This window comes from Gopherus evgoodei, chromosome 3 (assembly GCF_007399415.2).
Source record: "Gopherus evgoodei ecotype Sinaloan lineage chromosome 3, rGopEvg1_v1.p, whole genome shotgun sequence".
Taxonomy (NCBI): Eukaryota; Metazoa; Chordata; order Testudines; family Testudinidae; genus Gopherus; species Gopherus evgoodei.
In genome coordinates, this window is record NC_044324.1 from 4,560,467 (window position 1) to 4,627,267 (window position 66,801).

Consider the following 66,801-nt stretch of genomic DNA (forward strand, 5'->3'; position numbering starts at 1 on the left):
GGGGAGAAGATGCTCAGGGGGGCAGGTGATGCAGGGGCTGGGGGCACGCTGCAGGGAGGGGTACTGGGAGGGGGGTTATTCTCACTGTTAGGCCTGGCCCTGCCTGACTCCAGCTCTCTCTGCCCCAGGAGAGGACCCCCGTCTCCTCCCCCGAGCGAGCTGCTCCCCAGCACCCCTCGGCGTTCCTGGCAGCAGCTGCGGGACCCTCCTCTGCGGACTTTGCCCCGGCCGCCTATGAGGCTGTGGGTGGCCCCGCCAGGATGTTTCAACTCTGGAGCAACGAGGTTCCGGCCGGCTCCGGCCTGAGTGCCCACGCCAGGGCCTTCGGGCTGCCCAAGGCGCAGTACCCCGGGCATGTAGCCCCGGGTGCCCACGAGCTGCCCCTGACCCCACCGGCCGAGCACACCTACTCCTTCGAGCTGTCCCCAGTCAAGGTCCTGGCTCCCCAGGGGCCACCCGGCTCCTCCTACCACTTCCCTGAGGCTCAGGACTTCCCCAGCTTCTCGCAGAGCTCTGGCGGCATGGCCCCCCGGCCCCTGGGTCCCGGCCCCCCCAGTGCCCCAGCCGCCCCAGGGGGCCACGCGGAAGATGCCCCCTGGTGGAGCCTGCAGCAGCCCACCCCGGGCAACCTGCCTGCCTTGCACCTGAGCCGGCCCTTGATGCTGGGGCCACAGCCCCCGCTCCCAGCCCTGCTACACGGCTCCCCCAAGGGGCTGCTGGGCCCGGCCCGGCGCTGCCGGCGCTGCAAGTGCCCCAACTGCCAGGCGGGCATCGAGGAGCCGGGGAAGAAGAAGCAGCACGTGTGCCACCTGCCGGGCTGCGGGAAGGTCTATGGCAAGACGTCCCACCTGAAGGCCCACCTGCGCTGGCACGCGGGCGAGCGCCCCTTCGTCTGCACCTGGCTGTACTGCGGGAAGAGCTTCACCCGCTCGGACGAGCTGCAGCGCCACCTGCGGACTCACACGGGCGAGAAGCGCTTCAGGTGCCAGGGCTGCGGGAAGCACTTCATGCGCAGCGACCACCTGGCCAAGCACATCAAGACCCATCAGGGGAAACAGCCCAAGGGGAGTGGGGCCCAGCTGGGAACCATCAAGCAGGAGTGAGGCGGCTGCGGGGGGCACGGGGAGGGACGGCACAGCTGCTATTGGGGACAGACCTGTGGGGGCAGGGAAACTGAGGCACACATTCCTGGCCGCACATACAGACACTCCACGTTGTGCGCACACACCTGGAGACACAAGGCAGAGGGACGAGACAGAGCAGGTCCAGCCTGGGATCTGCGGGAAAGGTCCCAAATCCGGCCACTCAGGCCAACGGGGACTGTTCCGATATACCCCAGGTAGCCCTGATCACGCAGCCCAAAGTGCTTGGTTCCTCCAGGGTGGACCCTAGCGTCTCACGGTGCCGGGCGGGTTTTCCCCGGGCAGCCCGCGGCACAGCCAGGGCAATGCAGCTGGGGCCATCCCTCTCCATGGGAAACTTGGAGACAGAAGCCGAGAGACGTTTGGAGTTTGACATTTCCCGACAGAAAACCCCGCCTCGGGAAAACTTTGGGGCAAAGAGACATCCCCCCCAAGCACCCCAGACATCTGCAGAGCTTCCCCCCCGAGCACCCTGGACACTCACAGAGAGGCTCCCCTGGAACACCCCAGCCAAATACAGAGATGGCCCCCCCCCGAGCATCTCCAGACACCCATGGAGACGCATCCCCCAGAGCACCCTGCACACCCATGGAGATGCCCCCCCCCCCCCCAGAGCACTCCGGACACCTGCGGAGATCCCCCCCCCACCCCCCGAGTGCCTGGACACACCTCCAGAGAGCCCCACAGGAGTCTCTCAAAGTTGCACAGTGCACTCCTCCCGGAAAGGCCAGTCCTTGTGACCCGGGGGTGTCGGGGGACCCCCCACCCTGGGCCTCCTCCCTCATGGATCATCAGCAGGAATGATGGAGCGGCCAGTCCTAGGACCACCAGCCGAGCTAGGGGGTGGTTGGAGGTGGCTAGAACTAAACACATGGCACTGAGACTCCCTTGTCCGGGGGGGGGGGGGGGGGCTGACACCTGGACCCCACAGTGAACATGGGGGCAGTTGCCATATCCCCCTTCCCCCGCTGGGGCCCGTGCAGTCACTGTGACATCACAGTGAGTGAGGTCACACACGCTTCTGACATCACCATGTGGGGGGGGCTGGCTCCGGGGGGGCCAGACTGCACCCCCCCTGCCCCGTGTACAGTGCTTGACACCCATTAAACGCCTGACACCACCCCAGCCACTGTGGTTGGTCCAGTCTCTAGGGCCCCGGTGGGGGGGGACCCCAACCCGGCTGAGATGGGGGTCGCCGCCCAGAGAATGGGGGAAACCCTGGGGGGCTGTGAGGCACCACCAGAATTCGGCCACCTCTGGGGAGAGGAGGGGCTGCATGGGCGAGGGGCTGAGCCCACGTGATCTCCCTGCTCCCACCCCACCTGCACCCACCCTTGGGGGGATGGAGGGTGCTGAGCCCACATGGGGTTCTGGGGGGAATGTCAGAGCAGATCCCCCCACTTTAGGCCCAGAGTGGGGAGGGCTGTTTCAGGGAGCAAATTTGGGGAGGGGGGATTCAGGAATCCCTTGAAGGGGTTCATTCCTGGGGGGGGCTGTGGAGTGGGGCGGGGGGCAGAGCCAACAGGAGGGTAAACAAACACTCCCCCATCCTCTGCAGGAGGGGAGCTGCCCTGAGATCTGATCTGTCTTAAAGCCCCCCTCCGCTCCATGGCCATAAACAGAAAAAGCCCCCCACACCCATGTCCCTCACTCAACCCACAGCCCATGCCCCTATCCCCCTCTCACCGCACGGGCCCCCCCACAGTTCCTGTCCCTCACTCCTGACTTCAGCCCCCCACCCCAGCTCTACCACTACCCCGTACCCCCAACCCGCACTCCCTACTAGTCAACACCCTCCAAGCTAGCGGCTGTGAGTGCAGGACGGGGCTGTAGGCACAGTCGCTGGGGCTTCGGGGGCCCCCCCTGCTGCTGCTGCTCTCTGGCAAAACCGGGGCCCCACCTCACAGCCTTGCCTGGGGCACTCTGCTGCCCCCCCAACCCCTGGAGCTAGGCCTGACCCTGCCAGGGCTGTCAGCAGCGTGAGGAGGTGCTGCCCCCATGCCCTGAGCCCTGGGGTGGGCCATGGCACATGGCCCATGCCCCGGAAATGGGCCTGCCCCACACAGGCATGGGACCGGGCTCCTAGAGGTGGGGGGGTGCCCCCCAGGAGCACAGGAGGTGCTGTCACCCTCTAGGGGGTTGCGGGGGGGGCTCCAAGCTCAGCCAGTTTTTCCCCATTTGATAAACCAAAAACTTTATTAAACAAAATAATTCCCCCGCCCGGGCCTGGCAGCATGCATATACAGGGGCCTGCGGGCCCAGGCGGGTGAGGTCCCTGGGGGGCAGACCCAGGGGGGCCCTGCATTGCATTCCCTGGTCCAGAAAGGGGGCCTGATTCCCATGGGGAGAGGTGAAGCCTGGGAGAGAAGCCACCTTTGGGCTGGGAAGCTGGGCCAGGCTAGAGGGTTGGGGGCAGGGGGGCATGTTGCAATCTCTGGGGCCAGAGATGATGGGTGGGAAGGGAAGGGCCTGACAGCCTGGGGCTGCTAAACAACCCCAGGGAGCAAGGTGGGGACGTCTGGGAACACCCCCACCCCACAAAGTGGGGGCTGCAACTGGGGGTCAGGGCGACGGGGTCAGGGTCCGGCTGGGTCCAACCCAGCTCCCAGGAGGGGGCAGAGGCACCCTTCCCATTTGTCCAGAGCCCCATTTCCCCCCTCCCCAGCACCCCACTGCCCAGCCCCATGGCAGCTCCATGCACCGAAGGGTCCTGGGTGGGGGAGGGGCAGAGCCCCATACCCCCCTCAGCATGAGGGTCCTTGGCCCAAAGGAAGATGCTCAAGGTCATGTCCATGGTCCCTGCCTGGCTGCCCCTCCTCCCGGGGGGGCAGTGTGGGGTGCGGGGCCCCAGGTCTCCCCAGCTTCACTCCAGTCTCTGAGGGGGGGCCCAGCCATTCCTCACGGGTCACTCGCTGGGCTGGGAGGGGGCAGCAGCATCCTCCAGAGTCCCCAGTGGGGGGTGGGTCACAGCTCGTCTTCATCGAGTTTGGCAAGCCGGGCGCCGGGGGTGTCGGAGCCCAGCTCAGGGAACGGGCAGCCTGCCCCCCTCAGGGCCTGCCAGGGACAAAACACAGCCAGAGTCAGCCTGCCCCCCGGCCCCAGCACTCCTCTGCCCGCCCGAGCGCTGACCCCTGCTCCCCAGAACCCGCAGTTCCTCCAGCACCACCGGGCCTCAGCCCTGAACTCACAGGAGCTGACCACAAACCCCCAGTGGATGGGAACCATTGCAGGTTTGGGGCTCGGGGGCTGCAGGTTGGGATTAGGGGGGAGCCCAGGACTGGGAGAGCAGGGGGCTGCGGGTTGGGATTGGGGGGCACCGGCAGGGCCCAGGGGATGCTATTGCAAAGCAGGATGTGAGCCCCCATTGCCCCATCCCCTCCACCTGCTCCCCACCCCCCAGCTCCAGCCCAGGAAGCCGTGTGGCCCTTATTGAGCTGTTCCCATCACTCACCCCAGGAGGGGGCTCGCCTGGCTGGGGGCCCCCGGGGAAGTTGAGGCAGACGTGGGCCGGGGAGGCCGTCCTGGGCGTGGGGGAGCTCTGGTTGCGGGCAGGCTGCAAGGGAAGCATGAGAAGCGGACCCAGGAGTCCTGGTTCAGTGAAGGGACTTCCCCAGGACTGGGCCCCCCAGACCCCAACATCAGTCCCTGCCCCCCATCCCTTACCCCAACTGGGCCCCCCAGACCCTGACCTCAGTCCCTGCCCCCCACCCCTTACCTCAGCTGGGACCCTTAGACCCCAACCTCAGTCCTTGCCCCCCGCCCCCTACCTCAGCTGGGCCCCCCAGACCCCGACCTCAGTCCCTGCCTCCAATCCCTTATCCCAGCTGGGCCCCCCCAGACTCCAACCTCAGTCTCTGCCCCCTGCCCCCTACCTCAGCTGACCCCCCAGTCCCTGCCCCCCGCACACCAGTCCCCCCAGTACCTCAGTGGGCGGTGGGTGCTCTGGGCGTGGGTGGCTGCTGGGCAGGTAGATGGAGGGCAGGGAGGAGTTGTAGGCCCGGAGGCCGGGCCCCGTTTTCCTGTCCATGGAGGCGGAGGAGTGGGGCCGCATGGGGCCGCTGGGTGGCGATGCCCGCAGGGCCCCCCCCCAGCCCAGGCTGTGAGACTTGCTCTCCCGCCGCTGGTACTCGATGGGCGACTGCAGCGCTTGGGGGGGGAACCACACAGGGCATCACGTGACACACAGGGGCCACACGCGTGTCACATGCTGCAGAGCCACACTCGCGCTCACACGGCACACAGGCCGCACATGCCTGGGGAACAGCTCTCCTCCCCTGCCAGGCTCTAGGTAGGGGAGATATGGGGGGAGGGGGGAAAGTGCAACCCTGGGGGGGGATAGGGCAACCCGCAGGTCTGTGGGGGGCAAGGGCAGCCCAGGGGGCGGAGCTGTGGGTGGGACATCCCAGGGGTGGGGCTGTGGGCAGGGCAGCCTGTGGGCGGAGCAGCCCAGGGGGCGGGGCTGTGGGCGGGGCAGTCCTGGCACAGGGGAGGGGCCAGGGCAGCCCAGGGCCGGTGGGAGGGGAGCTTGGGCAGCCCCGGTGGAGGAGTGGGGGGCACCTACCATTGAGGAAGTCACGCTGGGTCTCCAGGATGTGGCTGATGTCGGCTGCCCAGGCCTGGGCGATCTCCGGGGCCGCAGCCTGGAGCACATAGCGGATGCTACTGCGGTCGGCGCCCCGCGACGTCAGGGCAAATTTGCAGGGGTCGTTCTCCACGTCCTCCTCCAGCCCCAGGCAGCTGACCTGCCGCAGGGAGCCAGGCCTAAGTGGGGAGCCAGCCCAGCCCCCCCGACCAGCTGCCCCTTCCCCTCAGGGGCCTGGGGCCCATACTGGAGCAGGCAGGCTGAGGCACAGCCGGGGGCGCCCAATTGCCCTCGAGGGTACCCTGGCTCTGGTCCCAGTCCCCCTGGTGCAGAGGGGCGGGGGGGGGCTCCCAGGCGTGGGTAACAGGGCAGGAGGCTGCAGGGGCACGGAGCGACCCCCAGGCGTGGGTCACAGGGCGGGGAGGGTGCAGGGGCAGGGAACGACCCCCAGGCGTGGGTCACAGGGCGGGGAGGGTGCAGGGGCAGGGAATGACCCCCAGGCGTGGGTCACAGGGAGGGGAGGGTGCAGGGACGGGGGGGCTGCAGGGGCCACAGCACGAGGTCCCAGCCCCTCACTTCCCACTCCCTTTGGAAGCTGCCCCTGGGAAAGGTGCCTACGAACCCCCTTTTGCCCCCTTTGCTGTGTGTGTGTTGGGGGGGCAGGTTGTGGGTCCTGCCCCACACGATGCCCCCAGGGCTTGAGCTCTGGGCTGGGCACCAGCTTCCAACCATGTGGGTCTCATCAAAGGGAGTAGGAGGCTTCTCTGAGAGGCGGGACTTGCCTGAGTGGGCGGAGCTTCCTGAGGCTAGGATGGGTAAGGCCTGCTAGGGGCGGGGCTCCCTGGTGGGAGCTGGGCTTCTGGCATGGGCAGAGTCTGATAAAGGCAGGGCTCCCTGGTGGGGAGTGGGTGGGTGTGGCCTGCTAGAAGAGCCTAGGGGGGCTGCTGGGAGAGGGGCTCCATGGGTGGGTGTGGCCTTCTGTGGGCGGAGCTCTATGGTGGGTGTGGCCTGCTAGAGGTGGGGGCAGGGGCTGCCAAGGGCGGAGCTCTGTGGGTGGGTGTGGCCTGCTAGAGGTGAGGGCAGGGCCTGCAATGGGCGGAGCTCCGTGGGTGGGTGTGGCCTGCTAGAGGGGTGGGGGTGGGGCTGCTGGGGGTGGAGCTCCATGGGTGAGTGTGGCCTGCTAGAGGTGTAGGGGGGGCCTGCCATGGGCAGAGCTCCGTGGGTGAGTGTGGCCTGCTAGAGGGGTGTTGGGGGGCTGCTGGGGGCACAGCTCCATGGGTGGGTACGGCCTGCTAAATGTGGTGGCGGGGCCTTCCATGGGCAGAGCTCCGTGAGTGGGTGTAGCCTGCTAGAGGTGGGGTTAGGGCCTGCCATGGGCGGAGCTCCGTAGGTGGGTGTGGCCTGCTGGAGGTGGGGGGGGCCTGACATGGGTGGGTGTGGCCTGCTAGAGATGGGGTTGGGGCCTGCCATGGGCAGAGTTCCATGGGTGGGTGTGGCCTGCTAGAGGTGGGGGCGGGGCCTGCCAGGGCAGGGCTCCATGGGTGGGTGTGGCCTGCTGGGGCCGGGCTCCATGGGTGAGTGTAGCCTGCTAGAGGAGTGGGGGGGGGGCTGGGGGCGGAGCTCCATGGGTGGGCGTGGCCTGCTAGAGTTGGGGGCGAGGCCTGCTGGGCGGGGCTCCATGGGTGGGCGTGGCCTGCTAGAGGAGTGGGGGGATGCTGGGGGCGGGACTCCATAGGTGAGCATGGTCTGCTAGAGCTGGGGGCGAGGCCTGCCAGGGCAGGGCTCCATGGGTGGGTGTGGCCTGCTAGAGCTGGGGGCGGGGCCTGCTGGGAGCAGAGCTCCATGGCTGGGTGTGGCCTGCTGGAGATGGGATTGGGGCCTGCCATGGGCGGAGTTCCGTGGGTGGGTGTGGCCTGCCAGAGGAGTGGGGGGTGCTGGGGGCGGGGCTCCATGGGTGGGCGTGGCCTGCTAGGGGTGGGGGCGGGGTCTGCCAGGGCGGGGCTCCCCGCGGTACCTTGATGCTGCTCTTGAAGAGGTAGGCGGGCGTGGCGAAGGCCTTGCGCCGCTCCAGGGCCTCGCTGAAGATGACGAGCTGCTCGAAGAGGAAGACACGTCGCTCCCTGCAGCGCGGCAGGAACCCGCCGTCCTGCTCCGTCACCCAGAAGGTGTCCTGCTGCAGCAGCTTCCCCTGTGCCGTCAGCTTGCCCTGGAGGGGGCGGGGGGGTCACGTGGGGGACAAAAGCTCCCCTATCCCAGCCCCCCAACTTCCTGTCACCCCGCTGCACCGCACAAACACCTGACCCACCCTGCCAGCGCCCCCACCTGACCACGCCCCAGCCCCCCACCAGCACCCACTCCATCTGGCCAATCAGGGAACAGCTACGGCCCCATGGGACCCACTGGGGTGCTCAGGTTCGGATCCCAGCTCCAGGGAATCCTTGGGGGCAATCGGTGCCCCCTGGTGGCTGCTCGGCAAACAGGCGAGAGGGCAGAATGCAGCTCTGCACCCTGGAATATGGGCAAAGAGCCATGGACACTCCCACACACACGCCCCATAGGGACATGGAACCCTCAATCCCCTCCCAGTGGGCACAGACCCCCTAATCCCGCCCACATCCCTGGGTCATTGAGTGCCCCTGTGGGGGGGCATGGCAGGCTGATAGCAGAGCCTCCTCCACCCCCCTGGAGCAAAGGCTGCCCCAGCACAGGGCCTACGCATGGGGGGGAGATGATTGATTGGAGCCCCCCCAAGGGATCCCAATGCCCATAGCTCAGAGGAGAGACCACCCCCAACTCCTACCTCAAATCCCTGCAGCCGCCCCACGTTCATCATGTCGTTGCAGCGCTTGGGCACAAAGCACATCACCTCCACGGCTTTCTGCCAGGCAAGGGGGGGGAGTGAGAGCCGGGGAGAGGCCTGGGGCCCGGCGCGTCCTGGGTGGCAGGAGCTGCAGATACTTGGGGCTGCAAGTCGGGAGTGAGGGGCACTGGCAGAGTTGGATGGATTATCCTCAGACTCGGGCACCCCCCCAACATACTGCCCATGTAATGACCCAGTTGCTTTCATTTTCTCAATGGGAACTGAACCAACCCCAGGATGAACCCCCCTGGCAAACACCCACTCCAGTCCCTCTGAAGACGCTGCCCCGTACCCCCCTCTAGTCCCCACAGAGATGCCCTGTGCCCCCTCCGGTCCCCATGGAGACACTGCCCCCTCCAGTCCCCCTGCTGCCCCGTGCCCCCTCCAGTCCCTACGGAGACGCTGCCTCGTGCCTCCTCTGGTCCCCACAGAGACGCTGCCCTGTCCCCCTCCGGTCCCCACAGAGATGCTGCTCCATGCCCCCTCCGGTCCCCACGGAGATGCTGCTCCATGCCCCCTCTGGTCCCCACGGAGATGCTGCTCCATGCCCCCTCCGGTCCCCACGGAGATGCTGCTCCATGCCCCCTCTGGTCCCCACGGAGATGCTGCTCCATGCCCTCTCTGGTCCCCACGGAGATGCTGCTCCATGTCCCCTCTGGTCCCCACGGAGATGCTGCTCCATGCCCCCTCTGGTCCCCACGGAGATGCTGCTCCATGTCCCCTCTGGTCCCCATGGAGAAGCTGCCCCGTGCCCCCTCCGATCTCCAGAGAGACACTGCCCCTTGCCCCCTCCAGTCCCCACATAAATGCTGCCCACTGCCCTCCTGGTCCCCATGGAAACGCTGCCCCATGGTCCCCCGTTCCCATGGAAATGCTGCCTCCTGCCCCCTGGCAACCTCACCCTGTCCCCATGGAAACACTGCCCAATCCCCCCGACAATGCTCCAGGATTGGAATGGTGCCTTTGCAGGGGGCGACCCCCAGTCCAGTGGGGCCTTGCCCTGGGCAGAGGCTCATGAGCCGGGAGCTCACCCACGCCACTCCCAGCTCTCACTGTCCCTACCTCCAGCTGCTCTGTGTCCATCCCGGCTTTGCTGTAGTACTTCAGGAAATCCTGGGACACAAGAGAAAAGGGACCGAGGGATGGGAAAGAGGGTGCCCCGACCCCTCCCAAGGGGCTGGCATGGCCCCAATTAACCCCCAAGCAGATGGTTCGTGCCCTCTGGCAGTGTGCCAGGGCAGGATGCCAGGGCTGGGAGCCTGGTTCAGAGCCACCCTGTCCCACTTGGCTCACAGGGCCGGGTCCCCAAGATGCTGGGTTCGCTGCTTTTCACACCAAGCCTTCAGCAGAACCCAGAGCAGGTGTTTACACTCTGGAGAACTCAGGGCTAAGCGGTGGGGGCGGGGGCTGGCAGGGGGCTGTGGGACGGGGTTGAGGAGCATCGGAGAGATGTGGAGCTGGCTCTGGGGTGGAGCGTCCACAGCCCTGGGCAGCCCGGCATGGGCAGCTGGCTCTAGGGCAGAGCATCCCCAGCCCTGGGCAGCCCAGCGTGGGCGGCTGGCTTTGGGGCGGAGCGTCCCCAGCCCTGGGCAGCAGGGTGTGAGCGGCCAGCTTGGGGGTGGAGCGTCCCTAGCCCTGGGCAGCCCGGTGTGGGAGGCTGGCTCTGGGGCGGAGCATCCTTAGCCCTGGGCAGCAGGGTGTGAGCGGCCAGCTCGGGGGTGGAGCGTCCCCAGCCCTGGGCAGCCCGGTGTGGGAGGCTGGCTCTGGGGCGGAGCATCCTTAGCCCTGGGCAGCAGGGTGTGAGCAGCCAGATCGGGGGTGGAGCGTCCCCAGCCCTGGGCAGCCCGGTGTGGGAGGCTGGCTCTGGGGCGGAGCGTGTCTGGCCCTGGCAGCCCTTTCTCACCTTGAGCAGCAGCTGGTATTTCATGATCCTCTGCACCGGCTTGATCAGCAGGTCATTGAGCTGCAGCCTGTGGCCCAGCTCCTGCTTCAGCTCCTGGGGAAACAGAGGCAGCACATCAGCTCCCTCATGCCCCGCACTGGCCTGGTCCCGCCCACCTCCAGGAGGGTCGGGAGGGGCCAGCCAGGGCAGCAGGGTGGGGGGCAGAGGGGGGAAACTGGGGTTCTGGCTGGGGCAGTAAGTGTGTGTGTGGGGGGGTCAGTTTAGCCAGGGGAGCGTTGGGGGTTGGATGGGGTGAGCTGGGGTTCTCTGCTGGAGGAGCGAGGGGGGGTTGGATGGGACAGGTTGCACAGGGTGAGGGGGGAGCATGGGGCAGGTTGCAGAGGGGGAGAGGAAGAGTGGGGGGGGGTCCAATGGGGGTAACCAGAGTCCCAGCTGTTGGCGGGGTCATAGAGGGGCCAGAAGGGGAAACCGTGGTCCCCTCACCTCAAAATAGGAGTCGATGTACTCAGAGACAATGTGCTCCGATTTGGGTTTGTTCTGGCAGTAAACGACGTACATGTGCAAACGGCGCTCCTGGAAGGGAATGGGGGGCAGGTGACAAGAGTCCCCGGCACACGCCAGCACATGCCAATGCACGCCAGTACATGCCAATGCATACCACAACATGCCCCACACATGTGCACACCCCTCAACACATGCCAGCCCATGCAATCACATGCTACATCACGCTGGAACATGCTCTCAAGTCTGTCCCCGCAGGGGGGTGGCTGATGCCAGCCGGACCCTGTGGTAGCCCCCAGCGGAGCCGGTAGGCCCGGCAGTTACATGCCCACAAGTGAGGTGGCAGCCAGCCCCATGGTGCGGGGCTCTCGCGATGTGGGGTAGGAAGCGGGGGGGGGGGCTTGGGGGCAGGGCAGTGCCAGGTGCAGGCTGGCGAATCAGGGCTGGGGATGGGATGGGGCGTGGGGGCAGGGTCCGGGGGCAGGGTGGGGGTGGAGCCAGGGGGCAGGGCAGTGCCAGGGGCAGGCTGGCAAGGCAGGGCTGGGGGTGGGATGGGTCCTGAGGGCAGGGGGCAGGGGCAGGGCCTGGGGGCAGGGCAGGGCCAGGTGCAGGCTGGCGAGGCAGGGCACATGCAGCGACGCCCGGGACTCACGTGCTTTATAAAGAGCTGCGCCAGCAGGTCCGGGTTGTGCAGACATTTCTCCAGCTCTTTAAGGAAGTAACTGGGGGGGGCAGAGAGGGCTGAGAACTATGGGGCAGACCCCCACCAACCCTCCCCCCCCCCCCGCAGCCCCTCAGGCAGCCGGGTGTGCCAGGGGACGAGCACGCAGCTTGGCACGGGCACCACAAGGGACCATGTCTGGGAGAGGCCAGAACAGGGCACCGGATGGCTGGAAGCAGGGGACTCGCCTGGCACCTGCAGACGTCTCCCTGATCCTGCCAGAGCCCGGGCATCCCCCCTGCAGTGGGCAGAAGAGGGGGGTTGCTGTACAGATCTCTTAGGGGTATATCTGTGTGCCCCCCCCAGCCTATATGTGGGTGGGGAGAGGCAGCCGGCCTGGCCCTGGCAGCACAGGGAGCCCCAGCCCCTGGAACAAAGAATTCAGGGGGGGTCCCTGGGACCCATGCAGGGGGAGGGCGCTGGGAGGGGTCCCATCCCCTGACTCACTCCTTGTGCCAGTCATAGATCTGGTGGATGTTCCCGAAGATGATCTTGTCCTTGCCCTCCATGTCCTCGGGCACGCCTCGGGCACGCATGGTCGCCATGTAGCCCTGGGGGCAGGAGGGGCAGGTTAGCGGGGAACTGGCACCGGGAGGCACACGGGGTGGGAGTGGGACTCTGCTGCTGCCCAGACTGGGGCAGGGGGAGCGGGGCTCCCGGTGTGGGGAGCAGGGCTCGTGGTGGGAGGTGCTGGGCCAAGGGAGAAGCATTTGCTCACCCCAGGGAGGGGCAGAGCTCTGGGGCTGAGGGAGGGGTCTGGGGGGAAGCGCTAGGCTGTGGAGGTTACCTGGGGAGGCTCTAGGACTGGGCCTGCTGCTTGCTGTGGGGGGCTGCTCAGGGAGGGGGTCCCTAGGGCTGGTGTCTGGGGAGGGGAGCCCGGGGAGCAGGGGTCTGTCCGGGGAGGGGCGCTCTGCGGGGGTTCACACCTCCACTATCTGGCCCAGGTCCTCCACGTACATCTTCTCCGTCTCCACGAGCTCCCTGAGGACGAACCTGCCCACGGGAGGGAACAGCTAAGTCTGAAAGTGGGAGGTGCCGTGGCCCCTTGTGAGACCCCCCACATCCATCCTCCCCGTCCTGCCCTCGGCCGCCAGCGGGGAGATGCCTCGGCCCCCTCCCAGCTCAAGCCCAGAGTGATGCCAGGAGAGACTTAGGGTCGAGGTCGCCCCCAACCCCGGGATCCGTCCCTATCAAACCCCTGCAGTGCTGGGGACGCAGCCTCTGTTCCAAGTGCCCCGGGACCCCCCAGCCCTGCCCCTGGCACCCACAGCCCTGCGCCTGCCTGCTGGCACCCCCTACCCAGGAATTCTGTCCCTACCCCCTGACACCTCCCCCCAGGAACCTCCATCCATGACCCCTAGCACCTCCCCTCAGGAACCCCCATCCATGTCCCTGGAACCTTCCCCCAGGAACTCCCATCCTCGACCCCTGGTACCTCCCCCCAGGAACTCCCATCCATGGCCCCTGGCACCCCCAGCCCTGTCCCACGGGCGCAGCGGCTCCACTTACATACTCTTTTCTAAGGCACTCTTTCTCTCCTCCTCACTCGTTATCTCTTCTGGGGGTAGCCCGGGGAACTCTTCAGGGGGGGCCAGGCCTTGGGGGTCACTGGAGATATGAAGGGGGCTGGGGCCCTGCCAGGGGGAGGGGAGACAAAGTTGGGGGCACAGAGCAGCTCTGCCCACTCCCACCCGGGCATTGGCAATGGGCCTCAAGACTGCTGGGCAAAGAGCCCTGGGAGACCCTGCCAGGTGGGGGGGGGTGCGGGGGCCCGTGGGGAGCAGGGCCAGGGGCCCGGCACCTCAGGTGCATGTGTCAGGGCAGAGCTCCCCCCATAACAGACGAGTTGGCGCTGGCCCTGGAAGGGGCCCTCAGTGGGACATGGAAAACTCCGACCACCTGCCCCCAGCATTGCAGTTGCTGAGCCCCCCAGTCGCTTCCCCCGAGAGCCAGGACAGGGCGGGAGGCACCTCCCATGTGAATGCGTGTGCACAGGAGTGTGTCTGCTTGAAGCACCTGTGTGCACGTGGGGGCACATCTGTGTGTGCAATGGCATGTGTGCAGGGCCTCTCTGTGCATGCATGGGCTTCTCTGTGTGTGCAAAAGGGTGTGCCTGGGGCGTGTTTGTGTGTGAATGGGGCATGTCTGGGTGTGCATGCGGCGTGTCTGGGTCTGCATGGGGTGTGTCTACGTGTGCACTGGGTGTGCATAGGGCATGTCTGGGTGTGCACAGGGCATGCATGGGGTGTGTCTGCATGTGCACGGAGTGGAGGGTGTGTCTGCGTGTGCACAGGGTGTGCGTGGCATGTGTTGGCATGTGCAGAGGGTGTGTCTAGGTGTGCATGGGGCATCTGGGTGTGCACCAGGGGTATTGCCGAGGGGACTCCTCTGCTCTGTGGAGATGTGGGTTGGGATCTCAGGGAACCCAAATGGCCAGAGATGCAGTTTCCATAGTTTCCTCCATGGGATGCCCTGGGAACCGAGACCCCATAGCTTGGGGGCCGGGGCACAGTCATTGGGGGGGGTGTCAGCAGACCCACCTCAGGCATCGTGCCCCCAGGAGCATCCCAGAGCCCCCGCTCCCTGCTCCTGCCCCCACGCCCCAGGCAGACCATGCTAGCTGGGGCGGGTCCCTCCAGTGTGCGCAGTAATGGGGAAGGCCTGCTGGGTCCCAGCCAGCCCAGCAGCACCCTGGGCAGGATCAGGCCCTGCGAGAGTTAAACGCCCCAGGGACCGGGACTCCTGAGAGTCAAATCTGGGAGTCTGGCACCCACCCGGGTCTTGGCACCTGCTCCAGGCTGACGGAGACCAGTGCGTGGGACGGGGAGGGGGTAGGGGGCTTCGCAAGGGGCACCTTAAGAGGCCAGGTGTGTGCCCACCTCTGGGGTGGCACCACTGCCCCTGCTCATCCCCCAGCCCCTCCGGCATCACTGTTGACCCTTGACGTGGGCAGGAGGCTCTCAGGGGGCCGGCTGCAGTGCAGAGCCACCTGCCCTGGGAGTGGGAGGTGCCGGGGGCAGTGAGGATGACCTGGGCTCCGGGGGAAAAGTGGGGGTCTCCTGTGGTGCCAGCCCCCGCCCCCTATGCTCCCTCCTCACCTGTGTGCTTGCCTCTGCGGCACCCCCCTCCAGCAGGCTGCACAGCAGAGCCAGGCCCGGCAGCTGCTTGCCCCCCAAAGGGCCCGATTCCTGCAACACAATGGGGGGGGCATGGTGTGAGATGGGGGCTAGGACTGCCGCTCTGCCTGGGGCGGGGCGCCAGAGGTTCAGTTTGCCCTGGAGCAGGATGGGGGGGGCTACACCCCCTGCCCCTGATCTCCAACCCCCGCAGCCCTCACTCTCCCTCAGGGGGTCAGGTGCCCCCCATGGCGGATCCCCGTTTTCCAGGGGAAACTGAATTCATGAGGCTGTTTTCCCAGCCGGAGGGGGGCAGATTGCAGGCACTGGGTGTGTCCTGACACATCACCAGCTCCCTGTGCCACCCCAGAACTGTTAACCCAGAGCATCCCCATAGCAATGCCCAGCCCCCCATGGCAGTGCCCAGCCCCTGGGAACCCAGCCCCCCATGGCAGTGCCTGACCCCCAGACACCCAGCCCCCCATGACAGTGCCCAGACCCGAAAACCCAGCCCCCCATGGCAGTGCCCAGCCCCCAGGAACCCAGCCCCCCTATGACAGTGCCCGGCCCCTGGGAAACCGCCCCCCCCCCCCCATGGCAGTACACAGCCCTGGGAAACCAGCCCCCCCGGCAGTGCCCAATTCCCCATAGCAATGCCCAGCCCCTCATGGCAGTGCCCGACCCCAGGAACCCAGCACCCCCATGGCAGTGCGCAGACCCCGGGAACCCAGCCCCGCTATTACAGTGCCCGGCCCTTGGGAAACCGACCCCCCATGGCAGTGCCCAGCCCTCAGGAACCCAGCCCCACATGGCAGTGCGCAGCCTCTGGGAAACCAGCTCCCCATGGCAGAGCCCAGCCCCCCATTGCAGTGTCCAGCCCCCAGGAACCCAGCCCCCCATGGCAGTGCCCAGCCCCCGGGAACCCAGCATCCCCATGGCAGTGCCCAGCCCCCCATTGCAGTGTCCAGCCCACGGGAACCCAGCCCCCCATGGCAGTGCCCAGCCCCCGGGAACCCCAGGGCAGTGCCCAGCCCCTCATTGCAGTGTCCAGCCCCCCATGGCAGTGCCCAGCCCCCGGGAACCCAGCCTGCTATGGCAGTGCCCAGCCCCTGGGAAACCAGCCCCCCAATGGCAGTGCCTGGCCCCTGGGAACTCACCCCCTCATGGCAGTGCCTGGCCTCATGGGACCCAGCCCCCCATGGCAGTGCCCATCCCCACCCCCAATGCTCTCACCGTGCCCTTGGGCTCTCGGAGGGCAGCGAGGGGTTCGTCGGCCTTGCCCAGCTGCCCCAGGTCGATGCTTTTCCTCTCCTCCTGCCGGCCGTGCCGCCTGCCCTCGCCCCCGCGCCGGGGCCGACCCTCTGGCTTCCGCTCACCCTTGGCCAGGCTGCCAGTGCTCAGCTTACGCACCGGTGTGGTCAGCCACTTTTTGAGGGTGCTGACGGAGCGCCGGGAGCTGGGCGAGCTGGGCGCGGAGCCGGACGAGGGCTGGGGCTGGATGGAGGCCACCGAGGCTGAGATGCTGCCATCACTGCCTGCCACGGAGTAGGACTCTGCGGGAGAGAGGCTGAGGGGGTCAGAGAGCGGGGCAGGCACAGGGTGGGCACAGGGTGAGCAGGGTCCTGGCATGGGGAAAAAACTCTGGAGGAGCGAGGGCTGACTCTCCGGGTGGGCCAGGGGGATACTCTGTGACAAAGTGGGAATGTTCTTAATGTTTTCTCTGAATACTGCGTGTGTGCCTCAGTTTCCCCTATGCACCTCTCTAGTGTCTGGGGGGGGTGATTGTTGCAGAGCGCTAGGGGGCCAGTGTGATGGGGTCTGCACAGAGAATGGCCAACACCCTGTCTTCTGGCAACTGATGGCCTGGGCCCCTCCCCTGCAAGGTGCCAGCTGCAGGTGTTGGAGAACGAAGGGAACAGGTGCCTCCTGGCCCAGGGAAAGAGGCAAATGGGAGGCGGGGGAGGCTGGAGAGTTTTCAGTTTGGAGCTGGCTGGGGAAATGAAGGGGGCCAGACAGGGCTCTGGTCTCCCTGGCCCCCCAAGATGGACCCGACTGAGGGGGTCCTGTTGTCTGTACCTGCAAGACCTGTCCTGGACCATGCTCCTGTCGTCTAATAACCTTCTGCTTTACTGGCTGGCTGAGAGTCCCAGCGAATCGCAGAAAGCCAGAGGTGCAAGGCCTTGCCTCCCCGAAACTCTGTGACACTCCATGGGGTGTGGCATGGGGGTGTGGAGAGCCAAGGGGCACCCTGAGCGGGCATGGAGGACGGGGCACAGAGACATGCTGGGGGCTCTCACATGCGATCCTCCGGGGGGGAGGAGGGACACACACAGAGCAGAGATAGCGTTTGGGGGGTCATGCCCCAGGTGGCTTGAGAGGGTGCCAGGTGGGCATAGAGGGGGGCTGCTGTGGGTTGGCAGGGCTGGCAGCTTTTTTCCAGGCTCAGGAGAGAAGCTAAGTCTCTCCAGGGCCCGGTTGGCAGCTTGGGGTAAAATGCCTGCGAAGGGACGACTCAGGCCCTGAGCAGCCCGGCTGGAGCCGCCATTAGCCCCTGGGTAGCAGCACAGTGGGGCGACACAGAGGCCTACGTGTCCAGGCCCCCAACCCTGAGCCCCACAGTGGGGAGCGCTGGCAGCGGAAGGGGTTCTGGGACTTAGCCCAGCTCAGAAATCTAATCCCTTCTATTCCAAACAATTCCAGCTGCGGAACGGAGCCGGCGCCGGAGGGCCCTGGCACGCCGGCTGCAGCCTTGTCCCCTCTGTCCTGCAGACCCCCTGCAAAGCCCCCTGCCCTCCCCACAAGCCCAAGTGCTCAGGGTACATGGACATTTCAGGCCCCAGGGATCGGGGCCTAAAAGGGAGCAGAGTGAGCTCTTTGGATAATCGGGTCCAGGGAGTGCATGCGAGATAAACATGAGAAGCAATTAAGCTCCTTTATGGCACGAGAGAGACAAAACCACAAGAGCCACTACCCAAAGCACCAGCCAGTCAGGAATCTGAGCTATGGGGATGAGGGGCCTCCAAAGGGGGCCTGAATGCAAACCCAGTGGGCTGGGGGTCATTTGGATGAAGCTGCGACTACCTGAAGAGAAGCAGCAGAAAAAGCACAGGAACAAGGCCCTGAAAGCAGCCTAGAGAGTGTGAGAGCTTTGGGCACAGCACGGGCTGGGAAGGGGGTTGGGATGGGAACAAAGCACCAGCCTCACGCTGTTTGATTCCTGCTGCCTCGGGGGAAACAGGACTTTGTCGATACACAGGATTGCATCAAAGATCCCAGCTCCAGCTATGATTCCTCCCCCCACCGGAAACAACCCCCTGTCCCCTATCTCCCCCACCTTGCCTCTAGCCCATTTTGAACCCATACTTTACCCAGCTGGGGAGCCTCATCCCAGCCCCATCTCCTGGGAGGGACGGCAAGGGAGGCGCCTCCCCAAAACAACAGAGCTGGGGAGAGAACCCAGGAATCCGAGTCCTGGGTTCGCAGGAGCGCCCCCTGCCGTCTGCTTTGGAGAAACTGGGACATGCATTCGAGAAGCAAGAAACGTTCCCTAACGCTGGACCCCCTCCATCCCCTCCCTGAGGGAGACCCTTCCCCTGCCACCCCTCAGCACAGCTATCAGTCAGCAGCAAAGCCTGTAGCAGGCAGGATGGGGAAGGGAAGGCACCCCCAGCAGGGCCCAGCAAGGCTGGGGGGGGGGGCGTGGGCTGGGCCAGCACCTGGCGGGAGGTGATAATCCCATGCAGCGAGACTGCACCTGCTCTCGAAATAACCTCGCCTGCGTCAGGAGCCAGAGACGTGTCAAGCCGCCGGCCCGGGCACCTCGCCCCACCCACGTGGCCACGCCAGCAGGGCCGAGGCGGAGAGGCCTGGGCACACTGGTAGGGTATCATGCCACCCCCCCAGGAGAGGGGCTCCCTCGGACATCTGCTCAAGCCAGCACCTCCCCCCCCTGAGCTGGGGAGTGGCCCTGGCATGAGGACAGAGGCCCAGGGAATGCGGGGGGCAGCAGGGGAGCATCCTATGGGCCAGCCTGGCACAAGCAACAGGGCACGGTTATTGGCTCCCAGGCCCCGGCAGGGGCTGCTCCCGGATGCCCCCCCAGCAGCCCCTACTCTCTCCCTAGGGATCAGGAGTTGCCCCTCCTGAACCCTCTGGCACCAGCATCCTGCCCCCACAGCCCAGCTCCCGGGACCCGCCCCCCCACCGTGCACCAGGGAGGGGCCACACACTCGCGGGGGGGGACATGCATGGAGAGGTTCTTGGCGAGTAGCCGGCCTGTTCCACCAGCTGTTCCCGGGGCAGGGCGGGAGCGGGAGGGGGCCGAGCCTTGGGATGGGCAGGGGAGGGGCAGGGGATTGTGTGACTTGAGTTTGGTCCTTTATCATTTAGTTTTCTTTTAAAGGCTCCTAACGACCCAGGGGTGGGTGGTGGAGTGGGGGGCAGGGTCCCAGAGATGGGGTTTAGGAGCCTGCAGCAAACAGGTGTCCTCCAGTGGGGAAAAGCCCCGTACCCCACTTCCTGCCCCCTTGAGCCAGGCAGTGCCCTCGCCCCCAGGGGCCGGATCAGAGCCAGTGCCCTCTAGAGGGGAAGGCCCCATGCCCCATTCCCTGTGCCAGCCAGTGCCTTGCCCCGGATCAGAGCCACGTGATGCTCACAGTAACGTGGGGGATCCCTGCACTGGCCAGTTCGCCCCAGGGCAGTGCTGGTGCCAGGGCTGAAGTGGGGGAGCTGGGTGGCCGTGGGGGAGAGGACAGCTGCAGTGCTGGGGCTGAGGCTGGTGTGGAGCATGGCTGGGAGGGCGGCCAGGCGCCCGAGCCAAGCAAAGGCAGCTGTGTTCGCTGTCTCCCCAGCCCTCCCGCGCCCGGGCTGGCACTGGGCACCAGGCTTAACATGCAGAGGCCTGGCAGCCGGCGCCAGCCACGCCCCAGGGTGGGCAGCGCTCAGCGTGGCTGGATTTACTGAGCCCCGGGGACAGGCCTGTGGGCTGAGCAACCCCTACTAGTGGAGATAGGAGAACCCAGGAGTCCTGGCTCCCAGCCCTCCCCCCTGCTCTAACCACTAGACCCCACTCTCCTTCCAGAGCCAGGGATGAAACCAAGGAGTCCTGGCTCCCCCCACACCCCACTCTAACTCCTAGACCGCACTCTCCTCCAAGAGCCAGGGAGGAAACCCAGGAGTCCTGCCTCCTCGCCCCCCACCCCAACCAAAGGGAGATGAACAGGGCACGCGGCTGACTCAGAACTGAGGGTGCTGAGGGGCACCTCTCTGCAGCACCCCTGGATGGTGAGGGGCCATGTGGGACCTTTGGGGGGAAATCTGGGAAGACACCCTCCAACAGAAAAATACTGGAGGGGGAGTCAGGTCCCTGCTGCCCTTTCTGGGGGCAGGGGAGCTGCTGCAGTGAACTGGGGACTCCAGTAGGCAGGCGGGGTGGGGAGGGGTGGCGCTAAGACCTGCCCCACACTGGGGCTGGTCTCTGGGGGAGGGGCTTCCAGGCGGCAGCCAGGGGGTTAAGTGCAGGGCACTCCGCCCCCCCCCCCCCACCCGCCCATCCCGGGATGCTGCCAACATTTTTCCCATTACGTTCTGTTTATTTTAATGAGGCTGACAAAAAAATGTTGATTTTATTATTGTATAAACAGGCTAGGCTGGGGGGGTGCAGGCCCCGGGCTGGGGGCGGGGCAGGGGGCTTCGGAGGAGGGGGCAGTATGATCAGCCTGGGTGGAAGAGAATTGGCTGCGGGGGGCTAAGAGACCAGAGAACTCGGGGTTTGGGAAGCCAGCTGGGGGGGGACCTGGGAAGATCAGCTGGGGGAGGAGCCAAGGAGCTGGGGGGGGGGTAAGCTGAGGAAGGAGCTGGGGGTTGAGTGGAGGTCAGCTGGGGGAGGAGCCAGAGAGCTGGGGGAGGAGCCTGTGGGTGTCAGCTGTGGGGGACACAGAGAGATCAGCTGGGGGAGGACCCCGGACTCACTGGGCAGCCAGCGCCCCCCTCCCCACCCCATGGCTCCAGACCCCGCTGCACGGGGCAGCCACAGAGCCTGGGAGCAACAGGACACTACTGCTGACTCGGCGGGTTTGCTAGGCGGGTGGGGGGAGGCGGGGCTGTCTATGCTGCGCCCCCTCCCTCCGTAAGCTCATCCCTCCCACACAGAGCCCTCCCCAGGCATTGGGAGCCAAACCCTGTGCGGGGGGGGAACCCTGCCAGGGGAAGGAAACCTGGGGTTGGGGGGGCAGCTGGGGGCTGTCCAGCAAGGCATAGGGGTGGAGGGGTGTCTGACCAGGGCTCAAATTGTCCGTGGTCACAACGGCTCCATTTTGGGGTAGGGGATTCGCACCGGAGAGACCTGTGGGGAGATCAGGTGGGGCCCCTGTGGCCTGGGGTGTTCCCCAGGGCTCAGCCCTGTCCTGCTGGGACCCCCTGAGGGAAGCGCGGGTGCGACCGGCCCCTCTGGCGCTCAGGGGAGCTGGGAGCTTTGGACCAACATGGGGGGGGTCCCCAGATTCCAGGCCAAAGGGGGCAGATGGGCAGGGAGGAAGCTGTGTCGCCTCTGGCTCCACACTAGGTCCTGCCCCAGGGCTGCCCCCTCCCTGGCCATCAACCACGTCCCCCCAAGCTGCTTGGCTGACCAAGCCCCCATCACCCCACAGAGTGGTCGGACTCCTGCCAAACGATGCCAGCAGGAGCAACCCGCCAATAAGATCCCAGTCTGGCGAGAGACTCTACGCAGCCCGCAGCCCTGTGCCCTCCAACAAGCTGCCAACAAAGGATCCCAATCTGCCCAGTCCAGAGTTCCTGGGAGACCCTACAGCAACAAACCACTCTGGGTACAGCGACATAACCCCAGAAAGACCCTATAATAACACACCAGTCTGGGTACAGTCACGCAACTCCACAAAGACCCTACAATAACACACCAGTCTGGGTACAGCCACGTAACCCCACAAAGACCCTACAATAACACACCAGTCTGGGTACAGCCACATAACCCCACAAAGACCCTACAATAACACACCGGCTGTGACATGTGTGTGTGTGTGTGTAGGGAAAGAATTCTCAGCAACAAAAGAGAATTTCAATGCCAGGTTTCTGAGGAGACCCTCAAGCCTGAACGGGGGAGGGGTCTGCTGCGCTGGGTGCATCTGGGGGGTGGGGACAAGACAGAATGTGAACCCCAGGCAAGGGTTAGGGTACCCATACACCAAGCAGAGCCCCACCCCTCTCCCGGAGCTGGGGATAGAACCCAGGAGTCCTGGCTCCCAGTCTCACCCCCAGTCTAGCCCACTAGACCCCACTCCCCTCCCAGAGCCAGAGATAGAACCCAGGAGTCCTGGGCTGAGAGCAGCCCCCTCTCTGTGCTCATCTAATTCTCTACCATTAAGCAGGTGAAAGCCCCGCTTGGCGCAGCCAGTCACGTGCCAGGTGGGGGCTGAGGTCGGTGGGTATTGGGGGCGAGGGGACGTGGATGTGGCAGTGTGGAGGCTGGTGACCGGAGAGCAGCTCTCTCCTGGCAGCTTGGGTGCCCCGTCCCCTGACACTGGGTCCCTAGCACCCTTACAGCCTGTCCAGCCCCCAACACCAACCCAGGACACCTCCTGGCACTGAGACATCCCCCCGCCACCGCCAGTGACCCAGGCCTGTGGGGAAGGGGCAGAGGTCCTGGCACTAGGGGCAGCTGGTCTGCACTGCGCCCTATCAGCCCGCTCTGCCCTCAGGCTGGCCAGCTTTGGGGCACTCTCGAGAGAGACAGCAATGTGCTGCAGCTCCCAGAGAGGATCCCCTGGGCTAGCGGCCATGAAGAGCACCACTGTGCCCCCAAGTGAGTGGTCACACACACACACCCCTGGGGTACCCTGGGCTCCCAGCCCCCACTGCTCTAACCCGCTAGCCCCCATTCCGCCCTCGAGCTGGGGATAGAACCCAGGAGTCCTGTGCTCCCAGCCCCCACTGCTCTAACCCGCTAGCCCCCATTCCGCCCTCGAGCTGGGGATAGAACCCAGGAGTCCTGTGCTCCCAGCCCCCACTGCTCTAACCCCCTAGCCCCCATTCCCCCCTTGAGCTGGGGATAGAACCCAGGAGTCCTGGACTCCCAGCCCCCACTGCTCTAACCCCCTAGCCCCCATTCCCCCCCAGAGCTGGGGATAGAACCCAGGAGTCCTGGACTCCCAGCCCCCACTGCTCTAACTCCCTAGCCTCCATTCCCGCCCAGAGCTGGGGATAGAACCCAGGAGTCCTGGGCTTCCAGCCCCCACTGCTCTAACTCGCTAGCCCCCACTCCCCCTCAGAGCTGGGGATAGAACCCAGGAGTCCTGGGCTCCCAGCCCCCACTGCTCTAACTCACTAGCCCCCACTCCCCCTCTGAGCTGGGGATAGAACTCAGGAGTCCTGGACTCCCAGCCCCCACTGCTCTAACCCGCTAGCCCCCATTCCCCCTCCAACCTGACCTGGGGATAGAACCCAGGAGTCCTGGACTCCCAGCCCCCACTGCTCTAACCCGCTATCCCCCATTCCCCCTCCAACCTGACCTGGGGATAGAACCCAGGAGTCCTGGGCTCGCAGCCTCCACTGCTCTCACTCGCTAACCCTCACTCCCCCACAGAGCTGGGGCTAGAACCCAAGAGTTCTGGCCTCCCAGGACACCCCCCTCATCCAGCTCTGCCAGTGCCCCTCAATCCTGACCCACATGCCCCAGCCACGGTGCCACCGGAGATGCCCCCCCCGGTCACAGGGCCACCCCGGACACCTCCCCCATCCAGCTCTGCCAGTGCCCCTCAATCCTGACCTGCAGCCACCAGCTTGACCAGCCCTTGGCTCCCCCAGCTCTGCTGATGCCCCCCAACCCAGGGAAGAGGAGCTGCCCCTGAGTACAGAGCACCCCCCGGAGAAGGGCGGGGGGTGGGGATGCTGCAGGACCCTCACCCAGCATGGGTAGAGCAGTGGAACTAAGCAGCTGGGACAGGGCACCTCCTACTGGCCCTTCTTGGAACTGCCATGCAGTCTGGGCTCCAGGCCAAGGTGGGGTTCGGGGGACACCGGGCCCCACCTTGAGCCCTGGGCAGATCCCCGGTCCTGGTGCAGGAGCCAAATTCCTGCTGTGGTGCAGGGCAAGGGGGTGCTGGGCCCCAGGGGGCAGGGGGCAAAGGGGTAAGAGCCTGGGGTGCACAGACAGACTGAGGGTCCCCTTCCTGCCCCCACCCTGGGGGGACCAAGGCCCCCCCAGCACCCCAGTGCAGGCAGTGGGAAATGAACAATGGCCCCCAGCACCAGAGTGGGGGGTTCATTCCCCACCAGGTCAGCAAGGCCTCAGGTTGGGGGACAGGGCAGGGCCGCTGTGCCAAGCGTGGAGCCGTGGGTGAGCCAAGGCACCCCCCGCCCGCCCCAGGCAGACGGTGAATGGCCAGGACAGATGTTGGAGTCTGGGCACAGCACGCACCCTCCTCCCCCAGACTGTGGGGTTCCCCCTCCCGATACACCCTGGGCCGCCCACAAACTCCCACCACGGAGACACCAACCCACCCCAGGACCCAGTCCTTAACCCTGACCGACGCACCAGTCCCCCCTCCCCCTCAGCCCCCTCCAGCTGTAAACCTGCCCTTCTCTCTTGGTGCAAACTTCGCCTGCCCCCCCCCATGCGCCTGTTGGCACAGCTGCCCTGGGCAGCGGGGCGAGGCCAGGGGGCATCTACAGGCTGAGCTGGCTGCACCAGGGGCAGCTGCTGCCCGCTGTGCCGTACCCCAGAGAGGTGCCCGCAGGGGCCGGCGCCCCAGTGAAGGGGGGGAGAGGGGTGCTGGGGGAGGGGAGTCACTGACCTCGCGCCCGGGCGTCACAGCAGCTGCACTTGGCGAGGACTTTGCGGAACAAGTGCTGGCAGGAGCAGCCTTGCTGGTGCCCCCCTTTCATGGTGCCACCCGGCCGTGCTGGGCACCGGCGCCCGCTGCCCGAGAGGTGCCAGCCATAGACCAGGCAGCGGGGGGGGGGCAGTGGGCGGCGGGAATTGGGGCACGGAGCCGGGGGGGCCCAGGGCTCCTGCCCGCTGCACGCTCGGCGCTGGAATAACAGGGCTGGGGCGGGGGCTGAACGGAGCTGCCAGGGAGGAGGAGCCTGGGCTTTCCCTCCCCCCCCTCCATCCCTCCCCCTCTCCCTGCCTCCATCCCTCGCTCCCTTGGCTCGGGCTCTTCCCAGCCCAGGCTGCAGCCAGACTGCAGAGGCGCAGACCTGCAGCGGGGAGCACCGGGCGCTGGGCAGCCGAGGGTCCCGGGCGGGCCCCAGCTTGTGCCCTCGCCAAGGCCTGGCAGGGCGTGGGGGGGGCAGCCCCAGCTGCCTGCCCCCTCCTCCAGTGAGGAGGCCACAGCCCGGGATGCGGGGAGCTTGTGGCTAATGGCCAAATCTCCCCACCCCAGGGGTGATGGGGGAGGGAGTGACTCCTGAGCCCCAAGGGCGGGGGGGGGGCTGAAAGGTGCAATTGGACCCTCCCCCTCTGGGGAAAAGCAGAGCAAGAGGCCTGTGTTGTTTAAATCGGCCCCTCCAATATTAATCACTGCCCCCCCCAAGTGCACTGCGGGGGAGCCATCCATCTGCCCGCACCGCAGTGCCATCTGCTGCCCATCGCCCCCCAGCCTGGGGCCGGAGCCAGCGCCTGAGTCACCGCCCGGAGCCTGGCACCGGCTCTGCCATTTCTAGGGCCACCGCTGGGGGTGAGGGACACGGGGGAAGGAGGGGGGCAGGGAAGTGGGGCACGATCCTGGGTGCGCCTCACCCCCCCGGCGCAGGCCCCACCCCACAGAACCTTCAGAACAAACCACAGGGGTTGTGTCTCAGACAGCCCAGCAGCCCCCCAGCCCCGCGCGAGCCACGTACCCCTGCCCCTGGGGGTCTGTGCCAACCGGCCTGAGGGCACTAGGAAGGGACAGTCACTGGACTGGCAGGGGCTGCGGGTCGGGACCAGCAGAACTGGCTGCAGGGCTGTTCCTGGGGCATCTGGGCCTGTGAGGCAGCTGTGGGGCCAGCCCCACACTGGGCTGGGATGTACCACATGAATGAGACTGGCTGGCACATAGGGGGCAGGGAATGGAGCAAGGGGCCTGTCCCCTCTAGGGAATGGAGCAAGGGCCCTGTCCCCCCCCAGCTCTAGGGGGCACCAGTTCCCATCCGGCCCTGGGGCAGGACTGACAAATTCAGTGACCCTGGGAGAAATAATTGGGGTGGGGGGGCTCAGCTCAACCTGCGGAAGGGGAGATCAGCTCAACCTGCGGGGGGTGGGGCAGCCACAGCATGGAAACCATCGGCACCAGCCGGCCCCCTTACTGGCCGGCCCAGTGGGGAGGCTGGGGCTACACAAACCAAGGGGCCTGAGTGTCCCTTGTGTGTGGGTCAGGCCAGGGTCTGGGGGGTGGGGTTCATGCTGTTCCCCCACTTGGGACAGACGCAGGATTTCTCCAGACGTGTGTCAGGACAGAGCCCCCAGCGCCTCTCAGCAAACTCCCCCTGAAAAGGCCCTGAGGGGGGCCGCTGACTCCAGGACGTCTGGCTGGAGGGGCTGATTTGTCTGGAGCAGAACTGGGGATGGCTCTAGTCCCCGCTCCTGGCCCCCCCCCCATGTCTCGGCTGCTCTCTGGGGCTCCCCAGGCCAATCCCTCCCTCACTAGCCCCAGCCCCCAGCCCCGATCCCTCCTCATGCCAGCGTGAAGCCCAGGGACCGGTTCAGGGGGCGCTAATTCATGCTCCTGGCTGTCACAGCTTCGGGGACACAGCTGGGGGGTTCTGAGCACAAGCTACAAGCCCCCAGCCAAGGCCCCAGAGACCTGGGGGGCAGATAGGCGCGGGGGTACCGGAGCTGGCCTCACCTTCTTCTGAGGGGCAGGTGTCTGGGGCCTGGTCCACGCCGTGGGGCTCGGGGGGGCCCGGTGCTGCTGGCCCGCTCTGGGGGTCCCCGCCATGCAGCTCCCCATTCCCTGCAGGGGCCTCGGAGTGGCCGTGCTCCGGCCGCATCTCGTCCCCCGGCCCCTCCGAGCACAGATCCGGCAGCTGGAAGGGAGGACAGACAGGTTGGAGGGAGTGGGGAGGGACAGGCAGAACAATGCCGGACAACAGTGCTGGGTCCCCCCCAGTCCTCCCTCATGCCCACCTCTTCCAGCTGGAGGCAGAGCCTGGGCACTGGCTTTGCTGACTTGTTTCCTGGTGCTGCTGGAGCAGCCAAGGCATTGGCACCGCCATGGCCCTACCCAGCCCCCCCTGCACCCTCACCAGGGCGGGGGGGTGTCAGCCGCTGTCACTGATCACTCCTCACCCTCCGCCACCGCTTCCTGCTCAGAGACTCCCCAGGCTGGGGCCAGCCCAGGGAGGGGTCCCCGCTTGGATCCCTAGGACACGGAAAGAGGAGCTTGTTTCCTGCCGGACTGCCACCCACACAAGAGCTTGTTATTGTAGGGTCTCTAAGCGCTGGGTGTCATGCTTGGGTTTGTTATTGTAGGGTCACTCTGTTTTGTTATTGTAAGGTCGCTCTGGTTTGTTACTGTAGGGTCTCTAGGCACTGGGAGTCATGCTCTGGTTTGTTATTGTAGGGTCTCTAAGTGCTGGGTGTCATGCTCAGGTTTGTTATTGTAGGGTTTCTATAGCACTGGGTGTCATGCTCTGATTTGTTATTGTAGGATCTCTAAGTGCTGGGTGTCATGCTCCGGTTTGTTATTGTAGGGTCGCTCAGGTTTGTTACTATAGGGTCGCTCGGGTTTGTTATTGTAGGGTTGTCCCTTTGTCTCCTGATATTTTTAAAAGAAAAATGTGTTTGGAAGCACGGTCCAGAACCCCAACCCTTTCCCCCTGAGAAGGGCAGGGGGCTGTGGGCTGCTCTAATGGGGGGAGGGGTTGCCAGCTGATCTGGGGACGGGCAGGGATGGGGCCGTGAGCTCCCCCGGAGCAGAGCCCTCCTGTCTGACGAGACTCCCTGCACTGCAGCCCCCCGCCTTTGGCCGCTGCTCCTCCCTAATTCAGACATGGCCCCCTGAGCCTCAGCCCCAGCCCCGAATGCTCAGGGAGGGACAGGCTGAGAGTCAGCGACATGTGGAGAGGTGGGGGTGTCCCCGGCTTGAGATTCCGCCTCTTGAGTTACCTTTAAAAACGCTGCTAATACAGCAGCTACTGGAGCGCCTGCCATGTTGCATGAACAACCCTACAATAACAAACCAGCATGCACCCCCCAGGCCCCCTGAGAGACCCTACAATAACAAACCAGCATGCACAGCCCCAGTGCTCCGAGACACCCTACAATAACTGACCAGCATGCACCCCCCAAGTCCCCTGAGAGACCCTACAATAACAAACCAGCACAGCCCCAGTGCTCTGAGACACCCTACAATAACTGACCAGCATGCACCCCCCCAAACCCCTCAAGGGACTCTACAATAACAAACTAGCATGCACCCCCCAAGCCCCCCGAGAGACCCTACAATAACAAACCAGCATGCACAGCCCCAGTGCTCCGAGACACCCTACAATAACTGGCCAGGATGCACCACCCAATTCCCCCGAGAGACCCTACAATAACAAACCAGCATACACTCCCCAAGCCCCCCAAGGGACCCTACAATAACAGACCAGCATGTAGAGCCCAGTGCCCCAAGAGACCCTACAATAACAAATAACATGCAGTCGAGAGACCCCACACTAACAAACCAGGCTTCCTGCAGTGCCTCAGCGGGAAGGATCTGCAGGGTGGGGTATTTATACGCCCCATCCCTGGGACTGTATCTGCCCCACACCAGGAACCCTGTTTGCTGGGGCTGGAGGGGTCCAGGCTCTCTCTTGAAGCTCTGCTCTAACCAGTCTCTCTCACACAAACAGGAATGAAGCCTCTGGGCACCCACCCAGGGGGAAGGGGAGGGGGAATCTGGCGGGATCCCTCTGCCCAACAGTTGGGAAACACCCCATGAGCCGGAGAGGAGCAGCATCAAGGCCACAAAAGTCCACAGCCCCATGTGCCAGCACTGGGGGCACAGCCCCCTTAGTGACCCCCACCAGACCCCACAGCCAGACCCACATGGCCTGTGTAATTCCTTTTGCATAGCTCCCCAGCCCACCCTGCACAGCCGCCCCACACATCCCCCCCGAACATCCCTAAAGAGACCCCCGATTACCCCCACATGGGTCCCTCTGCCATCCTGCACAGCCACCCGACTGCCTCTGCAGAGACCCCCTGATTACCCCCACATGGCCCCCCCAGCCACCCTGCAAAACCACCCCACACAGGCCCCCCGAAGACCCCTGCTGAGACCCCCACGATTACCCCCACGTGGCCCCCCCTGCCACCCTGCACAGCCCCCCCAAGATCCCTTGCAGAGACCTCCCAATGGCCTCCATACAGACCCTCCAACCCCCTCTTCAGAGATCCCCCCTATTGCCCCTAGACCACCCTCCCGTCACCCCAGCACAGAGTCCCCGACTGCCCCTGGGCACCTCCCCTGTCCACCTGGCCCAGCGCAAACAGGGGACCCAGATGGTCCTGAATCCCCTGCACCAGCCCCACTTGCTCCCCAGAGATGTCATGTGGCTCTGACATCCCCAGGAGCTGCCCCTGGCCCCATCCCAGGCCCTTACCCACTGCTGGCTGGGGAGGGCCATGGAGGTCAGGATATCGGCCATGGCCCCCAGCATCTGGTCCGTGCGCCCCGCTGCCTGCTGGGGGGCCTTCATGGCCGGGGGCCCCACTCCCACCTCACTGCCCCCAACGGCTCCCTGCTCCAGCGCGAGGCTGGAGGCGTCTGGGGGCAGCATGGGCGCAGGGCGGAGCCGCGGGCACCCTGCCCGTGTGGCAGCCGAGCGTGACCGGGATTGCTAAACAGCGACGGATCCTGCGTGGCTCTGAGCCGAGGCCCCCGCCCCAGCCCCCCGCTCCACCGCAGCTACCATAACTTCTCTGCTACAAGCTGCTACCCTCCCCGGCCCCGCCACCACCCCTTATCTCCTGCCTCCTCCCTATCTGCTCCCCGGCCTTGGGAGAGCGCAGGGGAGGAGCCGGGGGGGGGGGCTTAGACCCCCCCAGGGCAGCACTCAGAGTTGGAGGGAGCTCAGCGGCAGGGCTGCCTTTGGAATGAAAGAGGGGCCGTGATCTAGAAACCTGGGTCTAGAAATCACCAAGCCCAGAGGAGCCGCGGGCTACGAACCGCCGGGCCCAGCTGAGCTGGGGGCTACGAACCGCTGGGCCCAGCTGAGCTGGGGGCTATGAACTGCCAGGCCCAGAGGTGCCAGGGGCTACGAATCGCCAGGCCCAGCTGAGCTGGGGGCTACGAACTGCTGGGCCCAGAGGTGCCGGGGGCTATGAACCGCTGGGCCTTGGCACAAATGAAGCACTGCTCAACGGGCATCGCTGCTCCGGCTGGGAGGACAAAGGGTAGCACAGGGTGGCCCGATCTGGCTCAATCTAGTCCCACAGGAGACCAGCTCAGCCCAGCCCCAGGCCTGGGGGGGGCGGCATCTGGAAGGTCTCTCAGTGCCCCCAGGGGAGCTGCAGACTCGGCCCCGAGGTGTCCTGGGCTCCGCTGGGGCACCGGAGGCCCCTAGGAAATTGGGAGCTGGTTCCAGGCCAAGGTGAGGAGCCAGCGGAGCAGTGGAGGGTGAGGGGGCAGGATATGGAGAGGCTCCGGCCACTGACAGTGTCCTAGAGAGAAATTTTCTGGCAGTGCTGCAGGGCAGAAAGCCCCAGTTGTCTCCCTGTTCCCCCATAGCCCTGTGATTACGGTTGGGAACTCCCCCAGAATCAGGGCCATCCCGCTGCCCCCTATAGCCCAGTAATTATGGTTGGGAGCTCCCCCAGAATCAGGGCCATCCCGCTGCCCCCTATAGCCCAGTAATTACGGTTGGGGGCTCCCCCCAGAGTCAGGACCAGCCCACTGCCCCCTATAGCCCAGTAATTACGGTCGGGGGCTCCCTCAGAGTCACGGCCATCCCGCTGCCCCCTATAGCCCAGTAATTACGGTCAGGGGCTCCCTCAGAGTCATGGCTATCCTGCTGCCCCCTATAGCCCAGTATTATGGTCGGGGACTCCCCCAGAGTCAGGACCATCCCGCTGCCCCCTACAGCCCAGTAATTACTGTCGGGGACTCCCCCAGAATCAGGGCCATCCCTCTGCCCCTACAGCCCAGTAATTACGGTCGGGGGCTCCCCCAGAGTCAGGGCCATCCCACTGCCCCCCATAGCCCTGTGTTTACGGTTGGGAACTCCCCCAGAATCAGGGCCATCCCGCTGCCCCCTATAGCCCAGTAATTACAGTCGGGGACTCCCCCAGAATCAGGGCCATCCTGCTGCCCCCTATAGCCCAGTAATTATGGTTGGGAGCTCCCCCAGAATCAGGGCCATCCCGCTGCCCCCTATAGCCCAGTAATTACGGTTGGGGGCTCCCCCAGAGTCAGGGCCATCCCTCTGCCCCCTATAGCCCAGTAATTACGGTCGGGGGCTCCCTCAGAGTCATGGCCATCCCGCTGCCCCCTATAGCCCAGTAATTACGGTCGGGGGCTCTCCCAGAGTCAGGGCCATCCCACTGCCCCCTATAGCCCAGTAATTACGGTCGGGGGCTCCTCAGAGTCAGGGCCATCCCGCTGCCCCCTATAGCCCAGTAATTACGGTCAGGGGCTCCCTCAGAGTCATGGCTATCCTGCTGCCCCCTATAGCCCAGTAATTATGGTCGGGGACTCCCCCAGAGTCAGGACCATCCCGCTGCCCCCTACAGCCCAGTAATTACTGTCGGGGACTCCCCCAGAATCAGGGCCATCCCTCTGCCCCTACAGCCCAGTAATTACGGTCGGGGGCTCCCCCAGAGTCAGGGCCATCCCACTGCCCCCCATAGCCCTGTGTTTACGGTTGGGAACTCCCCCAGAATCAGGGCCATCCTGCTGCCCCCTATAGCCCAGTAATTATGGTTGGGAGCTCCCCCAGAATCAGGGCCATCCCGCTGCCCCCTATAGCCCAGTAATTACGGTTGGGGGCTCCCCCAGAGTCAGGGCCATCCCTCTGCCCCCTATAGCCCAGTAATTACGGTCGGGGGCTCCCTCAGAGTCATGGCCATCCCGCTGCCCCCTATAGCCCAGTAATTACGGTCGGGGGCTCTCCCAGAGTCAGGGCCATCCCACTGCCCCCTATAGCCCAGTAATTACGGTCGGGGGCTCCTCAGAGTCAGGGCCATCCCACTGCCCCCTATAGCTCAGTAATTACGGTCGGGGGCTCCTCAGAGTCAGGGCCATCCCTCTGCCCCCTATAGCCCAGGAATTACGGTCGGGGGCTCTCCCAGAGTCAGGGCCATCCCACTGCCCCCTATAGCCCAGTAATTACGGTCGGGGGCTCCCCAGAGTCAGGGCCATCCCACTGCCCCCTATAGCCCAGTAATTACGGTCGGGAGCTCCCCAGAGTCAGGGCCATCCCTCTGCCCCCTATAGCCCAGGAATTACGGTCGGGGGCTCTCCCAGAGTCAGGGCCATCCCTCTGCCCCCTATAGCCCAGTAATTACGGTCGGGGACTCCCCTGGGACGTTCATTTCCTGCCATTTCTCTCCCACTTTCCAAAGTCAAAACACATTTTTGAAGCCCGAGCTCGGAGGAGCCGGAGCCACAGCCAGAGCCCCTCCCCCATTCCCCCGCCACGCAGAACCTTCCCCCCCGCCCCCGCCACGCAGGACCTTCCCCCCATCCTCCTGCCCTGCCCCTCCTCCACCTCGCAGGACCTTCCCCCCCATCTTCCTGCCCCCACATCCCCTCCCCGCCCACGCCACGCAGGACCTTCCCCCACACGCCTGCCCTGCCACGCCCCTCCCAGCCCTCGCCACGCAGGAGCCTCCCCCCCTCCTAACCTACCCCACTGCGGCCATGCAGGACCCCTGCCTCCCATCCCCCACCTGGCACGCAGGACTATGCTCCGTGTCCGTCCGTCCCCCACGGGCCCCATCACAACCACAACTCTTCCCCCCCCCTCCAGGCTCCCGCCCCACCCACTTTGCAGTCCTCTGTCCCTCTCATTCATGCCAGCCACCTTCCCCCCCCCCCCGAGCCCCTTGCTGCTTCCCCCTCCCCTGCACAGACCCCCCCCATGGCAGTTTGCTGCTGTACCCCTTACGCCCCCTCCCAAGGTACCAAATTCTCCCTCCTCCTCCTCCAAATGAGCCTGGAGGGAGCCCTGAGCTCCCAGCTCCTGTAGGACATGCTCAGCACATGGGAACTCACCTCCCCCTCGCTGCCTGCTGGTTTGTTATTGTAGGGTCTCCTGGGCTGAGCATGCTGGTATGTTATTGTAGGGTTGCTCGGGCTGGATTCCTCCCCCTGATAGAGCTGACAAGCTGCTCCCTCCATGGGGATGTTAGCCACAGAGGCCCCTGTCCCCCATCCCCTGCACTGGCCCCCCCACGCCGAGACCACTAGACCCTGGAGAGGGACCCAGGCAGTCAAACCTACCTGGGCTGCGTCTCCTGGCTGGCAGCAGCAAAGCCTCCTGGCCGCTCCTTCCTGGGCTGCAGGAGGCCTGAGCCTGCAGCTTTCCAGCCAGAAACTGCAGCTCAGCATAAATAATTTACTGTGCTCCAGGAAGCCTTAATAGGTGGCCTGTGCTAGGGGAGGTGGGGGGCTGACCCTGCCCACGCTCACACCCTCCTGCCAAGGTAGGTGTGCAGGAGCGCAGCTGTCTCAGCCCCAGGGACAGAGCCCTCCCCTGGCTCAGCCACGCCCAGAGGGGAAGGCGAGTGCTGAAAATGCAGCTGCCTCTGGGGAGGAACAGGCTAGACCAGGAAACCTGGCATGTCCAGGTAAGCCTGAGCTGGGATTTAGCCAGGAGGCTTCGGCCTAGTCCCTGGGACCATCAGGAAGGAGGTGGGGGGTTGATTTTCCACCATGCTGGGTGCAGCTGGGGTCAGACTGGGACAGAGGGGAGACCCCTCTGCCCAGCACCCCCAGTGCTGAGGCCAGTCCTGGCTCCAAGGGGAGCCCCCGCCCCAGTTTTGCAGTGCCCCTTGTGCTCTTTGCAGCCTCCCAGCCAAGGGGTAACCAGGCCTGGCCCCGCTCAGCTGATGAGCCCAGTCAGGGTTCCGGGCCGTGGCACCGTGCCCGCTGGGCGCGAGACTGCCCCGGGGCCCTCTTGGCCAATCGGCATCCAGCTCACGGTCAGCGACCCGCAAGCAGAAAGCTTTTTATAACCACCGCTGAGTATTTATAGCGCCAACTTGTCTGCTGCGGAGCCCTGCCAACCTCACCCCCGTCCCCCCCTGGCAGTGCCCTTCTCTCCCCCACCCCAGCCCGCCTGCTTCGCTGAACCAAGGATTAATTCTACCGTCGCCCTCCCCTCCCAGCCGGGGGCAGCTGGCCTTGCCCTGCTGCCCGGGCGCTAAAATCAACCCCCCTGAACCTCATTTGCCTCGGGCCAGCTCCTGCCAAGCCATGGGGCAAGGCAAGGGATCCGAAGTCAGGGCAGGCTGGGCCAGGGCGAGAGGCCACTGTGGCATTTAACACCCCCCCTTGTTGATGCCTGGGTGGCCCCAGGGCCCAGCAAGTACAAAGGGGACTTAGAACCACTTTGAGGGGGTGTAAATGGCTAGAAGAGGGTCAGAGGCACATGGTTGGTGCCAGCTGGGCACGTCCGCATGAGGAGGGAGGGATGGCTAGCGAGTCAGGGGGGATAGAGGGGTCTGGATAAGGAGACATGCTGTGTGGGGGAGGAGAGCTGGATAGAGGGATGTGTGGGCAGGTGGATGGGGGTGGGGACGGCTGGATGGGCAGCGGGTGTTTGAGGGAATGGATAGAGGGAGGGGGAGTGGGAGTGGATGGATGGACAGACAGACGTGTGGGGGGGATGGATGGTTGGATGGATGGAGAGGTGTGTTAGGGTGGATGGATGGACAGAGGGATGTGTGGGCAGGTGGATGGGGGTGGGGACAGCTGGATGGACAGCGGGTGTGTGAGGGAATGGATAGAGGGAGGGGGAGTGGGTGTGGATGGATGGACAGACAGACGTGTGGGGGGAGATGGATGGACGGACAGATGGGGGGATGGATGGTTGGATGGATGGAGAGGTGTGTTAGGGTGGATGGATGGACAGACGGATGTGTGGGGATGGATGGATGAACAGAGGACTGTGTGGGGACAGATAGACGGACAGACAGACACAGGAGTGTGTGCAGATGGATAGATGAATTGCGGTGTATGGGGGGCGGATGGATGGACGGACAGAGGACTGTGTGGGGGTGGATGGACGGACACAGGTGTGTGTGGGGATGGATAGATGAATTGATGTGGGAGGGATGGATGGTTGGAGGGGTGTAGGGATGGATCTATGGATGGATGGACATGGGGGTGTGTATGGATGGATGGATGGACGGAGAGAGGGGTGGGGGTGGATGAACAGACACAGGGCTGTGTGGGGATGGATCGGTGGACGGACAGAGGACTGTGTGGGGATAGATGGATGAACGGAGAGAGTGGTGTGTGGGGCTGGGTGGATGGAGAGAGGGCTGTGGGGGTGGATGGATGGATGAATTGGGGTGGTGGTCAATGGATGGTTGGAGGGGCATGGGGGTGGATGAATGGATGGATGGACATGGGGCTGTATGGGAATGGATGGATAAATTGGGGTGTGTGGGAGAAAGGATGGTTGGAGGGGTATGGGGGTGGATGGATGGACGGACGGACAGAAGGACATGAGTGTGTGGAGATGGATGAATGGGGGGTGTGTGGGTAGATGGATGGATGGACAGAGAGGGGGTGTGTGGAGATGGATGGATGAATTGGGGTGGTGGTGGATGGATGGTTGGAGGGGTATGGGAGTGGATGGACGGATGGACAGATGGACATGGGTGTGTGGGAATGGATGAATGAGGGTGTGTGCATATGTGGGTAGATGGATGAATGGACATGGGGTGGGGGGGATGGATGGGTGGATGGAGGGGGGTGTGGGGATGGATGGATGGATGGTTGGAGGGGTACAGGGGTGGATAAATGGATGAATGGACACGGGTGTGTGGGGATTGATGGATGAATTGGGGTGGTGGTGGATGGATGGTTGGAGGGGTATAGGGGTGATGAATGGATGAATGGACACGGGTGTGTGGGGATGGATGGATGAATTGGGGTGGTGGTGGATGGATGGTTGGAGGGGTATGGGAGTGGATGGATGGACGGACAGATGGACATGGGTGTGTGGGAATGGATGAATGGGGGTGTGTGCATGTGTGGGTAGATAGATATATAGACACGGGGTGGGGGGGATGGATGGGTGGATGGAGAGGGGGTATGTGGGGTTGGGTGGATGAATTGGGGGGATGGGGGATGGAAGTTTGGAGGGCTATGGTGGTGGATGGATGAACGGACAGACACGGGTGTGGGGGTGGATGGACGAACGGACAGACACAGGGTGTGTGGGGGTGGATGGGAGTGAGGTGAACGGGGCTCCCGGCTCCAGCCATCTCCACTCCCTGGGGGATGAATTGGGGGGGGGTGAGGTCCAAGAGCTTACAGAGGGATTTGGTGGGAGGGGTAGTAGCCAGTGCCCCCCCATTTCAGGGAAGGGGGCATAGATCAGCACACAGACACCCCATGGGTGGGATGAGCCCAGCTGGGCACTGCAGAATCTGCCCCCCACCCTCACCTGGCTGGGACCAGCTGGCCAAGCGCAGGGGGTGGAACTTAGCACCTGTGCCTTTGCCGTGGGGCTGAGGTGCCCTCAGGCACCGATCTGTGGGCAGAGGTGCCCAGCTGGGCCCAGCAAGGCAGGGGTCAGCTGGCCCGGGCTAGCTTGGCCCGCCCACTGGGGTTGTCTATTAAACCAGTTATCCTCATCCTCCTGGGCGCACACGGGTGCAACCGACTCCAGGAGGTTTGGGGCAGGGGATCCCGCCCCCCGCGAAGCCCCAGCACCAGCGTGAGGAATGTACCGTTCTCCCGGGGGGACACTGAGGCACAGAGCTGGAGGGTGACATGCCCAAAGGCAGGAGCAGCAGCTCAGGGAAAGAGCTGAGGCTAGAACCCAGATATCCTGGCTCCCAGACCCCCCTGCTCTAACCACTAGGAACAGCTGAAGAAGTTTGAGCCGCGATTCCCCGGGCCTGACCGGTGCTGGAGCAGTCTGTCCTTGAGGCAAGGCCGGGAGGAAACGCTCCGAGCCCCCCAGGGCTGCAGCAGGAGCAGCCTATATTTAGCCCCTTCCCCTCCCAGGGGCTCCTCCACCACCTTCCCATACTTGGCCATTTCCCCGTCATTGGAGACCAATGGGGGCCCCCCTCCTCCCTGGCCAGCTGGCTCTGGAGTCCAGCCTGCAGCTGGGATGGGGGGGGGTTCATTGCAGGCACCGTGGGGGAGGAGACAGATGCTCCATCACCACATCTGGCCATCCTGGGGGTTGGGGGGTTCCAACCCCTGACCAAAGTTGGGGGGGGGGGGAAGTGCAGCCATCTGAGACATGCTGTTTGTGGTGAGGGAGTGGGGTGGAGTGGTTAAAGCAAGGGATGGGCTCACCGGACTCCTGGATTCTGTTCCCAGTTCTGGGAGGGGAGCGGAGTGGGGTTGAGTCCGGTGGGTTAGCGGGGTGGGGGAGAGGGGCTCGGAGCCAGGACTTCTGGGTTCCATTCCCAGGTCTGGGAGGGGAGTGGGGTCCAGTGGGTTAGAAGTGGGGGGGCTCAAGAGCCAGGACTCCGGGGTTCCATTCCCAGCTCCGGGAGGGGAGTTGGGTCCAGTGGTTAGAGCATGGGGGAGGGGGTGGCTCAGAGCCAGGATTCCTGGGTTCCACTCCTGGCTGTGTCCTAGTTGCATCCCCTCCTGCTGCTTCCTTTTCTCCTGGTGTAACATGGTGCAGCCCCAGGGGTAGCTGCACTTTTTCTTCAAGCCAGAGGTCCCAACCTTACCCAGGTGCTGGGGGAGGGGGGATTCCAACCCAGGCCAGAGCCAACCAGGGGAATAGCTCAGCCCTAGTGGGTTTGTCTGGATTTTGGGCACCAAATTCAAGGCCTAGTCAGAGAACTCGGGTTCCCGTGCCCAGCTCGACAGGCAAGCTGGTTCTTACCAGCCTTGCTCCCACTGCTCGGGGAGCTGGATTACCTACAGTGACGCATCGACACCCCAGTGGCACAGCCCCCGCGGTACCAGGGCAGCACAGCTACAGCCCTTGTCAGCCTCAGTTTCCCCCCCAGCCCTTGTGTCTTCAGCCCATGAGTGCTCGGCAGCAGGGCTGGCGTATCTCTGCGGTACAGAGGAAAGCCCCTCAATACCGTTCAACATGGGAATGGATATTTCAGCCCATCCGGCTTTTCAGAGAGTCCCTGGTTTTCAGATCCTCTCTACAGCTGGCCGGTGTCAGCACAGGGCAGAGTCCTGAAGGGAGGGTGCAGAGTGTCCCATGGGGCCAGCGGTTGGGTCCCAGGGCCCCAGAAAGGCCCACGACAATGAGAAAATCCTGCCCCAGGGCATGCGGGAGTGAGAAGGGGCCCTCAGAGCGGAGGGGGGCAGCCACGCGGCTGGCTGAGCCTGCTGGAGGCCAGAGCCCATCACACGGGCAGGCGCTGGCTGTTTCCTGTGCCCATCTAGGCTCTCTGGTCTGGTACTGAGACTGGAGGCTCATGGGACAGGTCTGCCTGTGTGTACAGCTCCGAGCACAAACAATGTGGGGCCATGCCGGGGGCTCCTAGTGCTACCGTAATACACCTAATAAATAACATACAGAACCGAGCACAAATGGTGTGGGGCCATGCTGGGGGCTCCCAGCGCTACCATAATACACCTAATAAATAACATACAGCTCCGAGCACAAACCGTGTGGGGCCATGGTGAGGGCTCCCAGTGCTACCGTAATACACCTAATAAATAACGTACAGCGCTTAGTACAAAAGGTGCAGGGCCATGGCTGGGGTGAAGCGCTACCGTAATACACCTAATAAATAATGTACAGTGCTGAGCACAGTGGGTGTAGGGCCATGCCGGGGGCTCCCAGCGCTACTGTAATACACATCAATAATAGCAGCCCTGCAACTCCCAGAAAGCCAGCACCAGGCAGCCTCGGGCAACCTTATCCTCAATAATCCCAGCAGAGGCCCTCCCCCCACGGCCCCCGCCACCGGGCTCAGAAAGGGGGCTGCAGACGTGTTGCATACTTTTATTCAACCAAAGCTACAGAATCCAGGACAGACAAGTCAGGGGCCGAGCGACTCGGTTTCTCCTCTTTTTTTAACCAGCAACCCTCCCCCCCACCCCGTGGAAAGACACAGGACCCATCCTCCCCGGGACGGCACTCAGCCGGGGCACGGGGGGGGGGGAGGTTAACACAGGACAGAGAGCAGAGTCTGCTCACAGAATGTGATGCATCATCTCTACCACACACGGTACACGCTGCGCGCCCGCAGCCACATGCTGAGAATAGGCAAAAGAAACAGAAGGGCCCCGTGCCGCCTGCCGGCAGTGCCCAGGCAGGTGGAGCCAGCGGCAATGGCTGGGGGAGGCCGGTCGGCAGAGTTCAGATCCAGACGACGGCACCGGGCTCTGGCATAGCCGCGTCCAGGACCAGGCCCCGGCAGAGAGTCCGGATCGGGATTGGAGGGGTATGTACAGGAGAGGTGGGTCCCGGCGGGAGCCTTTGTCCACAGGCAGGCAGAGGGTGCTGAGGCAGGCGTCCTGGCAGGGCCGAGTCATTGCAAAGCTCCGGAAATCAGTGCACAGCCGGCAGTGGCTCCGGAGCTCTGGGGCCCAGCAGGAACCGGAGAGGAGGGCGGCTGGGCCCAGGGCCGGGTGCTGTGCAACGGGGTGTCATATGCGAGCCAGGCCCCTCTTACACCTACACACGTCTCGTACAGTCACCACAAGTGCACACCCTGATCTCACCCGCGCAGTGCACACGCTCCACATACAACCCCCGACTCCACCCACCAGGTACAGCCACACCACCTTCACCCCCTGTACACACAACCCCCGACCCCACCCACCCACCAGGTACAGCCACACCACCTTCACCCCCTGTACACGCAACCCCCGACCCCACCCACCCACCAGGTACAGCCATACCAACCTCACCCCCTGCACACGCAACCCCCGACCCCACCCACCCACCAGGTACAGCCACACCAACCTCACCCCCTGCACATGCAACCCCCGACCCCACCCACCAGGTACAGCCACACCACCCTCACCCCCTGTACACGCAACCCCCGACCCCACCTGCCCGGCACAGCCACGCCACCCTCACCCTCTGCACACGCAACCCCCGACCTCACCCACCAGGTACAGCCATACCAACCTCACCCCCTGCACATGCAACCCCCGACCCCACCCACCCACCAGGTATAGCCACACCACCCTCACCCCCTGCACACGCAACCCCCGACCCCACCCGCCCGGCACAGCCACGCCACCCTCACCCCCTGCACATGCAACCCCCGACCCCACCCACCCACCAGGTATAGCCACACCACCCTCACCCCCTGCACACGCAACCCCCGACTCCACCCACCAGGTACAGCCACACCACCCTCACCCTCTGTACACGCAACCCCCGACCCCACCCACCAGGTACAGCCACACCACCCTCACCCCCTGCACACGCAACCCCCGACCCCATCCGCCCAGCACAGCCACACCACCCTCACCCCCTGTACACGCAACCCCCGACTCCACCCACCAGGTACAGCCACACCACCCTCACCCCCTGCACACGCAACCCCCGACCCCATCCGCCCAGCACAGCCACACCACCCTCACCCCCTGTACACGCAACCCCCGACTCCACCCACCAGGTACAGCCACACCACCCTCACCCCCTGTACATGCAACCCCCGACCCCATTCGCCAGGCACAGCCACACCACCCTCACCCCCTGCACACGCAACCCCCGACCCCATCCGCCAGGCACAGCCACACCACCCTCACCCCCTGCACACGCAACCCCCGACCCCACCCGCCCGGTACAGCCACACAACCCCTGATCTCTCTCTCTCTCTCTCACACAGACACACACTTTATCTCACTCTACCCTCTCCATACACCCCCCTCTCGTCACACATTTCCCTCCCCCCCGACCCCTCCAGGTAGCATTGGCAGTGGGGAGAGGCTCTGGCACTGATAGCGCGGCGCCCTTAGCCGCAATCCAGGGTGGAGACAGCGAAGCACCTTGCCATGACGGATGCGTGGCTGCCCCAGGCCCAGCTGGACATGAGACGCTGTGCGGCCCCCCTGGCACCACAGCAGGAGCCGCAGCAGAGAAAGGGTTAATCCTCAGTGAGGCCTTTGGCTCGGAGCTCCTCCTGCACCCTGGCGAGGTACGTGGGGTCGGGGTACCCGAATCTAGGAGACACACAGGGGAGACGTCAGCCATGCACAGCCCTACTCCCACCTGGACAGCTCCCCAGCCCACCTCCTGCCCCCGCCCGCCGCAGCAGCCCCCGGCTTGGCCAGCTCAGCTGTGCACTGCCATGCACAGGGGGATCCCGGCACCTCCCGGGTCTGGGGGGCGCTTGGCCAGGGCGCAGGGTAGTTTGTGTCCCAATTCCTGAAGAAAAGACCCCGGGAGCTGCCAGGGTCACAAGCGTCTTGGCACGCAGCACAGTGCCCCCTGGTGGTGGCGATTGGGGTCAGCGCCGACAGCCAGGGCAGAGGGCCCCCCGCTGAGCCCCCGGCACTGGGGTACTTGCCAACAGCCAGGGCAAGGCGCCCCCTGCTGAGCCCCCACACTGCAGCACAGCACCCCCTAGCACCACATTGCGGAATTAGGGTCAGCACTGACAGTATGGGGAGAGCACCCCCATCTCACTGCCCGCAGCACAGGGTCCCCTAGCACTGGGGCCAGCGCTGACAGCCAGGGGACAGTGCCCCCTACTGAGCCCCTCACCCCCGGGGTTTCCAGGGCCAGTCAGGCCCACTCAGGAGCACAGACGGGTCACCCCCCGCCCCTACCCCTGGCCCCCAGCCCGTGAGCCCTGCGGCGGCAGCTGCCTACAGCTGGGGTCCCCCGGTGCAGTTGGTTTTGTGGTGGATGTCGTTCCACGTGATGACGTTGGCTCTGCCTGTGGTCATGGATGTGCCGATGGTGAAGGTCAGGCGCTGGTCGAAGGCCTTGCGGAACAGGGCCAGCACCTTGTTCCCCTCCGGGCAGTCGGGCAGGTAGGCCACCCGCGTGGTGCCCGGGTACCGCACGCCAGGGTTTGGATGCTCCACCTGTAAGGGGGGTGGGGAGAGACCATCAGACCCCAGGGATGGTGTGAAGCCTGGCACAGACGCTGCTGCCAGGCAGGGCTGATGCTGCCCACGGGCTGGAGTCTCCTCCAGTGCTCGCTGCAGGCATCAGACAACCCCCTGGGTCGCTCCGGCTAGGGGCTTGGTCTCTGCAGAACCCTGGGGGCTGATGATCCTGCATCTTGCTGAGGGGGCATCATGCCTGGGGAGGCAGAAATGAACCCTGATCACTGCCCCTCAAATGCCAACCTGCTTCTGGCCTCCACAGTGCCCAGCCTCCCTGAGCCCCAGGGCACCGGCAGTCCAGAAGAGCCACGACAAGGTAGGGCTGGTGTCCCCGAGCATCGCCCCTGCCAGGGCTGTGCCCAAGGCTCTGCCATGCCCCTGGGACAAAGGCAGGGATCGGATGGTTGTGGGAGGAGTTAGATCTACCTAGATTTACCAGAGCGGAGGGGAAATTAGCAGATTGGGAAGGTAGGTGACAGGAAACGGGGAGGCATCCAAGGGCCAATGCAGCTGGGGGCGGGGGCACTGCACATGGGACTGGGAGAGCAGGGGCTGGGAGTGAGGGGCACCGGCAGAGCTGGCGGGCGGGATCCCAGGGCTGGGCTAGCAGGGGCTGTGGGTTGGGATTGAGGGGCACCGGCAGAGCTGGCCGGGGGAAGCCCAGGGCTGGGCTAGGAGGGGCTGCGGGTCTGGAGTGAGGGGCACCGGGGTTAAGGGGAGCCCAGGGCCGCACTAGCAGGGGTTGCGGATCGGGAGTGAGAGGCACCGGCAGGGCTGGGGTGTGGGGAGCCCAGGGCTGGGGAGCAGGGGGCTGTGGGTCGGGACTGAAGGGCACCGGAAGAGCTGGAGGTGGGGAGCCCAGGGCTTGGCTAGGAGGGGGCTGTGGGTCGGGAGTGAGGGGCACCGGCAAGGCTAGGGTTTGGGGAGCCCAGGGCTGGGCTAGCAGGGGTTGCGGATCGGGAGTGAGAGGCACTGGCAGAGCTGGGGGTAGGGGGCCCGGGGCTGTGGATCAGGGTCGACGGGCACCGGCAGAGGCAGGGAAGCTGACCCAGAACACCCCCCTCACAGCTGACTGCCTCAACAAGCCCCCTGGCCCTCGCTGCAGCCAGGCTGGGGGGAGAGGGGGCTGCAGAGCTGAGGCTGGAGGCGAGGGAGGACTCACCCCTTGGACGCCAGGCGGGAAGACGTACTGGATGATGATGGTGCCGTATTTCTCGTAGCCGGGGAGCAGCAGGCTCGAGTCCTTGGACACCAGCATGCGCCCGTTCTCGGGCTGGTTGCCCACCAGCTGCCCGTAGAAGCGCCCGCACATGGGGCAGGCCCGCTTGACCTGCAGCGCCCGTGTGATGCAGGCCTCGCAGAAGGAGTGCCTGCACTTCTCCAGCGTTTTTACGTTCTGGATCTCGCCCAGGCAGATGGGGCACTGGCTCTCCTGCTCCTCCTCCCGCGAGCCGCCCGCTGCCGCCCCCCCCAGCCCTCCCCCGCCTCCTGGACCCCCCGCCCTGGCCCCGGCGGGCTGCTGACCCCGGGAGACGAGGCCGGCCCCGTGCGGGCGCAGCTCGCCCCCGGGTTTCTCCAGCAGGGCCATGCACCCCACCAGCTCGCTCTGCCGCTGCGCCTTCTTCAGCTCCTTCTCCGTCTCCTTGAGCAGGGCCTTGAGCGCTTTGCGGGCCAGGTAGAGGCCGTTGCCGGCCCCGGGGGCCGGCGTGGAGAGCTGCAGCACGTAGATCTCCGAGGTCTCCCCGTCGATCAGAATGCTCAGCTTGGTCTCCTCCTTCAGCCTGACCAGCTTGGAGGGGGCCTCTTTGGTCAGGAAGTCCCAGACGGGCTTAGAGACCGTGAGCTTATTTTTAGTGGCACCTCCGCATGCCGCCATCCTGGATAAAACAAATGACACTGAAGAGAAAAGAACAGTCATCAAAGCCGCCAGCATTGCCTCCCGGGTGGGCTAGAGACAGACAGACAGATAGACAGACACGGACCCCGCCCCACCCCCTTCCACAGCCAGCCAAGTGCCCCAGCCCCAGCCAGGAAGCATCAGGAGGGGCAGATCCCCTCCGGGACCCGGCCGTCCCCTCAGTCCCGGTGTTCTGCAGGGGCGGGCAGCCTGGGCGACCATCATTGTCCCCTCTGGCTTTTAAATCTCTACCCTTAGATCCCGCGCTGACGGGGGTGTCTCTTGGGTCTATTCCCCGATCGCTGTGTGAGTTAGCTCCCGGCCATCTCAGTGGTGGCAGGTGGGTTGTACCCCACTGCCTGCCCCACGCGAACAACCGCCCCCAAGTTCAAATGAAACACACACACCCCACGGCTGACACCCATCACAAACATGACAGTCACGAGACAATCATTTAATAAATATTGCAATTAAAATAAAACAGTGTGGGGCGAGGAAGAAATGCTTGTTTGGGGGCTTAACAAATGGGGGGGTTAACAAACAGGGGGGCATGATTGCTGCGAAAACCCCACTTGTAAGGCCCAAGGCTGTGTCCCCCCACCCCCCCGCACACACACCCCTTGGGTTATGAAACAGCACAGTAATGATGGGAAATCCTGGGTCCTGCGGGAGGAATAAGGAGGCTGGGGGTGGGGCTATCCATGGGAGAAGGAGGGGAGTCTAGTGGGACCCTAAGACACAGCTCTGTCCCCCCGTTAAACTCACCCTCCAGCAGTGCAAATGGGAGTGCATCCTCCCCCCAAGAATCACCCCTGCAGGGGCCTCTGATGGTGAAGTGGGGTCAGGCCCTGCTCCTCCACATGGGGCAGATCAGGGGTGCGGTCAGAGGGCACTGCACCTTGGGTAGCCTCTACGCACCAGGGGGAGCAGAGCTGAAGGTAGAGCAGCCCTGAGGCTGCTGTCATTGACACCTCAGGCCAGGCCCAGAACACGGGGAGCACAGAGAGGTGCAACCCGCCCTGCAGGGATGGGGGACCTCAGGATTGAGCCCCACAAACTGAGCCTGAGCCCTGGACACTAGGAGCAGGTGGCTCCCGAGCCCCATGGCACATTTGGGGAGACCCTCCCCCACACACACTTATCCCTCCCCTCCCCCCAGTAAGTGCCAGGAATAACACCCCCTCATTTACCCCACTTAATCCTGTGCCCTGGGGCTATGGCTGGGACCCTATACCCCATGGGGCAGAGAGCGGCACCAGGCAAGTGCCAGCCTGGATCGAAGGGGGGCACTGGGGTGGGGACAAGGGAGGAGGCCTCTCCCTTCCCCCCACACTGGGGGCCACCCAAGGTCATGCCCCCCCCCCACAACCTCAGCAGGATTCAGACCAACTCTCACCTTGGGTTGGCATGAGGGGGTGGAGGGTGCCCCAAGGAGCTTTTGCCCCAGTCAGTCAGTCCCTGGGTTGGGGTGTCTCAGGAGGGGCGAGGGCTGAATTGGGGCCTGTTGTCTGGGGAAGCCCCTTGGCACCTGACCAGATGTGGGGGGAGGGGACCGGGAGAGCAGGGCTGGGGTAGCCCCAAAGTGGGGCTGAGTTGGGGGGTTGACGGGGGGGCAGGTGTGCTCCACAGAATAGGCCCAGACCCCAAGTGCTGGCTCCCAGCACCCCCTGGATCCCCATTCCCAGACGAACCCAGGCGTCCGGGCTCCCAGACATGCCCCCACCCCCAGCAGCTGTAACCCAGGCCCACCCCCACCAGGGCCCCATGAGCAGACCCACAGCAGGGAGAGGCCAGCCCCTCCCCCCGCAGGAGAGCCCCACACCTGGACGGGCGGGGGGGGGCTCACTGAGACCCCCCCCTTGGATGCAGAGCCCCGGGGGAGAACTATCCCGGGGGGGGGTAGGAGGAAGTAGGGGGCTGGAAAAGGGGGAGACGGACCCTATCGGAGTGGGGGGGGGGGGGCGGGGATGCCTCCTGCCCCTGGGGGGGAGCTGCCCCCCGGGAGGAAGGCGGGGGTGGGGCCGTGGCAGGGGGGTCCGTACCGGGCGGCACCTACCTGGGGAGCCCATGGGAGAGGGAGGCAGGAAGCGCCCGGAGCGCGGAGTTCAGCGGAGCCGCGAACCAGGAACTACAACGACCGGGCGGGGGGGGGGGGGGGGAGACAAGGGGGTTGCGGGTTACGACGCTGCAGGGGCTGCCCCGCCCCCCGTCTATCCAGCCCCCCCCAGTGCCGCGGCTCAGGGCCCCCCCCCATTCGCGGCAGCTGATCGGCCCGGCTGGCGTCATGTCCCCCCCCCGCTGTCTCAGCGCGGTACGGACCCCCCCGCCACGGCACCAGGCAAGTGCCAGCCTGGATCGAAGGGGGGCACTGGGGTGGGGACAAGGCAGGAGGCCTCTCCCTTCCCCCCACACTGGGGGCACCCAAGGTCATGGCTCCCCCCCCCCAACCTCAGCAGGATTCAGACCAACCCTCCCCTTGGGGGTGGCATGAGGGGGCGGAGGGTGCCCCAAGGAGCTTTTGCCCCAGTCAGTCAGGAGAGCTGCCCTGCCTCCCCACCTGATCTCCCCACTGCTCAGGCTGGGCAGGCCCCACTTCCCCATCCCCAGCGGGCTGGGCTGACGGGCATGGGGGGGTCACAAGGGGTCGCAGACGTAGCCTGTGGGGGGCACCTTGCGGCCCATCTTACCAAAACGGCTGCTCCCAGATTACGTTGGATCCCTCACTATGTTCAGAGCCCCGCAGTCAGGGCAGGGAAGGAGCCAAATTCCTGGGACGGACTCACTGCTGGTGGGGGGCCAGGCCAGCCGGACCTCAGGGTTTCTGGGTTGGGGGAAATTTTAACACTGAGTTTGGTTCCAATTCAGATGGAAACTCCACTCCATTTTCTCTTTCGGACACCCCTCTCCCCTCCCCAGGGTGCTCCCCAGATTAATTCCCCGGCTGGGCACCCGCTGATTGAAATAGACAGTTTCACAGCTGCTGTTCAGTGCTGGGAAACCCTGAAACGGACACGAATCCTGGCAGTTTCAGTCAGCAGCAGGCTGAGGCCCTGGGAGCAGCCCGGCCCGGCAGACTGCTCTGGGAAAAGCCAGAACTTCCAGACTCGTGGGCCGGCTGGCTCCCTGCTTCCTCCTGAGCAGCCCTAGGACGGAGGCTGTGAATGGGAGGGGTGTGAACGCTAAGAACCCCCCGGTTTCATTTAAGGGGCACACACTCCTCCCTGCGCAGGGATCCAGCCGGCAAAGGGACATCCATGATTCTCCCCATCCCCCAGTGGGTGCTGATGAATAACGTGCTCCGAAGGACTTTTTCTCCTTACTGCCAGGGGGCTAAGGGTTCAGTCGGTGCCCTGGGCAGGGCCGTTCCTGCCCCTGTTGCGTTGGGTCTCCTGCCTGTCACATCCTCACTGGCCTCAGGAACACCCTGCCAGTTTCTCTTCTCCATGGCTGTTCTCGGCCTCCCTGATATCCTGTGGCAGTGAGTTCCACAGGCCTGTGTGCTACCAAACCTCAAGAACTTGCTCTGCCAGGCAAGAGGCAACCCTGGGGGATGTGAGGGGGCACTTGGGGAGGCAGCTGGCACAAGGAACTGAGAGGGGTATGGCTCTCTGGGCCCTGCTCAATTGATGCAGAGGATGGGGGTGGGGGTTGCTCCCAACCTGCAGGGAATGAGCAGCATCTGGGGGAGGTGCTGTGTCCCACCAGGAACTGCCAACAAACAGCCTGTCTGGATCCATACAACCCAGTGCCCAGCAGCCATGATGCACAGGCCCCTCCCCCTGGTCCATAAACCTCAGCCGGGCCCTGGACTCTCTAGCACCCGGGAGCGCAGTGTGTCATGGGCGCTGCCCGGAGAGGCAGTGTCCCTGCGTGGGCTGTTCACTCCCAGAGCCCCTGGCAGCTGGCGTCACATCTGGCCCCGAGCAGAGCCTGGCATTGCGTCTGGGCAGAGGCCTCCAAGCTGCAGAGAGACCCACTGAGGCATGTGCATCCTCTGATGGGACCAGGACGGGAGCCTGACCCAGCTCCAGGCTTGCAACCTGCTCTGGGGGACCCTCTCCACCCCAGGAACTCCCTTCCCTGCTTCTGATCTCCCTGCCTTCCTGCTGCCATTGAGTGCCTGGGGCCCAGCCCTGCCCCACCAATGCTTACACCCTCCCACCACCAGGACAATGCCACATTTGCCCCACGGCTCCCAACACCAACTGCAGGGTCCCAATCTCCCTACCGGCCATGCCTCAGGCTGAACCCCAGATCTCCCCTGCGCTCCTGCACCCCAGATCCCCCCAGCTGAGCTCGCTTCCCTCAGCTGGGCCATTTGATGCCAGGTAACTTTGACTGACGTCACCAAGCGCCGGACAATGATGAAAACGGCCAGATCGAGAACATTTTGTAGCCAGATCCCTGCACGGTGGGGTCCTGCCTCCGCCCTTCAGCGAATGGGGGGGGTCAGTGTTTGGCTGGGAGACCCCCTGAGACCACCAGGGCACTGCAGGAAGTGTGGGGGGTGGTCGGGGTGGGGGCTCTCCTCACACAGTCAAGGCTGGCTCCAGGGCCACGCTAGGGGGAGCCAGGTGGGCGCTGGAGCTGGTATTTGCCTCTGCTCCAGGCCATGGGTCAGTGCTGCTCACTGGCACAAGGGCTGGTACCAGCAGGGCCCCAGTGGCAGGGCCGGGAGGGGGCACCTGATGGGGAACTCCCCACCACAGGGACGACCCCTTTGCCAGTTCCCCAGGGGAGGAGTCTCTCCTACTGGGAGCAGCAGGTCAGAGGCTGGCCCCCCGTCCCCAGGGCAGCCTCCCTCCCAGTATGAGTGTGACCCTGTAGGCCCCCCCTGCACAGCAGCACCCCCAAGCTGCCATTGGCAATCACAGCCCCGCTGGGATTTACCATCTCCTTCCCTGCGGCTGCCTTGCAATAAACACAGGGCACAGCCCCTGGGAGACCCTACAATAACAAGCCAGCCTGAGCAACCTTCCATTAGCAACCCAGCCACCGCAGCTGCTGCAGGAAGGGACCCCACATCCCACCAGCTGCTCCCATGGGACCCTCTGGGAGCAAACCGGCACTGGCCAGCTGCTTGTGTTGGGGGGAGGGGGGTTCCCAGATTCAGTGGTCCGAGCCCTTGCAGTGTGTGTGTGCGTAGGGGGGAACAGGCAAGAGACAAGGATCCCCTCCCCCATGGGTTGGGGGGGGGGATTTGCTGGTAAAGACCTTGGCTTTTCCAGCCCCAGCTGGGCCCGGGGGGAGACCAGGCACGGATTGAGATGGGCCAGGACTGCAGTGGATCCCCTCCCTGCCCCCTCTCAAACAGGTATGTCAGGGCTGCTCCCCCACCCCCAGCACCATCTCCCTTGAAGGTGGGCTCCCAGGACGCATCAGCCCCGCTGGGAGGGGCAGGGGCGCAGGGTTCTGGGGGGAGCTGGCTCCACTTCCTACCAGGGGCCCCAGACCGGACAGTGCCCAGTGCTGAGATCCTGCTAGGTCAGCATTGCAGCCAAGTGCCCCCCCCCGCCCACAACAGGCTTCACCCTAGTTTGCAGGTGGATCAGGCCCCATCAGGGCACCTGCCACGGGGGTGGGGGTGGGGGCAGGAAAGGAGGTCGGGCTCCGTCAGGGCACCAGGCCTGGCATGGTGGGGGTAAGGCCTATCTGGGTGCCAGGCTGGGGGGGGGGGATTGAGCCCAGCCAGGGCATCTCTGCCACAGGACAAAGAACGGGGAGGGGTGGGCATGGGCTGTTCTGAGCATCCAGCACAGACCGAAAGCTGAGAGAGTGCAGGGATCCTTCCCCCACCCCCGCATCCTTCAGCTCAGACCCCCCGTCCCACCAACCTTCTCCCCTCCCCATCACACCTTCAGCTCAGACCCCCCCATTCCCCCACCCTTCTCCCCTCCCCATCACACTTTCAGCTCAGACCCTCCCTCCCCCCAGCCTTCTCCCCTCCCCATCACACCTTCAGCTCAGACCCCCACATCTGGCCCCACCATTCACCCCCCCATCACCCCTTCCCCATCCTTCAACTCAGACCCATCTCAACCATCCTTCTCCCCTCCCCCACCGCTCCCCCACCTTTCAGCTCAGACCCCTTCATCCCCACACCCTTCACCCCATCCCCCTTCAGCTCAGACCCCCCATCCTTCACCCCTCCCCCATCACCCCTTCCCATCCTTCAGCTCAGACCCCTTCGTCACCCCCACACCCTGCACCCCCCGCAGGACTCACCCCACTGCCGGGACAGGTGATGGGCTCGACCCTCCTCAATCTGCAGCCAAAGGCAGGAAGCCAATCGCCCCCTCCAGAGGCCCAGGTCTATTTTATTCCAACCCCCCCCCCCCCCACACCCGCCCACACAATGGCCCGCAGCGCTGGGAAAGCTGCTATTGTGCATCCGGGCCACGATCCCTGGCACGGGCCCCCTGGAGCAGCCAGACAGGGTCAGGGCCATGCAGCCTCCCCCCCCCAGCCCTACTGCCCCCATCTCAGCAGCCCCCCCCAGCCCTGCCGCCCCATCTCTGCGCCCCCCCCGCCCGCCTCTCTACCCCACCTCTGCAGCCCCCAACCCTGCCGCTCTGCCCCCGCCCCACCTCTGCAGCCCCCAACCCCGCCGCCCCCCATCTCTGCAGCCCCTCCGCCCGCCTCTCCACCCCACCTCTGCAGCCCCCAACCCCGCCGCCCCCCATCTCTGCAGCCCCTCCGCCCGCCTCTCCACCCCATCTCTGCAGCCCCCAACCCTGCCGCTCCCCATCTCTGCAGCCCCAACCCTGCCGCTCCCCATCTCTGCAGCCCCCCAACCCGAGAAAAAGCCTCGCAGCGGCGGCGGGGGGGGTCCGGTCCCGGCCGCTCCGTACCTGGCCGCGCAGCAGCCCCGAGGCGCCGCGGGGCGGGAGCGGGGGTCGCGGCCATGGCGGGCCCGGCCCTTCCCTGGCCAGGCGCGGGCGAGCGAGCGACCCGCTCCCGGCTCCTCCGGGGGGGTGGGGGGCGGGCGCGATGCGAGCGATGGGGGCTGCGGCGGCGCTATGGAAACGGGGGGGGGTCGGGATGTGAGTGGCGGGGGGAGGGGAGACACTGGAGCTGGGATTGCGGGGGGGGGTCCCCAGCTTTGTGCCCACTGGGTCTGCAGCCCCTGGCCCGTTAGCCCCCCCCCAGCTGCTTGGTGCCCAAAGCCCAACTGCACTTGGGGCCTGGGGGGGGTTGCAAAACCGGGGGGGATAGAGACCCCCTTGGGCCCAGCTGGGAGGGGGGGCAGGGGATACACCCCACCCAACAGGTTCCCCTGGACACCCAGGGAGGGGGGGAGCCAAACAGGAACGCACAGCCCAGCTGGAGGTGCCTCCTGCCCCGGGGAACACAGGGCAGGAGCAGGAAATTTTGCAAGCAGCAGGGCTGGCACCATAGGCAGGATGGGGCAGTGCCAAGGCTGGGGGAAAGCGATGCCACCCCAGAGCTGTCATCGCCATTACCTGGGTTTGGGGAGCATCCAGGGGTCCCCCACACAGTTGTGGAGCCCACTACCGAGGCAGAGCTGGAGCCAGGCCCTGACTCAAAGTGCTACATAGCCAGAGCAGGGAGGGAAACTGAGGCACAGAGCAGGGCCATGACTTGCTCAAGGGCCCACCGCAGGTCAGGGGAGATGTGGGACCACAACCCAGGTGTCCTGACTCCCAGCCCCCTACTCACTAGGCCTCACTGCCCCCCTCTCACAAACTCAGTAACACCCAGGGTGCCTCCCACTCATCTCCTGGTTCCTCGAAGGGTCGAGAAGAGAAAGAGGAACTGCCTAGGCCCAAGGCAGCGGGGGTGAGATGTGCCCACCGGGAGGGGCCCCGCGGGTGAGACAGGATTTTGAAAAGCATGAAATCGGGTCGTGCCAGCTCTAAGCAAGCGGCTGGTTTCATCTGAGCCAGGCATACGGGGGAGGGAAGATAATACAATAGTGACACCCCCCTCCCGCCAGCACTCAGAGCAGGCAGTCCCAGCTCAGGGGGATCAGCCCAGGGCTGGGGGTGACTGGAGAGGGGAGTAAGGGGATTGGGGTAGCTGGTGAGGAGCTCCCCTGGGGGGTGGCCCTGATGCCAGGAGCCATGAGGGGGCAGAGGTGGTTCCCTCCCCCCATTGGGGATACCACTCTGTTATCTCCCCCCACCCCCCCCCACAGGCAGAAGCAGCTGGAGGGGCCAAGGTACATGCAGCTACAAAACACCACAACCTTTTTCTCCCCTACCAGAGATGCCACCCCCTCCCCCCCCAGGGCAGGGGCCAGCAGCCCCGAAGGAATGAGGATCATCCGTCCCCACCCAGCTCACTCCCAGGCTGCAGGGGTCAGGAAGGCGCTACCCCTCCCTGTTCCTGCCCTCCTAGCACCAGGCTGGGGGCACCACAGCCTCACCCCTGGCCTGGCTCTGGCATTGTCCCAACCATGGATGGCAAAGTTCATAAGCCTTAGCCCCTGCCCAGACAGCCAGTAGGGGCAGGGCGGGCACTACCCCCCCCCCATCTCTCCTTCCCTTCGCCGGCCACTGGCCAGGGCCAAGAACCCAGAGCCAGGCTGCTGTCAGTCAATAATTTATTTCTATTCAGACACAGGGAAGGGAAATACACCAGAGTTTACAAAAATAGAAGGTGCAACAGACTAACCTGCACCCCAGCTTGCAGGGCCCCTCTCCCTGCGCGGCCCCAGGGCAGGATCAGGGCCCTGCCCAGGCTGGCACACAGAGCGTTATTGCGTGCAGGGGGATCACTGGAGGGCAGGGAACCGCATCTGGGGCCTCAGGCAGCCTCCTGCTTGGGAGCCCCTGCCCCTGCTGACCCCCCGGCCCCCTACGGGTAGGGGAGCAGGCATTTCGTGTGGCCTGGCCAGCACAGCTGATGGGCGCCCCGTGGGCGAGGTCAGAGCACCTCTTTGACCTGTTCTACCATGCCCACCACCACCACCCCCAGGCAGCGGTGGGGATAACGGATTGCAGACCAGGCCCAGGGAGAGGGGACCAGGCCAGTAAGGCGCTGCTACTTCCCATCCATATCCTGCCCCGGCCCGGGCCTCCCCAGGCTAGCTGTCAGCTCACCACACGAGCCCAGCCAGGGCTGAGGAGGGCTCAGGCCAAGGGCAGAAGCAGCCCCACATCCGGGGAAAGCCCAACCCGTGGCCAGCAAGTGCCAGGGAAGAATCGCAGGAGCAGCAACGCTACCCCTTCCATAGAGCCGCTGAGATCCTGGGCAGGGAAAGCTGAATCTAGCACGAGCCTTGCCCTGCTGCATGCTGTGAGCGCCTCGTACTGGAGGAAGGGTCGAACTGCATGCGCCAGCTGCCCCCATGCCAGGAGGAAGGTGCTGTGGCTGCTGCCGCTGAAACAGTTAGAGGGGGTGGCTTGCCCTCACCTTGGAGAGCCTGCCGGCCCGAGGAGCCCAGGGTACGGGCTCAGAGTACTCATAGCCGGGGGCAGGGAGCTCTGCATCCAGTCGCTTCCCTCCAGCACGCGGGGCGGAGCAGTTTCAGGCCACAGCGGCCTAGAGAGACATGAGCACCGGTGGCCCAAAGCCCAGCCCTAGTTCTAACTTGTGGCTTCGTGCGGGCGAGGCTGGGGGCAGGCGACAGGGATGTAGTGTGTGGGGAGAGGTGGCTGCAGGGGGGGCTAGGACCCCAATGCAAACTAGCGTTAACAACTTCCCCCACGATCCTAGCCGGGAGATTTCACCTAGGAATAAATTACACCGTGGGACAGGCCAAGAGAACCTTCTCCCTTCTGGGGAGAGTGGAGGGGGGCCGTGTGGAGTGCACATGGGGGGTGGGCAGGAGAGGGGATCTGCTGCCATCCCCAGGCTCGGGAAAGCGGGGGGGGTCACTGTTGCTAGGGAGGACCTGTCTGCCTCCTCTAAGGCACCAATGGGTCAAATCTTTTATTGCATATTGCAGGGCCTGGGCTGCCCCCCTCTGCCCTGTGGACAGGGCTGGTTGCAGACCCCAGCCCTAGAGATGGGCTGAGCTGACAGGGCCCCTCAGCCAGCAGCACCCACCCCCCCAGCCCAGTCAGAGGATCCATCCCCCGCTCTCCCGCCGGGGCGACGGCAGATAAAGATAAGGCACTTGGTTAGCAACCGAGCCCGCCCGGCCACCGGGCTTCTCTGGAGCTCAGCTGGGCTCTCGGGCCAGCCAACAGCAGGGGCACGAAGACCAAGGGGTGGGGGGCAGGGGCCACCTTTGATCTTCAGCTCCAACAAGACGAGACAGGGGTGAAGAGGGGGGCCTCTCTGGGCGGGTAACGACTAAGCGAAGATATTGGTGACAAAGTCCAGGAAGCGCTTGGCGTACTGCTCGGGGTGGACGGTCGAGATCTCCGCACCGGCCTGCAGGGCACACAACAGCGTCAGCACCCCCTCCGACACCCCAGGGCGACCCTCCAACGCTTGCCAGGAGCCGGACGGGCTCACAGGCCCCGGCGCTTCCCGGGGAGGGGGAAGAATTCCTGCTTCCCTGGCCACCCCCAGGGCCAAAGGAGAGCAGAGCCCAGAGCCAGCATGCTGGGTGCAGAGCGCAGGATGGTGCCCCACAGCTCTGACACCTCCTCCCTTGCCCAGTTTTCTGCTGGTCCACAGGCCAGGCAGCCCGGGTGTGTTTAACAAGGCTAATTCAAGAGGGGCATGCGCAGCTCCAGCTGCCGTCCTCCCTTCCCCAGCAGCCCCCTCGGGTGGCTAGCCAGCTCCGGCCCCGGGCGGGACTCACCCCGTGCTTGACGGTCTTGGCAGCATGCGCGGCCTTCTTCTTGGCGTCATATTGCGTGAGGATGTCGATGAGGGCCATGAAATACACCTCCGGCTGGGGACCGCCTGGGGGAAAGGCCACAGCCTGGCTTAACCGGGCTCCCAGACCTCCAGTGGACCCTTTCCCCACCGACTAGCTCCCTGACCAGGGGCCCAGTGGGTCTGTGCCCTGCCACTCTCGGCGAGCTCCACGGCCGCCCCCGTCCCTGCCGCCTGGCCCTGAGGCTGCTGCAAAGGGCCGAGCAACCCACCGGCCACACGGGGCGCTCCAGGCCAGCGCTCATGGCTGGGGGGAAAATCCAGCCCTGAACACGAGGGCTGGAGGCTCCTGTCCTTTAAAACACCTTTTGGGCCAGCCAGCGAGGAAGGAACAAAGCTACCCACCCCCAGAGAACCCTGCTCCTGCAGCATGGCACTGCCAGCCCCACTCACCTTCCGCGCTCTTGATGGCATACACGTCGACGTAGGGGTCGAACTCCCCGGGGCCCAGCGGCTTGTAGGAGTTCAGGTAGCCGCCGATCCCCTCGGGGGATGTCCCGTAGGAGCCCACCGCCATGACGTCTTCCCCCTCCTCTTCCTCCTCCTTCAGATCCTCATCCTCCTCCTGCTCAGCCCGCAGCACGTCATGGATGCCCAGCAACAGGCTGTAATCCATGATCTTCAGCTGGACCAGGAACTAGGGGCGCAGTGGGCAGGGGCTGAACCAGGGCAGCAGTGAAAGGCTCCATTCCCACCCAGAGGGGCTCCTTAGAAGCCACCGCTGCTTCCACTCAGGTCATGTTACCTAGTGGTTAGAGCAGGGCCCTACTTTGGCCAGCTCTAAGGGGTGTTGCCCTGCCCCGATCTCCACGGTGAGGAGACCCCCGACTGCACAGGGCTGCACTGCACTCCAGGGAGAGATGCTAGACATGGCCCACAAAGCAGTTCTCCGGAGCCGTTGGGCTGCAGGGATGTTTGGGGACCTCCCCACACACAGCTGAGAATGTCAGCGGAGCCGCGAGAGACCTGCTACTGTGGGCACGGGAAACCCAGCAGTGCCAGGCCCTCGATGCCAGCCAGCACCAACAGCCTGTGCCCCTGGCAAGGCAGCCTCGCCACCCCTCCTTTGCGTGGCTCTCACTGGAACATATCGCCTGGCACAGGCAGGGCTGCTGAGCCCGCTGGGGACCGAGCCTCCCAAGGCAGTGTCCTTCCTTCCCATGGCGGAGACCCCCGATCCCTCTGCCACAGGTTTCAGTCCCTGACAGCAGTGGCAGTGTGCCCGAGGGGTCCAGCAGAGCCTGGTAGCTGGTTCTGGTTGCCAGACAAGCAGCGCTTGACAGACCGCCCTGGGTGGGTCTGGGGCGATTGGCTTGGGGAGGACGAGATGTTTCGGGAAGGTTAGACGTCCCCAAGCACCCTCCTGCAGGCAGTGCCCACAACCAATCCCAGTCAACTTCCCGAGGAGAGACGGGACAGCTGCCACCTCGGCGTGGAGGTCAGACGTGCCCGCGCCCCGCCCCGCCCCGCCAGGGGCCAGAGGCACCTGCCCTACCTCCACATCCCTCTTCAGCTTCTCCATGAAGTCGCCCTTCTGCCCCTCATCCACGTACACCTTCTGGTTCATGTGCAGGAAGTCCATGTCCTTCAGCGTGGGCAGCTCCTTTCCCTGGAAGGAACCAGACACAGTCGGTGGTCCAGGGAGGAGGGGGTACCCCAGACGGAAGCAGCCTCGCACCTGTGGGGTCCCGAGGAACCACCTGCAAAGCAGCCCAGCTCACGGAGTTGCCTCAGGAAACCTCCTCGCTGCCCATCGCCCCTTTAACAAGAAGCCCTGTCAGACCTGGGGCTGCCCCTCCTGGACAGGTGCGGGGCAGATGCCCATGGGGTGCCAGGGCTGCAGGTAATGCAGTGACCCCACCCCACCTCCTCTGCAAGGGTCCCTGGGGCAAAACTGAGGATCCACCTGCACAGCCTAGCGAAACCCAAGGGAAATACCCCGTTTAACCCCCCAGCCCCTGCCTAGAAGCGCCATGCAGAGCATCCGTCCCCCCGCTGCGTAGCCAGGGGTACCTGCCCCACAGGGCCCTGCCTGCGAATCCCAGTTTATTCCCCACCCGCTGCTCCAGGAATTCTGCAGCCAGGCCCGAGAGGGGGCGCAGGGCCAGAGACGTGGCGCCCGTGCCCAAAGGTAGGAGGATCCGGCGACACAGCCCGGCTGTCAGGGAGCCGCTCCCCCCACAGGCAAGACTCAACAGGAGCCGGTGGCGCAACACCGGAGCCCCTCACCCTGGCAGGATTCCCCCAGCAGCTGAGCCGAAGGCTCCAATCCAATCAACCCTCCTGTCATCATCTCATGGCCTCAAATCTCGTTAAGTGGATGCTGACACCACTCCTGGGCTTTAGGGCAGACGAGGCCACTACCTAGATCAGGATTATCCTGCTAAGTCAGGTCATTCCCCCACAAATGGGGTAAGGCGGGCGGAGGAGGCCCAGCTGCATCTCGCCCTGGCTCGTTTAGAGCCACGGTTGGTTAGTTAATCACAGGCCCCCACCAGACAGAGCGAGCCTCTGGCCAGGGCTGGCATCAGCTCGTCCCCACTCCCGCCTGTGAACCAGCCTTGCTGTCCCTTCGCATCAGCCCCCCGAGCTAGCTGCAGCTGGAGGGCGCTGGCAAGGCCACCCCACAGAGCTCCGCACAGAGCCCACCGAGGCCTGTGCTGGGCGAGAGGGCTGCTACCCTGGGCACCCCCTCCCCGGAGGGCAGCGCGCAGAGGGGAGGTCGTGCAGGGCTGAGAACAATTTCCCCTGCCCGGTGCTTCGGTCTGGGATTTAACAGCGGCCGATTCCTCGCCAGCTCGAGCTGCCTTTCGAAGGGGGCTGGGCCGCTCCCCGGCACGCTCTGTCTGGCCAGGGGATGCCAGCCTGAGCCCAGCCTGGCTCCCCCACCCCGCCAAGGACGCCCTGCCACACCCACCTGCTGGCCCGTCCCAGCAGTGGCACCATGTCAGAGATCAGAGGCAGAGGCCCATCCTACACTCCTGCTCCCTGGGGTGGGGGGGATAAGACAGTGGCTCCCCCCGCCCCCCCCCCCACACCCTGAGGGGACAGAGCCCAACTCTTCCCATGGAGTCAGCAGGTCCCAGTTAACCAAGATCCCCCTAAGCTGGGCACAGGACACCCCACAGCTTCTTGCTGCCCAGCTCCAGGGACCCTTGAGGGCCAACCCAAGCCCCTTCCCTAACCGGAAGCACAGGGCTGCATCCCTGACAGCTGCCACCCCCTGCACTTTGCTGCTCACCCCGGCTCCCACTCGGCGTGGGGCAGGGCGGGGCAGCCAGGAGGCGGCTGTGTGAACAGCAAGGTGGATCCCAGAAGGCTGGAGTCCCAGGGGAGTCAGCCCATGGACCCAACCTCCAGGCATGGAAACCCGGCAGCTTCACCCCAGTTCTGCCCCAGCAGGCAGGGTCTGGATACTAACCCAGCCCTCGAGGAGGGGCAGAGTTCTCACACGCTTTGAGGAGAAAGGGAAGCGAGGCGCCCCTGCCACGGCTGCAGCCTGAGGACACCCGATGGCCACGGGAGCCACCAGCCAGGCCTACCAGAGCAGCCTCTGATGCGGTCACCACCCCCGCCCCCACTCCCCCAGCCCTGCCCATCCCACTGGGGGCAGCGATGCCCCTCAGTCAGGGATTCAGGCCCCCTGCTTGCTCTCCTGAAGGCCGGGCGCTGTCGCCCACCAGAACAAGCTAGGCACCGAGGAGCAGGGAAGCAAGCTTCAGAGCAGAGAGATCCATGGGTCACAGACCCCACTCCCCACACACTCTCAGCCATCCCCAGCTACCTTCTCCTTGTCGCTGGCTTCTCGGGACACCAGGGAGCCCTGCAAGAGAGGTACCCACTAATTAATCACGAGCCCCTGCCCTGGGTGCAGGAGGAGGGGTCAGATACACGCAGAAGTCTGTGGGGAGGGGCAGAGCAGGCGGCCACAAGAAGCCACAGCAAGAGGGAGAAGATGGCTGAGATTTAGGGGACTGTCACCTGATTATTATGGATGGGAGCCAAGTGGCTAAACCCCTCCCCCCCTGCCCTGAGCCCCTGAGCTAGTCCCAGCACCTCCGAGCCGCTTGGCTATGGGATCCGTCTGACCCTAGCCACACAGCTGCTGCTGATGGCCTCTCCAACCAGCAACCCCCAGCACCTGGGATCATGCCAGGGTGGGGGTGGGGAGGACATGAACAGGTCCAGGGTGGGTAGTAACCACCTGCCCTTTGTGGGGAAATGGGGCACCAAAAGTAGGTTGCCCCGTGGTGTCCTGGTCTGGAAAGTGACGAAAGCCACAGCTCCAATGGGGGCCTGTCCTGGGGGGTTTCAGCCGCATGCCGCCCAGCCCCAGCCTGCCTGCCCCTGATCCCACCAGCCTGTAGGAGCCCTCTGGCGTCCTGAGGCATGAGCGAAGCTCCTTGGCCAGGGCAGACCCAGGGCTTTGCCTGGAAAGCAGCGCTCCAATCTAGAGGAGGGTCTGTATTGAACTGCTACTGAAAGCAGGGTTCAGGGCAGAGACCAACTGGATGAAGCTGGGGCGATCGATTCCTTGGGGCACAATGCTTGGGCCGAGCCCCAGTGACACAGCCTCACAGGGGGGCTCAGGAGGGCACAGAGACTAGACCGGCCAGCAGGACGGATCAGCAGAGGGACAGCGGGTGCCCCCAGGAGCCTGGCTCAGGTGACTGCCCCCAGCCCCGTTACCTTGAGGTCGTATTTCCTGTGCACGGCGAGCCGGTGGCTGAACACGTTCCTCATGACCAGCACGTAGGTCTCTTCGCTGTCCACGCTGAGCCGGTACATCCCCAGGAACTGGGGCAGCAGGGTGACCCCATGACACTTCACCACGTACTGCAAGGAGACGGGGCCGCGTCAGACCGGCAGGAGCCAGGGCAGAGCACGTGGCGCCAGCCGGTCGGGCCTCTGGAGACCCCACTGTCATGGAGTTTGGGGGAGACAAGGCCCTGCACCACCAGCTTCCTGCAATTCACCGTGACTCTCAGCCAGCCAGTAAAACAGGGGGTTTATTTAGATGACAGGAACACAGTCCAGGACAGGTCTTGCAGGTACAGACAACAGGACCCCTCAGTTAGGCCCATCTTGGGGGGGCCCCAGGGAGGCCCAGACGGGCTCCCCTCCATTTTTCCAGCCAGCTCCAAACTGAAACTCTCTAGCCCCCACCTCTGGCCTTTGTCTCTTAATTGGGCCATGAGGCACCTGATCCCTTTGTTCTCCAACACCTTCAGTTGGCAACTTTGCAGGGGAGGGGCCCAGGCCATCAGCTGCCAGGAGACAGGGTGTCGGCCATTCTCTGTGCAGACCCTTGCACACCCCTGCCCTTTAGGGCTCTGCACCAATCATACACCCTTATCCCACCACCTAGATACTTAAGAAAGGCATAGGGAAACTGAGGCACCCACACAGTATTCAGAGAAAACATTAAGAACATTCCCTCTTTGTCACACCCAGCCAGACGAGGCGGGCAGTGATGTGCCCTAGCGGCCACAGGTTGGTGGGAGCGCTGGAATTAGAACTCGGCTCATTTCCTCCCAGCGACAAGCAGGTTTGCTCTGGCGCCCCCAGGTGGCGAGGCAGGGACACCGGCCATACCTGGTGGTAGTGCGAAAGGAGGCTGTGCACGTCAGCCACGTCTTCGCTGGAGATCTCCTTGATCACCAGCGTCCGGTCGTAGGAGGTGAGGAAACGCCGGTCTCCCCCTTCACCTTCGTAGTGGGGCGGGCTGCGTGTCAAGGAGACCTAGGAGTGGGGGGGTGGAAAGCAGGCATGAGAACTGACCCCGGGGCATACCGGGACTCCCCACCCCGGGCCATTCCATCCTTTAACGGGGCAGACAGTGAGTTTCAGGAGCATCTGCTACCAGCAGCCTGCCTTGCCAAGGCGCCCAGGTGAGGGGCACCACCCCAGCGATATCAGAGACTCAGCCAGGGCTGCTGTGGCCAGCCCCCAGCTCAGCCGGTCCCAACCCATTCCTGGCAAAGAGGCAGGCGTCCCAAGGAAAGCTTTAAGGGGCGCAGAGTAGCTGCCTGGGTCTGTGTATGTCCCCCTCTATGCACACAGGGCTCTGGAATGGGAGGCCCAGGACACACATTCACCCTCCTGCCCCCATACACGATCGGGACCGAGGGAGCAGTCTACCCACCTGATAGTCCTGGTCATCAATCCCGAAGCGCTCACGGAGGTTGCGGAAGACCTGCGGGCAGTACTCCTTGAACTTGAAGTGGCTGGGCAGGTTCTCCCTGGCGGGGCAAAGGGGGTGGGGGGCAGAGAGGGTCAGTGTTTAGAACCAGAGGGACCAGGAGCCTGGCACAGTCACAGCCGTAACCGTGTGATTCAGTCCAATACCACAGGGCTCGTGGTCACCTTAACCCGCCCCGGCATCGGGGACCCTCCTTGCTGGCAGTCGAAGCAGAGAGCAGAGGTTGGAGGACACCAGACAGAGCCAGGGATCACCCTGCAGGTGGGGACGCTGGCAGGAGGTCAGCAAGCAGGTGCAAGAAGGCTGGGGAGTGCTCCCCTGGGACGCAGGGACTCTGAAGACGATTCAGGGTGGGCCTGGCAGATAATCAGCTGAGCACAAGCTCCCAGTGCCACGCTGTGGCCAATCTAACGCCATCCCAGGACACAGGAGAATCTCGAGCGGGAGCGGACAATGGAGAGGTTATTTTACCTCTGCATTCGGCACTGGGCTGACCGCAGCTGGAATCCTGCATCCAGTTCTGGATGTTGCTACATCAATCGGAAAGGGTTCAGAGCAGAGCCCCGAAAACGGTTACAGGCTCAGAAACCCGCCAGATTGAGCTCCCTGGGTTAACAAAGGTTAAGTGATGAGAAGGCTAATGTAAGAACGGCCAGATGAAAGGTCCATCTAGCCCAGTATCCTGTCTTCTGACAGCAGCCAATGCCAGCTACTTCAGAGGGAATGAACAGAACAGGACAATTTACCGAGTGATCCACCCCCCCATCATCCAGCCCCAGCTCTGGCAGTTGGGGACTTAGGGACACTCGTGGTATCGCACCCTCGACCCTCTCGGCTACTAGCCATCGATGGACCTGTCTTCTGTGACTTTAGCGAATTCTTTTCTGAACCCAGTTCTGGTTTTGGCCTTCACAACAGGTCGACTGGGCGTTGGCGAAGAACCACGTCCTTGTTTATTTTAAACCTGCTGCCTCTGCCTTTCATTGGCTGAGCCCCAGTTCTCGTGTCAAGGGAAGGGGGAAACAACACTTCTCTAGTCACTTTCTCCACCCAGGTCACGATTTTACAGACCCACCTCAGTCTCTTTTCTAAGAGAAACAGTCCCATCTTTTTTAATCTCTCCTCACATGGAAGTGGCTCCGCCTCCCCAATGGTTTTTGTTGCCCTTCTCCCAATTCTTTGGAAAAATGCATCTTTTCTGAGGTGGGGGTGACGAGATCTGCGTGCAGTCTTCAAGGGGTGGGCGTAGCATGGATTTCGATACTGGCGTTAGGATATTTTCTGTCTGATTCTCTCGCCCTTTCCGAGTGGCTCCTAACTTTTGACGGCTGTGGCACATGGAGTGGGTGTTTTCAGAGAACTTGAGCTCCGTCTGTCAGTATCTAAGTGGGGAGCAAAGATCTAACAGGCTCTTCCACCGAGCGGAGAAAACCAGAATGAGAGCGAGCACCAGAAGCTGAAGCTAGACAAAGAAGGTGGAGGTTTAAAAGGGAGGGGAATTAGCCTGCGGTGGAGTCTCCATCGCGGACTGTTTTTCACTCCTGACGGACGGGCTGCGCGTCCAAACGATCTGCTGTAGCAATTCGCTCGGGGCAGGTCTTGACTAAGTGGTCACAATGGAGCAGCGTGCACCACCTGCCCGGCCCCTGCTGTCAGAGAAAGGGACTTGTCTTCCATTCAGCCACAAGCCAGAGCTTCAGGACCAGCTCCTTGCCCGAAAGGCGGTGATGTCCCTGGCTGCTCCGCTCCGGGCAAGCGAGACCCACACGGGAGCTTTTAGGTCACGTTTGCTGTTTAGTCTTCGCCTGAGCCCAGGTGCAGGGTGATTAAGGCTGGCAGGAGAGCAGGGAGGGGCAGCAGGGGAGGGCACTGGCACAGCCAGAGCACTGGGCAAGGGCCCCCTAGCTCCAGGACAGGGCGTTAGGCCCGGAAGGGGCTGGGGAAAGAGTGGCTAATGCCAAGGGGCTGCCACCTTGAAGGCACCAGAGGCTGCACCCAGCACAGGGAGACAGACTCAGGCGCCAGATGCAGTGGGCGCAGGAGGTGAAAATGCTGCTCCTGGGCTGAGCAGAAGACACGAGGGGGTGGGACGTAGGGATGGGTGGAGGGGGGGCTCGTCGGGGGCCGACTAGAACCAGCCCATATCAACAGAGGATTTGGAAAGACAACGGATGCCTCAGGGAATGAACTGAGACACCAAACAGGACACAACGGCGTAGGATCCGAACTGGCCTTTCCGGGACACCAAGCTCTGATCTGGGACTGATGGCGAGCGAGCCAAGATGGGATCTGCTTCTCTCTGCTCCACCCAGGGCTTCCCAGACTGGGCTCCAGCTACTACTAAACCCTGCTCGGTTTTGAAAATGGCTGCCTGGTGTCAGTGTGTCAACAGGGGGAAAGTCTCCGATCTCAGGAGCTGAGGCAGCCCTCGAGGAAGGATGAGACCTACCGGGGAGCGGCCTGGCTCGCGGAGGGGTTCCTCCAAGGGCCTGTTTGAAAGCTGCGGCATAGCATGGATCCCATGGGCCAGCGACACCCCTGCAGCCGGCTGAGCCGGGGCGGAAATCTGAGGAACCCAGACAAAGCTGCCCAAACTGAAGGACACATCAGCCCCTGCGAGCATTGCCCGGAGAGCTCTAGCAGGGAGGGGGCTGACTCCAAATCCCGCGGGTGATGCCTGGAGGCCGGCACAGAAGCAATCAGAGAAATGCAGGACCCCGAAAGGTCGAATAATCCAGTGCCCCGCACCGAGGCAGGACTCTGTCACCTAGGAGGATGCCTAACCCGCTTTCTCCTGAGCTAGTCAGTCTGCTCTCCGGTGCACTGGGGTGTAATGTACCAGACCCACCCTCAGCCACTTCGATCCCAGCTGGCGAGCTGTGAGTGCGCGCACGCCCCCCCTCCACCCCCACCCACTCCGTGGGGGCCGCAGCGACTCACCTGTTGAAGAGATGATTGTTCACTTTGATTTTGGAGTTGGCTTTAAAGTCATCGGGTAGCAGCATCACCGGCAGGGGAACCTGGCTGAGCTCATTGATCTGGAGACAGAACACAGGACAAGCGGGTTACTCCCCGCTCCGCGTGCAGGTTTTGCGCTTCAGAAGGCGCCGCTCAAACCCCCAACGCGCTCAGATCTGCTGCTGGGTATCCTGCCAACCCCATCCAGGTGCACAGAAGCAGGCAGAGCCAGCGCCACACGAGACAGCTTCCATTCCTGCTAACAGCACGGCGGGCAGGGAGCTAGGACAGCGTTCCCAGCAAGTCCCTGCAGAGCCAGCTAGGATGGCCAAAACCACCCCAAACGGCCCAGGGCCTGGTCAGGAGGCTGCCTGGCAGTGTCCACAGCACGGCGGTAGAGAGGTGCTGGGGAAGAATTTGAACTCCCTTCCCTGAGCTATTCAAATGAACTGAACAGCAAGTCCCAGGCAACCTGTGAGCGCCCCCTACTGCATGGGGTAATAAACAGCCAGGCCATTGGATCGGGGCAACAGGAGCCCAGTGGAACAGTGTAAGCAGCTATAAAGAGTGAATTCAAGCAGCAAGCACCTATCAGTTAGTACTCAAGGGAGCTCTGGGAACGTCTGTGGATTAACACGGAGGGGCTCGCCCACCACCTGGCATGACAGTGTCAAGCACCTCCAAGGAAAGCAGCAGCTGAGACAAGACAGGCTCCGGCCTGCAGCCGCTTAGACCCCACCCCAAACGTAGGGAGCAGAGACCGATCAAGCCTGTGAGACGAGCAAGCTGGCTGGGAGGGCGTGCGTGAGGTGGGAGGTCCCGTTTCAAAAGGCTGCAATGAGCCCAGCACAAGGGGAGATGCCGCGGCCATGTACCGCCCAGCTTTGCCCTACAGCTCTGTGGGGACAGTCTCTAAAGCTGCACAGCGCGGTTTGGGAGCTCTGCCATCAGCTGCTGGAAGGCAACCAAGCTCCAGCAGAGCACTGGGAGGCCATGTGGGTAGCGCGCCAGACCTGAGACCTCCTGTTTGTATCCCAAGGCCCCATCCCTGCCCCATGCCTTGGCTCTCCCGAAATGGCACTTCCCTCTCTGTGAAGTGCTTGCAAGCCAGGGGTGGAGGACACCGTACAAGAGTTATTAACAGCCAGCTGAGTCCCCTTAAGAGCCTAGCAGACATAGCCCTGCGTAGTCAAAACAGAGAGGTTCAACGCTCGCTCTGTACTGCTCACGGACCCGTTCCCGAGAGGGGAACCGCCCGACGCGAGGGCCAAGCCGCAGTCATCAAAAGAAACCCGCCCTCGATACCAAGAGCCCCGGCGTGAACAGACACAAAGCGACAGCACAAGGCGGGGTCCCGGCAGCTTGACACAACACTGCAAGTACATGTGCACGGGAGCCCATGCGAGGCAATTCCAGGAGCAGCTAGACGCTCGAGCCATCCGAGCTCCAATGGTTCGAAAACTTGCTCTGTTTCTTACCCAGGCACATGATTTTTTTAAGCCAGGGCACAAACTGAACACACCAAACAGCAGGGAGCCGACGAAGCCAAGGCACCACTCTGGAGGACCAGCCAGGAAGGAAGCAGCTGGCCAGGCTAGGGTTAAGAGACCACCACACTCCATGCTCCGAGGCCCACGTACCATCAGCCTGCTACACTGTGACATCCAGGATGTTCTGGGGCTGGTCAAGCAGGACACAGAGCTCTGGCTTTCTAGGGGGCTGGACTGGAGTGTCTCTTACAGCCCCTGGAATCAGCAGGCGGGTCCCTTGGCTTCTGGTCTCAGCCGGCGGCTAAGCGGTGGCCCTGGTACGGCACGCCCGAGAGAAGTGTAGGTTGGGACACTGAGCCCTCACTGCAGGCGCCCGCTCCAGGTCTCACTTGGCACCATGGGGCTGGGACCTTCTCCCTTTTTTAGCTTGCTGCTGTGCGACGATGCTGCGCCCCACCTCGGACGCGGGACACGAGGTGCTTTTTGCGTTCGGGATCTCACTAGCTTTGCCTGCCAGGGTCCCTCAGGCGGGCCAGTCGCCGTCAGCCGGGGGACTGAGGCGCTCACACACCAGAGCGAGGAATGCGGTACACATGCCTGGAAAGGCGCAGGCCACCCCTTCTAAACCCCACAGGGCTCCCTGGGATGGGGTCTGAGCAGAGGACTGTGATGCCAGCAGCACCTGGGAGCCTCACGTTCCCTGTCTGCAGACTGGAATAATTCTGCCCTCGCTCCCAGGGAGCCTTGCTTTGTGACCCGGTTACCAAGCTCCACGGCTGTAGCCCTGGAGATCAGGGCTATTTAAGGAGCGCAGCCGCCGGGAGCTGTGGGGGCACAAACTGGTGTTCAGCAGTAAACCCCACAAAGTTCACACCCCCGCCCACGGGGTCAGATCTGCCTAAAGCCCCAGCCCAGTCAGACCCACTGCCTCAGGTGAAGGCTGGGGAAAGGGGCAGCTTCTGCAGAATTCACATGGTGACTCATGCTGGGCTGGGAGGGGAGCAGAGGGAGATGAGCTGCCAAGTCCAGGGGGAGGAAATAGTGTGGGGTGTCTCACCTGGTGGGGGTTACTCCAGCTCAGAGGGACAGTGAGGTCCTAGGCTGGAGGGAGTCAGTGGGCCCTGAGCTGGGGACACTGCGAGGGGGTGTCCTGGTCTCATCTGGGGCTGATAGCCACAACTCACTCCCAGGAGGCAGTGAGGTTCGGGGTCGGGGAGAATCACAGGCTCTCAGGCTGTGGGGGAGGGTGTCCCATGGGCCCCGCCCCCATCCAGGGCTGGACACCGCAGCCCTAAGAGACTCAGGGTCAGAGGGTCCTGAGCCAGGATCAGGGGCACCCCAGAGAATAATAGGGGGCCAGGATCAGGGGACTCTGGGGAGCACCTGGTGCTGGACACCCCAGCCCAGGGGAGCAATGAAGTCTCGGGGGGGGGGGGGGGCTGTGGGGACCCAGGCCAGGATC

At 64.3% G+C, this 66,801-nt stretch overlaps 4 protein-coding genes across 12 annotated transcripts in view; 1 reads left to right on the plus strand and 3 right to left on the minus strand.

The window, feature by feature from the left end:
* Positions 1-260: 260 nt before the first annotated feature.
* LOC115647813 (transcription factor Sp5-like) lies at positions 261-1,103 on the plus strand. Its single transcript, XM_030554638.1, has one exon. It carries the CDS (start codon positions 261-263, stop codon positions 1,101-1,103), a length of 843 nt encoding a protein of 280 aa, XP_030410498.1.
* A 2,217-nt stretch (positions 1,104-3,320) lies between these two features.
* On the minus strand, positions 3,321-33,379 carry ARHGEF25 (Rho guanine nucleotide exchange factor 25). 4 transcript variants are annotated; one of them, XM_030554611.1, is made up of 17 exons: positions 33,251-33,379; positions 26,666-26,846; positions 16,059-16,378; positions 14,808-14,897; positions 13,219-13,343; positions 12,636-12,702; positions 12,157-12,260; positions 11,641-11,710; positions 10,971-11,060; positions 10,488-10,580; positions 9,647-9,697; positions 8,525-8,602; positions 7,739-7,930; positions 5,704-5,884; positions 5,065-5,288; positions 4,594-4,695; positions 3,321-4,196 (listed from the first exon to the last, which is right to left on the minus strand). In XM_030554611.1, the coding sequence occupies exons 1-17, from the start codon at positions 33,356-33,358 to the stop codon at positions 4,107-4,109; spliced, it is 2,166 nt and encodes a 721-aa protein (XP_030410471.1). In that variant the 5' UTR covers positions 33,359-33,379; the 3' UTR covers positions 3,321-4,106. The 4 variants fall into 4 exon arrangements, with proteins under 4 accessions (XP_030410471.1, XP_030410470.1, XP_030410474.1 ...); XM_030554610.1 differs by lacking the exon at positions 33,251-33,379 and adding an exon at positions 29,412-29,597; XM_030554614.1 differs by lacking the exons at positions 26,666-26,846; positions 33,251-33,379 and adding an exon at positions 24,632-24,850.
* A 7,374-nt stretch (positions 33,380-40,753) lies between these two features.
* Positions 40,754-50,814, minus strand: DTX3 (deltex E3 ubiquitin ligase 3). 3 transcript variants are annotated; one of them, XM_030554634.1, is made up of 6 exons: positions 50,744-50,814; positions 46,580-46,713; positions 45,949-46,020; positions 43,158-43,891; positions 41,754-41,971; positions 40,754-41,101 (listed from the first exon to the last, which is right to left on the minus strand). In XM_030554634.1, exons 3-6 carry the CDS (start codon positions 45,959-45,961, stop codon positions 41,026-41,028), a joined length of 1,041 nt encoding a protein of 346 aa, XP_030410494.1. In that variant the 5' UTR covers positions 45,962-46,020; positions 46,580-46,713; positions 50,744-50,814; the 3' UTR covers positions 40,754-41,025. The 3 variants fall into 3 exon arrangements, with proteins under 3 accessions (XP_030410494.1, XP_030410493.1, XP_030410492.1); XM_030554633.1 differs by lacking the exon at positions 50,744-50,814 and adding an exon at positions 50,118-50,202; XM_030554632.1 differs by lacking the exons at positions 45,949-46,020; positions 46,580-46,713; positions 50,744-50,814 and having other exon boundaries at positions 43,158-43,988.
* A 1,627-nt stretch (positions 50,815-52,441) lies between these two features.
* The window catches only part of PIP4K2C (phosphatidylinositol-5-phosphate 4-kinase type 2 gamma), a 15,390-nt gene continuing 1,030 nt past the window's right edge, over positions 52,442-66,801 (minus strand). Inside the window, exons 2-11 of one of the 4 annotated variants that reach the window (XM_030554627.1) lie at positions 65,490-65,653; positions 63,832-63,929; positions 60,835-60,931; positions 60,285-60,431; positions 59,379-59,525; positions 58,474-58,512; positions 56,185-56,298; positions 55,083-55,326; positions 54,613-54,716; positions 52,442-54,236 (exon numbers count right to left, since the gene is read on the minus strand). In XM_030554627.1, the coding sequence (XP_030410487.1) occupies positions 54,156-54,236; positions 54,613-54,716; positions 55,083-55,326; positions 56,185-56,298; positions 58,474-58,512; positions 59,379-59,525; positions 60,285-60,431; positions 60,835-60,931; positions 63,832-63,929; positions 65,490-65,513 (1,095 nt within the window). In that variant the 5' untranslated portion in view covers positions 65,514-65,653 and the 3' untranslated portion in view covers positions 52,442-54,155. Of the gene's footprint in view, positions 54,237-54,612; positions 54,717-55,082; positions 55,327-56,184; positions 56,299-58,473; positions 58,513-59,378; positions 59,526-60,284; positions 60,432-60,834; positions 60,932-61,362; positions 61,498-63,831; positions 63,930-65,489 lie in introns of those variants that run through there. The other 3 variants (XM_030554626.1, XM_030554628.1, XM_030554629.1) reach the window with 3 other exon arrangements.

Bases quoted from the DNA above. Each gene is read 5' to 3' on its own strand.
- DTX3 (XM_030554632.1), bottom strand. From the start codon at position 43,928: ATGCTGGCGGCTTTGATGACTGTTCTTTTCTCTTCAGTGTCATTTGTT. The intron at 41,972-43,157 runs GTGAGTCCTCCC...CCCCCCTTACAG, and splicing joins TCCCGCCTGGCGTCCAAGGG to GTGGAGCATCCAAACCCTGG. The intron at 41,102-41,753 runs GTAGGCAGCTGC...TGTGTCTCCTAG, and splicing joins TGCACCGGGGGACCCCAGCT to ATTCGGGTACCCCGACCCCA.
- LOC115647813 (XM_030554638.1), top strand. From the start codon at position 261: ATGTTTCAACTCTGGAGCAACGAGGTTCCGGCCGGCTCCGGCCTGAGT.
- ARHGEF25 (XM_030554610.1), bottom strand. From the start codon at position 29,588: ATGCTGCCCCCAGACGCCTCCAGCCTCGCGCTGGAGCAGGGAGCCGTT. The intron at 11,711-12,156 runs GTGAGTCAGGGG...TGCCCCCCCCAG, and splicing joins ATCTATGACTGGCACAAGGA to TTACTTCCTTAAAGAGCTGG. The intron at 5,885-7,738 runs GTACCGCGGGGA...TCCCTGCGGCAG, and splicing joins TCTTCAAGAGCAGCATCAAG to GTCAGCTGCCTGGGGCTGGA.